The following is a 72089-nucleotide window of genomic DNA, read 5'->3' as shown; positions in this document are numbered from 1 at the left end:
ATAATATGATATGTATATTATAATAATTTATTCATTTGTTCACTTTTCTATACACTGATACCGCTTACTTAAAATTGTGCGTACGCCACTGGCACCCCAAGAAATATGATGTAAACAGGGTTCGAGCCGTTGAAGCAGTCATTAATATTTGCATCTGAGGAAGGGCCGCACCGCAAGGGATTATTATGTAGACAACCTATCTTAATCTTGCATCTGGGGAAGGGCCACACCACAAGGGATATTATGTAGATAGCCTATTCTAATACGGGATGTTATGTAGATAGTTTATCCTAATACAAGCATTAGTAGTTGCTTCCACGACTCGAACTCGTAATATATAGGCCACACATACACAACTTTTACCGTTGTTCCAAGGCTCCCTCCAAATAAAAAGTACTTCAAATATTATATGATGAAGACTAAACAAACACGTTAAATGATGATTGATTATCATAAAATATTTTTGAAGAAAGATATCGTTTATCAATAATAAAATAATTTTACTCACTTACGGGAAGAGATGTCTAATTTGCTGCAACTAATCAGCCTTTAAAACTTGATATTTCATCAAAATATTATCCAATTTGCTGATATTGTTATCAACTACTTCCCTTGTTCCAATTAGTATTACACATTTTTCTTTTTTAATTTATTTTTACAAAATAATATATTTTATATTTTTATTAAAATAAAATAACTCTCAACCTTCCTTTTATCCTTAATTATATGATTTACAGACATATAAAAATCTATTATGCTTGTTTAGACCAAATATTTTGAAAAGTGTTTTCTTCTTTTTTAAAATTTGCGCCCAGCAAAATAACATCACATAAAATAGCACAAAAAGAATATTAATAAGTACATTTTAGAAAATATTTTTCCATACACAATGACACTAGCCAAATACAGAAAAATAAGTGAAATGATCGCTTATTATTCTGATTTGTTTTAGAAAATCTGAAAAACAAAAGGTTTTGTACATATTAAGATAATAACAGTAACAACTAGATGAGAGCTTTTATTTAATTTCATGTAACACAGCAACCAAAAAAAAATATATTTCGTAAACTTTTCGTGTTTGGATTGGCTTTTAAACCGGTAAAATCAACTTTAAACTCTTTTTAGTTTTTTTTAATGTTTGGGTAAGTCAAAAAGTGTTTAAAATAAGTTAAAACTACTTAAAACAAACCAAAAATAATAAGTAGAGCAATCCCAACTTATTATTTGAGGAAATAACTTTTAAGCCAATCCAAACAGGAATCCATAGACTTTTGGCTTTTACCCACTTATTGTTCTTTTTTCTTTTGTGGACTGTTCTTTTTGAATTTTTATACATGTATCAATTTCCAACAGAAAAATAAGAGAGAATAACCCTTTCCCTTTGTACTTTTCTCTGATTGTTCCCTTTCTGCTTTTGCACCTCTTTAGGAATCGACAAGACCTCAATTTCCATGGGAATAGTTAGTACTTAATCCTTGTACTTTGTAGTAAATCTTTTCTTAAGATAATGTGTACATTTGTTTTATAATTGTGGTATTCGGGTCGTAACGCTTATATCTCGATTATTTTTACGATTTATTTATTATTTTTTACTAGCACAATTACTACATAACTTTGTACCCCAAGACTTTAATAGATTGTTAATTTTACATAACAAGTTGATTAAGGGACTAGGGTTGTGGGTCCCAACTAAGGGTGGCAAGTGGGCCGGTCCAGGCCCGGGACCGTGGGCCAGGACCGTTTGGCCCGGTTTTAGCGGGCCTGGGCCGGTCTCGTGGGCCGATCCTATGATTTGGGCCTGTCAGGCCCGGAACCGTTTAGCCCGCCAGGGTCCGGGACCGGCCCGGTCGCTTAGCGGGCCAAACGGTCCCAACGGCTATTTTTTTTTTTTTTTTAAAAAAATATAGCCGTTGGGCTGTCAAAAATAGTCGTTGGCTATTTATAAAATAACCATTTAACCTTCCAACTTTGTTTTAATCCCAAACTTTTTATAATTATACTTTTTTCCCTATTTTCAACTATAAATACCCCATCATTCTTTCATTTTTTCTTACAAAATCATCAATCTATCACAATCTCTCTCTAATTTTCTTCTATAATTGCTACTATTGCTTACTTTATTGTTCCAAATTGTGAAACAATTGTGAAGTTGGTGAATTGAAGTCTTCAACGATAATCAATTTCCAACAAGTTGTTCGTCAATTCGGTAAACTCGTTCCAACTCTTAAGTTTTAATATTATAATTTTATTTGTTTTATTTATTTTCTATTACTTTATTAATTAAGATGACTTCCTTAAAAAACCTTTTGGTAAAAATAAGGGAAAATCCAAGAGTGACGAATCTAGTGCTCAATTTGTTCCTCCCCCACTGCCCCGGGCTCCCCGAACCAAACTCCATATACGTCCTACACATGTTATTCTTGATAGCGATAATAGTTTATTACAATTTACTGAAAGTCAATTTTGCCATAATATTAGATCTGGTGAACAATTAGACCATGAATTAATGAATGCTCTTTATTCTAATCCAACTATTGATGAAAATGATGATGAGGAAATAGATTTTGATGAAACTCAATCGGATGATGATACACCAACTAGTCCTGCTCCTGATGTTAACCCAACTAGTGATAACCCTGCTAATCCAAATGATGCCCCATTTGATACTCCTGTTACTACCCCTACGTTTTCTAGACAACCTAGCAAACAGACGGAAACATCTCTCGTTTGACCATTTTTTACTCAACTAATTCCAGAAAATAAGGCTAAGTGTAAAACTTATGGCACGGAGTTAGTTTTTAAATATTTTGGATCGCGGGGATGGGGGGGACGGGAACTTTGGCTAGACACATAATGAAACACCCTCAAGATAAAGTGAGATATCTTCATCTGAAAGCTTTGGCCGAGGGAAAAAGTTTACCTACTCCTAGTCAGGTTGACCCTAGTACCGGTTCAAATCAATTTCAACCAGGAATTAACACTGTTACCGGTGGTATTTTATATTATGATCCAAAAAAAGATCGGAAAGAATTGGCAAAAATGGTAACTGTTATGTGTTTACCCTATAGTTTTCCTTCTGATCCTAACTTTGTGCATTATATTAGAAATTTTTTTAATCCTACTTATAAAGGTTTTCCTCGCACAACCGTAAAGAGCGATATTTATAAATATAAACATGAATATGAACAATATTTGTGTTATTTATTTACGCATATACATTATCGTGTTGCTATTACAACTGATATTGGTAGAAGTGGTAACGACTGTGATTACCTTACTGTTAGCAGTCATTGGATTGATGAGGATTGGATAATGCAAAAGCGCATTATTTTTTATAGAATAATTAATTCACGTCACACATGGCAGTTTATTGCTAGCACAGTTACAGATATTTGTAGATATTTTTGCATTAGTGATAAAATAATGTCAATTTCAATGGATAATATTACTAGTAACACAAATGCTATAGCCTTGCTTACCACTATGCTAAATCCTACATTTAGTGATATTTTTCATGTTAGATGTATTTGTCATATTTACCATTTAATTATGGGTGATGGTATGAGAATTTTAAATATTGAAATTGAAAAGGTTAAAATGGCTCTTAACTGACTTTTTTATTTAAACCGTAGAAGTAGACTTAGAGAATATTTTAAAAGATGCGATGAATTTGGCCTAAGAGAAAGAAAGGTTCCTAAACCTTGTCCAACTAGATGGAATTACATGTATGAAAGTTTAGTTGTTGCATATGAATATAGAAACCCCATAAACTCAACATTTAATGCACATGTAAGTGATGATGATGAGCACCTTACAAATGGGGATTGGGCTAATGTTAAAATACTTGTAGAATTTTTAGAAAAATTTTATATTGCTACAAATGAATTTTCTGAGCAATATTATCCTACTATTTCTAATTGTTTAGTTTATATTGCAGAACTTGCAAATTTGTTTGCTCATTTTTCAGAGGGTGGGGAAATTTATAAACTTGCTATTGATTCTATGAGAAAAAAGTTTAAAAAATATTTTTTCCATATTCCTCCTATTTATGGTGTTTCTGCTTTGTTAAATCCTTGTATGAAATTAGGAGATCCTCATTTTTGGTATGACTGTTTATAATGGTTTAGCACTTAAAGATGAGAAATTGTCTCAACTTCCGGAAATAATAGCCTCAATTAGAATAAATGCTCAAACTATTTTTAATACTTATCCAGTTGCATTAAATCATGCTAGACCAAATGTTCCAACTCATTCTTCTTCTGATTCTCAATCATCTAAAAGAACTGCGGGAGTAAGAGCACTTAGTGCTTGGGCGGGGTTTAGGGGTTCTCAAGGTTCTAGTAGTAATAATTTTTCACAACTAAATTAGCTTGAAGTTTATTTGTCACAGGGAATTGAGGAAGTGAATCCCGACGGTTCCTTTAATCTTTTGGAATGGTGGAAGGACAAAGAAAAACACTTTCCGGTTCTTTCAAGGATGGCCCGAGACATTTTAACTATTCAAGCTTCAACAGTGGCATCAGAGAGCGCTTTCAGTCAAGCAAGACTTCAACTCGGTGATTATAGAGCGTCTATGAGGGAGAGTTTGAAAAAATCAGTACTTTTCAGAGATTGGATCCGGTCGGAAAGAAGAAATTTTGGACTTGCTGAATCACAACCAGATGAAGACGAAACTTACGAAGAAATGCTAGCTGAACTTGCGGAGGATGTTGCTTCGCCCGGAAGTGGCGATGACCAAGCAACTTTTTCGCCACCACCAACGAAAATTCCTTCGGACTTTGATAGATTTATGAAGTTTGTAAGAGATACCATGTAACTTGTATGAACAAAAATTAGTATGTATTATGTAACTTATATTTTGGCACATCTTGATTAGTTTCTTTTTCTTCTCAATGGTGGTATTAGCACCTTGTTGTGCTCATTCCATAGGGGGATGAAGACTAAGAAAGATATTGCCATATTTTTTAATGCTATAATAAAATTACAAGGCATATATCTTTACAATATTTTTGTCTTTAGACTTAGATATTATTTTTAACATCCTTTTGTCTTTAGATGTATATATAGCTTATCGAATATAGCTTGTATATATATATATATATATATATATATATATATACACACACACATCTTATATATATACTATATATACTATATATACATCTTATATATAGTATATAAGATGTATATATAGCTTATCAAATATAGCTTATATATATATATATATATATATATTATACTATATATACATTTAATATATATACTATACTATATATACATCTTATATATAGTATATAAGATGTATATATAGCTTATCGAATATAGCTTTTATATATATACTATATATACATTTAATATATATATACTATATATACATTTAATATATATACTATACTATATATACATTTAATATATATACTATACTATATATACATCTTATATATAGTATATAAGATATATATATAGCTTATCGAATATAGCTTATATATATATATATACATCTTATATAGATATACTATATATACATCTTATATACTATATATATATATTTTATATACATCTTATATACTATATATACATCTTATAGCCCACTTAGCCCGTTTAGCCCGGGACCACCCAATCCCGGGCCGATCCTTAGAAAAAGCCCGTTTGGCCCGTTTAATTTGGGCCCGGAATCATTTGGACCGGCCCGCTTGACCCGTTTAGGCCCGGGACCGGCCCACTTGCTAGCCCTAGTCCCAACATGAAGGCAATGCCAACGGATGTGGGGTTTATCGTATTTACAGAAGCGATGTTGTGAACATTGAAGAATCACCTACTATTATTTTTTTTATTCCCTCTTAGATTTGAACCAAATATCATGATTTTCAATTTGTTTAATTGACCACGAGGCCCCCCTTGGATATATTTATTTTCATTTCTCTTTTCTCTTTGACAGAATACATATACGAATATTTAAATTTGTCCAATATTGTCACTTAGCTAACTCAAGTGAGGCGTGTACCTATTAGATATTTTAACTTCACTCAATATGTATGTATCAAACACAAAAAACTAATCAGTAAAACAAATATGGCATGTGCATTTCACACGTGCTGACATGGCAGAACATAACGAATAAAAAGAAACCATGTGACTTTTGATTTAAGTTAATAAAATACCTTTTAAAAAAAGAAATTTGTTTTAAGAGATGAAAGCTCCTCCCCTTTCGCTGTCTTACCTTTACACCCCCTTCCTCCCCCCCCCCCCCCAAACCCCTTCTTCACGAGTATCTTCTTCTCCCTACCTATTTGTTACGATCCAAAATTTCACCTCAGGCCGTGATGATACCTAGCCGTACTTGCTAAGTTGCCAACTCACAATCAATAGAATATAGTCCAATTTCCTTTAATTAACAGAATCATATCATAATAAAAGCAGGAAGGATCTCGAAACAGTATAATATCGGATATAATCGAAACATGGTGCGACCAAAACTGTACAATCCCAAGAACTAGGTGACACAAGTATACAGGCAACTATTGAATAAGTACAAGTATGAATACATAATCACAATTGTCCATGAGAAAAAAAATATACAGGAGATATATAAGAACGGGGACTCCATGTGTTGCGGATCAAAACAGTATAGCAGCTCACCACAAAATCTCCAATAATATACACTCCTACTCAACTCAAAGAGTACCGCAATACCACTTTCAGAACCTGCACAAAATATGCAGAAATGTAGTATGAGTATACCACAGTCGGTACCAAGTAAGTATCAAGTCTAACCTCGAATAAGTAGTGGTAACTGGCGAGGCTATAAACATCAAGATATTTACAACACAGATAATAATAACAAGCCTGGAGCTGAAACGGTTAATGTCCTCATGATCAACAGGTATCAAGATACAAAACAACCGAAAGATATAAAGCATGCTTTTTCAGTTCAAGAGATAATCATAACGCTGCTCAGATATTATCACGACCCATATTCCACTATGAGTCATGATGGTACCTAATGCTTCCACTAGGTAATGCCAACTAAACATCTACAACGAATAGTCCACAATATATCTTAAAACAATTTGAGAATCAAAATAATCGAAAAACATTCTCAACTAAATAGGAGATTTTAGATATCATAAAAGGAAATTCGTACAATAATCCAACTACAAGCCAAATGCCAAATCAACTAATACAAAATATGATCAAGCGGTCCATAATTTTAAAATTCGGTGTCACGAGTGAATGAGAATCTATTAGAATATACAATACTACAACAACAATTGTCTGGAATAAATATAGATAGAACATAGTAAATGAATAGGAAGGGAATTCTATGTGCTGCAAATCGTAACATAGAAAGAAGCTCACCACAAAGTCTCCTCAGCAGCTGCGCCTACACGCCTGTATGACAACCAAATATACCTGTCTCAGTACCAGCCCAATTAGTACAGAAGTATAGTATGAGTACGTAAATCAACGCGTACCAGTAAGTATTTACTCTAACCTCGAAGAAATAGTGGCTAGGGATCGACATCGATACTTACTAGTAGTCCAATGATCAAAGTACAATAAAAGTAGATAGGTATGAAACATAGAAAGTAGCAACGAAACAGATAAATATATATAACATGATTTTCAACAGAAGAATAAATACGAAATCATCAAATACCAAATAGTGCCTTGAATGGAACATATGTAACCAATATCAAGTAAAAATGTCAAATCCGAGTTAGGATACTCATGCATACACTGAATCTCTATCGAAATATTACGCACGATTATGCCCAGCGAACGGCCCGATCCCATAAGAATGGTGTTATATGGTGTTGACGATTAATTTTGACTCTCTCTTTTAAAATTAATCTATTTATACTTAATGATTTACAATAAATATTTTAAAAATATTTTTTAATCAATAATACATATTTTTACAAACGAATTAAGTACTAATAATGTTGAAATTAATAATTTAGTATTATGTAATTACAAATATATCATACTTATAATTTTAAAATTATTAAAATAACCTTTATATACATTACATAAGCTTTTTAATTAATTTAATAAATTATTCCTTAATTTCTAGTATTAGTTTACTATTTTAATATTTTGAAATTAGTGTCATAATTTAGAAGACAAAATATTTTTATAAATAATTAATTAAAATAATTAGTAGTATATTTGATAATTATAATTTTTACTATATTTTATGGAAATTAATTAAGTTTATTTAAATTAATTTCAAAAGGGTTAGAAAACTTAAAGATTACCATTGCAATCTCCAAATTAAACATAAAGTGGCTACCATTTAAATAAAAAAACGACCCAATAACCAAGCCCAAAGCCAAAATCTAATCCAAGTCCAAGCTCCTCCAATCCACCTTGAAGATCCCCGCCACCCTCTCTTAGTCAATCAAATTGCGCAACATCACTCATCATCTCCACTCACAAAACAAGCACAAACCATATGAGTCGTCGATCCAAACTATCAACGGTCTATATTTATCCCATTTTTCTTTTAATTTTAAACCTCCTACCGAATATTACCATAGCCGTTGGATCACACAGATCCAACGGTTCCCGTATTTTTTCATAAAAAAATTTTAAACCCCGAATTATCAGGGTCGTTGATCTAAAGAATCAACGGCCCAGATCCCTTCCCTTGACGTTAACCCCCTAGAGACGACCCAAACTACCCAAACCCTAAATCATTTCCCCGTTATCCTAGCCGCCCCCTTTCCCCTTCTTCTCTCAAATGAGACAACCAAATCAGTCATAGACCTTGCACAAATTTGTGCAAGGTCACAAATCCTGTCCCCAAATCATTCTTTCTACTTGCCTATCCATGAATCATGCTGTCTTCTTTCCTTTTTCAACATTGAGATTCAAAATCTCTAAATCCGAAAACCCTAACCGAAAATAAAATCTCAAATCACTTGTAGACTTTTAAATCCATGGCATGCATGGCTATCCATCTTGTCCCTGTACTACAAATCTTGTTGTTTTCTTTCCGTTTTCACCATATAATTTCAAAAGCCCCAATATTGAAATTACAGACTAAAGTGTGAAATCTCAAATCGCGTGAGATTTCTTGTGTTCTTTCAAGTCAAAATGCATGAGAAGCCTCCTCAGAGCTTCATCATGAAGATTTTGTACCCAGAGGTCAAACGTAGTGACCTCTGGATTTTTGGGATTTGTCCGATGGGTCGTTGCCATCAAAGGTCTACATTCCACTCAAGTAAAATCAAATACTGTTTTTCACCTCTGCTCTTCTTTGATTTTCACTTGATTTTCTCGCATTATTAGCCTTTCGTTACCTTCCACTCACCAATTTGAATCTACCGGAACCCTAGATCTTGAGGCACTATAAATATGAGCCTGGTTGACTCTCACCTAACAACACCTAACAGTCTGAAGAAAATCAATACACAATAAATTATCATTTAGATTTTTTCAATTAAAGCCTAAGTTCTTAATCGATTTTTGATTTCTCTCTCTTTTTCGGTTCTAAGTTTTCTCAATAATCGAAAGTTTGAGTCTTTGGCTTCTAAAATGGCTAAACAAAGTCTTTGTTTGGTTTTCTGCCCTAAAGGAGGTCTGTGAACCTCAACTCTCCTCCTCTTTTAATTATTTGAATTTGCAAGCATGATTTGTTCTGTTATCTTTTTTTAAATGACACTATCGATAATGTGTTGCGGCTGACTATTTTTATGTGTTCGTTATTAATCTATAACTGGTTAATAGATTCTGAAATCATAAGTTCCTTAAGGTGTTGAAATTAGAACCATGTATTGATTAGTTCATCCTAATGAACATTTTGATAACTTATATCTACTATTCAACTTGTTAGAATAACCAAAGGACCCTCAAACAATCTTAATAGCTCGCTTGATTTCCTGATGTTCTATTGTAACCTTCATGTGTGTTATGACTTAGTATTATTGGCATGATTCACTTGATGTTTAGCCTTAATGGGTGTATGCTGCTGAGTATAGGTCTCTCACATAACTTAAACATGGTAGTTTACAATGTTTGAACTATCTCTACCTTAAAATATATTTAGTTATGATTCTGTAGCTCTAAAATCAGTGTAAGGCCTTCTATCAACTCCCATAAATGTTTAGCACATCTGTGAACTTCACTATATGAGATAATGCCATAAATTAACTAGGATTAAGCCCTAAGGAACCTGTGCACTTCAGCTCTGTCTTCTGCTCTCCACTTGCTTGAGTCATGTTTATAAATCTAATTGGAATTTTACCTACTGTAGTTGAGTACTGTCTGATAAAACCATGTGTTGCAAAGATTCATTGTAACAACTAATCAATTTAGCTCATAACTGAATATGCTTTCCTAGTACTAGTGTTCACTGTTCAGAACCACTATGATGACAATGTTAGCCCAAATTCCATGTTCAATACTCAGCCATATTATAATGCTGCAGGTTTTGGTTAGAATACATCAGGCACCTGTTTAAATGCCACATATTAGGAGTTATGTACTCATCTTTGCCTTAAAGGAAACTGTTGCTTGTATATTATATCTGTGACTGTGTTACCAGGCCATTGAAACCTACTAAGTTCACTGAAGTTTACCTCTAGACTTAGAAAGAGCCCCTTTAAATGTTCATCTATCCTGTTTGAATGTAGAACCATATGTTTAACTCTTAATCAACTTAGATGTGAATGAAGATCTCTTTGGAGATTACTTGCCAATATATTTGCTTGCCCCTATTTTCTTAAGAATGTTGAAGTGGTTTGTTAACTTTCTCACTCAGTAAGAAATGGAATGTTGGTTTGTATAACCCCATTAAATATGTATGATTAAGTACAAGATTATAGGTAAGGATCTTCTATAAGCATGCGCCTTCTAACAGGATTATTAAGAGCAATACACCTGATACTTCTTATACCCCTTTGAACTACATGACCTACCTATTCTGAGTTTTTGTATTCATGTGTTGTTGTCCTCTCAATGTTTGCTGGCACCTACAATTGACTATCTGAGTGCTCTTAAGCTTGATAAGAATACATGATAGTACTACATGCTTGTATGCAAATCATGAGATGTCTGATGGTGCTTTGGTATTCCGGATGAGTCATTGAAATATATCCCTCATTGTGTATAAATCACCATTGTGGTATTGAAGCTTAAAATGAATACCTCATTAGCACCCAAACTTGTGGAGAAGAGTAAGTATGAGTAGCTATGGGTATTTGGGAGTAGAATTTAGTTCTATGTTGAGTTACTCTCCCTGACACAAGCACTGCTCGGGGTCCTTGAGACCCTTGTGATCTTTGAAGTAATGGAATTCCACCCCTAGCCTCTAATATATTGACATTTATTAATCTCTCTAGGTTTAGTGTTCAATGGAAACAAAGGTTTTTTTCATTGTAAATTGCTTTACTATATATGACCTTATACTAATTTTGCATCCTTAATTATTGTTGATTTTATAATTTATCTTGGATCTATATTAGTGTTACTTACATATAATTATGTGTATTGGACCATATATCTAATGACTTTCTCTTTCTTTTGCATATGTAATTAAAATGGGCCTGCCGAGTTCCCAAAGAACTCAGGCCTAGCTCTTTGCCTGAACCTTTTGGGAGTTCGAAGTTGATGCTGTCTTTCTTTGCTATTCTGATGGGCTTACCTCATCTTAGGCCCAAACCTAGAGTCACCTCTTTCCCTTATCGCTTTAAGCCTACTGATTATCTCCTATGTGTATAACACTTGTGTATAACACTTGTGACATTTGATTGATTGCTCTTGCATTATATCTTTGAATTATAGTTAACAACCTAGGCAAACTCTAAAGGCATAAGATAAAAGAAATATTGTGACTTAGTAACCATAATTCTAATTCGTTAATCATTTATGTTATTCATATCTTAACCTTTACTAATGATTTTCATGAAGTCTTTTGAAACTAAGACAGCCTTTGCGAAGGTCGACAGTCTTCTCTTTTATTCAAAAACTAGAAGAACCGGAATCTAAAATTGGTCTTCTAAATTTGAGCTTTTCTTCAAAGAAAATCGAACAAGTGTTGTTGCAAAGCCAAGGTTTTCAGACGGTTTCTTCAAAAATAAATATGAGGTTTGAGAACTAATCTTCAAGACATACCTAAAGACTATCTCTGTACACAAGCTTTACATTACTAGAGTTATATAGATAAGCCACACCATTTCAAAGATAATTTGTTTTAAACTTAGCCACATCTCACAAGGTTTGCAAATATAAACATTATAGGTATACTGCTAAAAAATCTTTCAATTATATAGCTGTAACAATTTAAGGGCTTTTACAAATGAAACCTATATCTCCTTTTAAAATTACATATCCTATTTTCAAGTGATAATCTTTAAACTAGATATACAATAAGCCATACTTTTAAGCACTAATTAAGCAAAATATAGACATCTAATTCCTTAAACCTAGTCTAAGTCTTATGATGCTACCCCAGGTAGATTTTAAAGGGTACCTAATACCTTTCCCTTAGAAGAACAAGAACCTTTACCCAAAATCTCACCGGTTAGCAGAACAATAGAGAAGTGATCTTGGAAATTAAACAGGTACCCTAGTATATCTTTAAATATTAGGTGGTGACTCTATTTTTATCATCAACAGGAAAACTACTAGTTGAATCTTAATTTGACTCGTGCAAAATAGGGTGCAAGAACATGGCGACTCCGTTGGGGACTTCACACTTAGGTTCCGATCTTAGCAGACTTAGACTAGACTTGGAACATAGGATTGTTTGTACACTGCTTTAACTGTGTTTAATTTGCAATTGTATGCTTACCTGCCTTACTTGCTCATTATGTACTGCTTATTTTAAATATATTGCTAATATCCCACTATCTGTTACCGCTTTATATATACTGTCATCACACTCTTTCCTATCGGGTCTTGACCGTAACTATCACATACAATGGCATGCGAGGGTTATATTTTACACCCCTCCGAACCTTCTTTCAAAATTCTTTAGTTTCAGAGAATGGCTTTGTCAGGTCAACTGATATAACTTCTCGCAGTATTCAGTCCAACTCAAAATTAGGAAAAACTCTACTCTAGCAAACATATGTCATGTTTCATAAATATTAGGTGGGTTGGTCCTTGGCATCGGCACACAATTAGGAAAGTCACCCTAATGTCAACGGGTCATACATCCAGTGACATGAATTTTGTGGAAGGACGAACTAATCATGATGAGACACTTAAGATCCGAAGCAAATATTTATCAAACCCTTTTCTCTACCCTCTTCAGAAATGAAAATCAACCAAAATATCCCCGAGATCAACATGGTCATGGGAACATCGCACAAGCTAAAATAATGGTGGAAGAACATCCGCTGAGAGCATGGAGATGAAATCAGGACGCACCTAGGAGCATTGACTGCCTTACTAAATATCCGGGCTGACAGGGTGTTTATCCGCTTGCTGATAGAGTTCTGGGATCCAGCCAAGGTAGTTTTCAAGTTTGCTGATTATAAGTTGGTACCAACATTGGAAGAAGTTACTAGCTTCTCAGAGCTACCATTTACTGGGAGGAAGTCGATACTACCAGTCACCATGCCCGGCTACAGGTTTCTCGATGCTTTGGGCTTGGCAAACAGTCGGGGTTTGAGAAACATTGAAGATGGATGGGTAAGTTCGACAGGTTTGGGCATCGTGAGAGCTATGAATGATGGCACTTAGGAGAATTATATGTGATTAGTCAACGTGGGAAAGTCTCAGACCCATAACCTTTTCTTTGGCACTGCTAGGACGGTTGGTTTTTCCCCAAAGAAGAGGACAAATCAATATCAACTTGTTGTATGTAATCTTGGCAACATTCCGAGGCAACCTCCAAGCAACCCTGGTACCTATGGTGTTAGCAGAGATTTGCAGAACATTGTCTGCATGTTCCCGGGGGTACGATTTCTTCAAGGGCTGCAACCTGTTGCTTCAAATATGGGCCACGGAGCACTTTTTTCAACGAGAGGACACAATTGACTACTTTGTGGGCGTTAGCAACATGATTCAAAGTCACATTGAGAGAATGAGGCATTGAGTCTCCCCGCATGGACATGAAGAATGGAGAGAGATGTTAACCAACTTGAGCGGAGAATGGATAAACTGGAAGCTGCCATGGCTGAGCAGCAGGGCAATTCTAAGGACTCCCCGGAAGTATTTCATTGAGCTGATAGGATTCAAGGGCATCCAACTATACTCACCTTTACGAGTTCTCAGGCAATTTGGGTTGATTCAGGATGTACCTCTCTAGACGAGGACGACACTGTATGAAGATGAGTACAATGGGCAGATCCCGATACCGAGGATAAGGAGGCTTCATGAGGAATGGAACGATCTAATCACAATGTCGATGGGTCAAATTTCGTGGGGTACTCCGGAATATTATGTTTGGATCAATGAAGAAGATGAGCTAGCCCGATCGAGCAGGGAAGGAATAGCCTGGATGGAAGATGCAGTGGCGGCCTTGCAAATCTATCATGAGATTCTGGTACACTACCTTGTGACCACCTCCATGCACCGCCAAGTGATCCCCGAGTCGGTTGATCACATGTTGCCACCTCCAGAGGATGATGATCGGGTGATCGAGTGTATACAAATTGAATATGAAATAGAATCAGAGGAAGACCCATAGGAAGAGCCTGAGTTCAATGACAATGATGAAGAATTTGAAAAAGATCCAAAAGAGGAACCGAAAGAGGAAGAAGATATGGAAAACTATTCCGAGGGTGGTTATTAGAAGCTGGTTGATTTCACTCCTTTTTCCCACCTTGTATCTTTTATATCGAACCTTCCTATTCCCTAAGGGCAAGTTTGTTTTAGCCCGTGTAATCTTATGAATGTTTAAAACAATGATGTAACCTTTGCTCTCGCCTGTTACAATCCAAATATTATCAATGAAAATCAAAATCTGCTTCGGATCTGAATGTGTCCAAATTTAATTGTTTGTTTAGGCCTACCTCCGGAAAAGGGAAGTCCCCCGAACTTTAGGAAAACACACTTGCTTGAAAACATTAACTAAATGTTCTATGTGCCTATATTTGTGCAAACACTGAAACTGACTTTTATTCTTTTTCTTTTTCTTTTATTTTCTTTTCTTGTATTACTTTATTATTATTCCCCAAAGAAGAAGTTGGTTTGTGTTGACCCAAATTTGGCGGAACCACCGTACAACTTGAGGTCGAAAGGGAAGATGTCTACGACAGATATCCCGACCAAACATGCTCTAGTAATAGCTGATATCCAGGGGCGATCAGGAGAGAAAGATGATACGCGGAATGACGAAAATATGGCTAGGATGGCCCAAGGGATGAAATCATTAAGGTAGGAAGTACAACACATTTGGAAATTGGAACATCTAGCCGTGACGATGCTCCCACAACCACCATGTTCTCCTTCCCTAGATTCAATCCCCGATCACTTTCCTGCCAGTACTCGCTATGGAAACAATACCCCAACTTCCGTCCTTACAACCCTGATTATACCTCCAGTAACCTCTGCAAACCCATCCAACCCTCCTATATACACTCCTTATGTACCAAATTAAGTTCAAACACCTCAAAATCCACCAGTTGCCACCAACATAGTTCATACCCTTCCTCGTGAAGGCGTCACCTTCACCACTAACCAAAACCAACACATACCCGTGACGCATACCATTACACATGAGCGATATATTCCTCCCGTATATACAATTTTAAAACCCACCTTCACAATGCCTGTCACAGTCAGGCTGCCTTATGAAGTTGATCAATATGCCGATGAAAAGGAAACAAACCCAACTTTAGGTTGCTCGAGGGAGCGAAAGTCTAGATTGTAAGGATCTGTGTATCCATCATGATGTGGATATGTCGATAGGGTACAATCCTCTGAAGTTTGATATCTATGATGAGACAGGTGATCCCCATGAACACTTGAGAGCCTACTGCGATAAGCTAGTTGGAGTAGGAAGAAACGAGAAGTTAAGGATAAAGCTACTCATAAGGAGTTTGACAGGGGAGGCACTTACTTGGTACACTCGCCAAGATCCCCGAAACTGGAGGGAGTGGCAGAATATGGCAGAAGATTTCATGAACCGCTTCCGGTTCAACATAGAAATTACCCCTAATAGGTTCTCTCTGGTAAACTTGCAGAAGAAGTCGTCAGAATTATTCCAAGAGTTTGCACGCCGGTGGAGGTCGGAGGCCGCCAGAGCACGACCCCCTTTAGATGATAGTGAGTTGACTAAGTATTTCATCAGGGCTCAGAAGGAATCTATTTTGAGAAAATGATGGGCTTGATGGGGCAGAAGTTCCCTAAACTTCTTAAAATGGGAGACTTTTTAGAGGAAGGTATAAAGTTCGGCAAGGTACAATCTATGGTTGCATTGCAAGCAGCTAGCAAAGAAATCCAATCCGGTTCAATAGGCAGCGAAAAAAAGAAAAAGGAAGAGGTATAAGCAATCATTCCCAATTACCAGTCCAATCCACACCATGGAAACAACTCTTACTCTCCAAATACCCATTCCCCACACCCACCTGCTTATGCTCCGGTATACAACGCACAATTATACTGCAATCCCCAACCTCAACATAACCCACCTCGCGCCTATACAAATCTACATCCACCACGACCATACGTTCTAATTCAAACACTCATCAAAGTCGACCCACATATGCACCCCGACCTCGCCCAAATTTTGAAGAAAGAGGTCCTAGAAACTACACCCCGATTGCTAAACCTTTAGCTCAACCGTTTGAAATACTGAGGAGAGTAGGCTTGATATATCCAATAAAAGGAAGGATTCATGAGTATCCTTCAAAATAATTTGATGCAACCAAACGGTGCGTCTACCACTCAAATGTGCCAGGTCATGATATCGAGGATTGCTTCAAAGTGAAAAATGAAATTGAGTCACTGATCAAAAGTGGAGCCATTCAGTGCACCCCAGCTCCGCCCATTGTGAACCATTGCCCGTAGCCGAACCACTGGAATCAAGGAGCTAATATGATCACCCTGGATGAAGAATATGACCTGAAAGGAACCATCGTCACAATAGGAAATGCTAAGGCTGCAAGGGTCCTATCTCGAAGGACTCCAATGATCAACGTACAGTTAAAACCTACAGTGATGGTCCAGCCTTACCACCAACAGTCCACCACTGCTATTAGGGATAAAGATGATCGGGAATACAGGATAGTCCCATGGACATATCAGCAAAAATGGAAGGCCATGATGATGGATTCCGTAGAGGCTCATGGAATGACTAGGTCAGGAAGGTGTTACGCTCCTGAGGAAGTAAACCAAGGGAATCCAATAAGGGAAAAGATTTAGAGAAGGACTATAACAAATCCGGAGGCCGCAGAATTCTAGAAAAAGATGTCAACCAAAGAATACTCCTTGGAGGAACAGTTAAAGAAAACCCCGACACAAATATCAATTATGAATTTATTGATGAGTTCTGACAGTCACAAAGACGCCTTGATGAAAGTGTTAAGCGGAGTAAGCGTGCCGAGCAGCACCATCAGCGAGGCATTGGCAGCAACCATCGGAAAGATGGTTAAAGCAAATATGATCACCTTACAAAGAGACGAGCTTCCTATAGAGGGCGTGGGTCACAACAAAGCTTTACATATCACCATCAAATGTGGACATAAGGTGGTGTCTTGAGTACTTGTTGATGGAGGATCATGAGTCAATATATGCCCGCTCTCTACCCTATGAGAGTTAGGTATTCATCTGAGAGAAGTAAAAGAAAGTCATGTGAGGGTAAGAGCTTTCAACGGGTCACAGAAGGACGTCACTGAAAAAATTTATTTGGCTCTGCAAATTGGACCAGTTGAGTTGCCCATACTGTTCCAAGTAATGGATATTTCATCTTTATACAACCTGTTGCTAGGAAGACCTTGGATACACATGGCAGGGGCAGTTTTGTCTACCCTACACCAATGCATGAAGTTCGGATGGGGTTGTCAAGAGATTGTATTCCACAGTGAATGGAGCCATTCAGCTTACCTGGAACATTTTTTCCCATTCATATAAGGATTAGACGGGGTCACTTATCATACGGTTGAGATCATGCATACCACGGAGATAGAAAAGACCGAGCAAAATCTGGGTATGCAGTCACCCTATAGATCAAAGATATCTATGAGAGAAATGATGAAGTACAGATACAGACTAGGAACCGGGCTGGGAGCCCGATCAAATGGGATAACAGAGCCGATTGAGCCAAGTGGGCAGAAAGGTAGAGTCGGCATAGGGTATCAACCTTCGACTGGAAAGACTTATACCGATAGCTTCGGGAAAAGAGCTTTTGTGCCAGATCATGTTTTGGGTATGGATCAGAGCTCAACACCAGAGGATGACATAATCGATGGAATGGGAAAGTTGTTCGTGACTATGATTAAGGAATGCTGCGACAAAGTTGATATCAAGACACCGACCATTCAGAATGCCGAACCAGGAGAGGACCTATAGAATTGGACCGCCAGCCCGTCTTTGGTTCGGCGGGAGTCTTGGTAGTGTGGAATTATAAAACTTTTGAAACAATGCATGGTCAATTGAGGCTTGAACCGTGTCTATACGTTTTTGGTAATTGCCTCATTGAACTCTTAGACGTTCCTCTTTTGATGAAATAAAAAAGAAAGGCTTTCTTAAAATTACTGCAAACTTATTTACCGCTTCATTTATACATCAACCGATTCATAGCCCAGAACACAGTAATTTGCGAATCTATCTTTAAGCTGCTAAAAAATGATGTTGCCACAAAATGGATAGAAGAGTGTCAGAAAGTCTTTAACAAGATCAAGGAGTACTTGTCAAATCCACCAGTGTTGGTTTCCTCCTGAACCCGGGAAACTATTGTTGTTATACCTGTCAGTCTTGGACAATGCATTTGGATGCGTGTTGGGACAACACGATGAGACCGAAAGAAAGGAGCAAGCTATCTATTACTTAAGCAAGAAGTTCACATGTGAGGCCAATACACTCTGATAGAGCGCACTTGTTGCACCTTGACTTGGATCGCCTACAAATTGAGGCATTACATGTCAGCATACACCATGAATTTAACATCCCCGATTGACCCGCTCTAGTATATCTTTCAGAAGCCGATGCTTACAGGAAAACTAGCCAAATGGCAGATTCCTTTTAGCAAATTTGACATTGTGTAAATAACACAGAAGGCCATCAAAGGACAAGTCTTAGCCGACCACCTTGTAGAGAATCCAGTGGAAAAGGATTATGAGTCGCTCACTACATACTTCCCAGATGAAGAAGTGTTGTACGCCGGAGAAAATATTGCAAAGTCATACCCAGGGTGGAGAATGTTCTTCGGCGGAGCAACAAATTTCAAGGGAGTAGGAATTGGGGTAGTCCTAATTTCAGAGTCACGATAGCATTATGCGGCATCGACAAAGATAAAGTTCCCTTGCACCAATAATATGGCTGAGTATGAAGGATGCATCCTCGGGATTAGAATGGCGGTTGACATGAATATCAAGGAGCTTTTGGTCATAGGAGATTCTGATCTGTTTATATATCAAGTTCAAGGAGAATGGACTACCAAGAACGTCAAGATCCTTCCATACCTGCACTGTGTAAAGGAGCTATGTAAGAAGTTCACAAAGATCAAGTTCAAGCACATTCCCAGGATTCAAAATGAGTTTGTCGACGCCCTCGCAACCTTGTCATCCATGATTCAGCATCCAGATAAGAATTACATCGACCCTATTGAGATAGAGATAAAGGATCAACATGCGTACTGTTTTCATGTAGACGAAGAGCCAGACGGTAAGCCATGGTACTATGACATTAAAAGAATCCTTGAAACAAGAGAGTATCCAGAGAATTCTACTACTAGTCAAAAGCGAGCACTTAGAAGGTAGGCAAATCACCTTTTCCTCAATGGGGAAGTCCTATATAGGAGGACCCCAGACTTGGGTCTGTTAAGATATGTAGATGTCGTTGAAGCAACCAGACTGCTAGAAGAAATACATGTAGGGACATGCGGACCCCAGATGAATGGCTTCACCTTAGCCAAGAAGGTTTTAAGAGCCAGATACTTTTGGATGACCATGGAAAGTGGTAGTATCCGCTATGTGCAGAAGTGTCACCAGTGCCAGATCCATGGGGACTTCATCCAGGTTCCACCTAATGAGCTGAACGTAATGGGTTTTCCTTGGCCATTTTCCGCTTGGGACATGGACGTAATCGGGCCTATAGAGCCCTCTACATCAAGTAAGCACCGTTTTATCTTGGTAGCAATTGATTACTTCACCAAATGGGTCGAAGCTTCTACATACAAGGCCGTCACGAAGAAAGTAGTAGCAAACTTCATACGTAACAACATAGTATGCCGGTTTGGGATACCCGAGTCAATCATCACTGACAATGCGGCCAATCTCAACAGTGATCTCATGAAGAAAATTTGCGAGAAGTTTAGAATTGTCCACTATAACTCTACAGCCTACATGCCACTAATGAATGGAGCACTTGAAGAAGCCAACAAAAACATCAAAAGGATTCTGCGAAAAATAGTGGTCAATAATAGGAAATGGCATGAGAAATTGACCTTCGCCTTACTGGGTTATCAGACCTCCATGAGGACATCCACTGGGGCAACGCCATACATATTGGTATATGGCACTGAAGCTATGATACCCTCAAAGGCCGAGATACCATCTTTAAGGGTCATTTAAGAGGCCAAGTTAGACGATGCATAATGGATACGGGTCAGGAAGGAGCAACTCATGCTCATTGAAGAGAAGAGAATGGATGCAGTATGCCATGGTCAGCTGTATCAAAATAAGATGGCCGATGCATTCAACAAAAGGGTGAAACCTCGCCAGTTTATACCAGGGCAGTTGGTTTTAAAGAAAATATTCCCTCATCAAGAAGAAGCCAAAGGAAAGTTTGCACCAAATTGGCAGGGTCCTTACATGGTCCACCGAGTTTTGTTGGGAGGAGCTATGATCTTAGCAGAGATGGAAGAAAAAGTCAGCACAAAGCCTATCAACTCAGATGAAATCAAGAGATACTACATTTTATGACAGTAAAGTTAGGTTTTGGTTGTAACAGAACTACACTCGACCTGATTCCCTCGGAGGGATACATAGGACACCCACGTAGGGTCTGGTTTTTCTCTCTCCCCCTCTTCTTTTGTAATAGAAAATCCAAATACAATTTTGTATGTACTGGAACTACACCACGACTTGATTTCCTTTGGAAGGAATACATAGGCAATCCTAACCGGATTCAGTCATCTTTTGTAATTGAACTATGTTCTGGCCTAATTCCATTTGTATACGTAGGCAGTCTGAGTCAAACTCGGCCATTTCATTTTCAATCCCATCATTTTTCATCTACTGTATCGAACTATGCTTTGACCTGATTCTATTTGGATACGTAGGCTGCCTGAGTCAGGCTCGGTCATTATCATCATATTTTCTTTTTCATTACCCACAAACCACGTGCAGACCTGATTTCATTTTGAATATGTAGGCAACTTGAAAGTGTTTAGTCATAACCCTAGGAAAACCTTTGTAGCACATTAGTTTAGACTAGGATGCAATCACAACGGCAAGAAGTCACGTCAGCAAACTTGGAGGATTGACATCAACAGGAGAGAATCTTCCAGAAACAACATTCGCGCCTGAAGGACTTCCTAAGCATGTCATAATCTGGAATGACAGTATTTGCCATAAAACAAAAGATTTTCTAAAAATATCATAATTCGTTCCACCTACCGAACTTCATGGCGTAACCTCATCAGGACCAGGGCAAAGCTAGGACTACGATCGACACAAACCAATACCCCTGTGCTAAGAATATTTCTTTGAATGCAGGGCCAACAGGATACAAGGAAATACTGGAACACACCTGGGCAAATGACGGATCTACCATTCTCTCAAAACTATCATCACTCTTTCCTTATTCAAATTTTTCCTTATATATAACTAAAACAAACTCTCAGATCCTTTGCAACTATTTCGGAATCAGGCCGTTGACGCAAGCAGAGCATATTGTAAATAGCAAATTGTATGATCAACTGAGCGGAGCATATTGTGATAAAGTAAACCGTATGCTAAAATTAACGGAGCATGTTGTATATAGAGAGCCGTTGGCCCCACCAACCGGAGCAACGTGTATAGCTAATTGTCAGCTCAATCAATTGGAGTGCCCTGTACAAATCGAGCTGCCAACTTTGCCAATCGAAGCCCTGTATATAGCAAATTGTTCATTTCGCCAACAGGAGCATTCCACACCACCACTCCGCCACATCGGAGATCAAAGTAGATACCTGCAAACCTCATCACCGACGTTCTGCCAATCAACGACCGCAATTTAGTTTCGCAGTCAAGAGCACCTCTTAGACATGATCCTTAGTTCTTTATTCCGAATGTTTTGACATTTTGCTCATGCAGCTTACATGCATGATTACATTTTCAAATCAAAAACTCCCATCGTGCGGAGACACATTACATTTCAATGCAACCACTCCCATCACGTGGAAATACTTTACATTTTAATGCAACTGCTCCCATCAAGAGGAGATGCATTCTACATTACAAGTCAACCACTCCCATTGCACGGAGACACTCCCAACACAAGGAGACTTAATGCTCCGACAGCTGCAAAATGGTGCATAGCCCGACTAACAATTGAGTCAAATTCAAGTATCCCTTCATCCCAATCCCAAATAACGGCTAGCCGGTAACCATGCATCATCATTCCCGCATCATTTACATCATATCTTAACTTATTCTGCATTGCAATATATGGGTATGTGTGTATTTCATTTTTGCAGGAACAAACATCGCAACGTGAAACTTCTTCTAAGCAGCAAACCAAGATACAACACTATGAGGGACAAAAAACTCATAAGTGGGCGAAGGATCTAAGTTCAAACTCAAATGCGATCAGTGGAACCCAAATTCTTCAAATCTTTCAAATCAAGCCGCAATTCAGACTTGTCATGGGTACCAAATCTTCTGTCTCGCAGTATCGTCATAATACTATACTGGGGCTATTCCTGCAAGCATCGCCTCCCCAAAATCTTCACTCCAGAGTTACATGAGGCCTGATCATTATTAAGTCCGAGGTATGTAAGCAATTCAAAACTAGAATTCAGCCCCAACTCTCCAAAATCCTCCCAGAATCTTCCATTACCTAATTCTACAACTCGTAATCGTCCTTAAACTCATATGCCATTTCTACAATGTATGCCTAAGGTCGAGATAAAATCGGCCTTGGTTCGATTTCTTTGCCCGAAAACTCTTTCATCGTCTCCGGTCAAAGAGGGGTTATTGTTGACGACCAATTTTGACCCTCCCTTTTAAAATTAATCTATTTATACTGAATGATTTGCAATAAATATTTTGAAATTATTTCTAATCAATAATACCAATTTTTACAAAAGAATTAAGTATTAATAGTGTTGAAATTAATAATTTAGTATTATGTAATTACAAATATATCATACTTACAATTTTGAGATAATTAAAATAACCTTTATATACATTACATAGACTTTATAGTTAATTTAATAAATTATTCCTCAATTTCTAGTTAATTAGTTTACTATTTTAATAATTCAAAATTAGTTTCATAATTTAGAAGACAAAGTATTTTTACAAATAATTAATTACAATAATTAGTAGTTTATTTGATAATTATAATCTTTACTACATTTTATGAAAAGTAATTAAGTTTATTTAAATTATTTTCAAAAGGGTTAAAAAGCTAAAAAGCTACCATTGCAATCTCCTAATTAAACACAAAGTGGCTACCATTTAAATAAAAAATGACCCATTAACCAAGCCTAAAGCCAAAATCTGACCCAGGTCCAACCTCCTCCAATCCTCCTTGGCGATCCCCGCCACCCTCTCTTAGCCAATCAAATCGTGCCACATCACTCGTCACCCCCACTCACAAACAAGCACAAACCATCTGAGTCGTCGATTCAAACCATTAACGATCTACGTTTATCCCATTTTTCTTTTAATTTTAAACCTCCTACCAGATATTACCACAACCGTTGGATCTTTATGATCCAACAGTTCCTTTATTTTTTTATAAAAATCTTTTAAACCCTGAATTATCCCAGATTCCTTCCCTTGACTTTAACCCCTAGAGACGAACCAAACTACCCAAACCCTAAATCATTTCCCTGTTATCCTGGTCGCCCCCTTTCCCCTTCTTCTCTCAATTCTCTCAAATGCCATAACAAAATCCTTGCACAAATTTGTACAAGGTCACAAATCCTGCCCCCAAATCATTCTTTCTACTTCCCGATCCGCGAATCCTGCTGTCTTCTTTCCTTTTTCAACATTGAGATTCAAAAACCCTAAATCCGAAAACCCTAACCCAAAAAATGGGACCTCAAATCACCTCTGGCCTTTCAAATCCATGGCATGCATGGCTATCCATCTTGTCCATTTACTACAAATCTTGTCGTTTACTTTTCGTTTTCACCATTTAATTTCAAAAGCCCCAATATTGAAATTTTAGACCAAAGAGTGAAATCTCAAATCATCTGAGATTTATGTCACACCCCAAACTCGGGGAGTGTGACCGGCGCTCAACCGAGTGAACCCGGTCGAGCAATCATGTTAGATACTTTCTACCCAACTCACCCATGATCAAGAGAAGATATGATTTCATTAATTAGATGGTAGGAACATCATATATACAATACTAGATCGTCTCATTGGTTACATCACTTTTAAGTTTCAAGATACACACATTCTTATGATTAAAGTGGAGCAAGAGATCAAAATACAACATAATCTATTTGACTTTTCTAGCACCCATGTACAACCCACATAGTGTCTACGGAGCCTCTAAAAGATACAAAAGAGTGTTATGATAGTACCGGCAACAAGGCTCCAGCTATACCTCCAAACATGATAACAAAATGTACAAAAGATACATAACCCCGGAATGAGGTGGGGCTCACCAAGTCTGCTAGGAGGAAGGTGTACTGCTATCGCTGATCAACACTGCCTGCTATGGAACCACCTGCATCTATTTAAAGATGCAGCGCCCCCGGCAAAAGGGACGTTAGTACTGTCGAATAGTACTAGTGTGTAAAACTAAACACCATCTCAATAGAATGAATAATAATACAAGGGGAACAATCCAGAATTCAATAAGAGCTTCAAATAATATTAAAATATCAAGTTAAGGGTCACATAAGCTTTCAAGTCAATTTCCATGTTATTAGGTTGGGTGATCTTTAGAGCCGATATCCCATAATTCACAATACCACCGTGTTCTTATACGGAGTACGATCACGACCCGATTGGCTAGGTCGTCTCATTTGAGACATCAACCATAACCACAATTTTATTATAATTTCCAGCACAGTCACCACCATGTGTGCGGCATGGCGTCCGATCACGGCCCAATCGGCTAGGCCGTCTTACCCGAGACATTACCTTTTTCAGTCAATCATCTCATATCATACTTTTTTCACATCCTTTCAATTCAATGGCACTAGTGACCATAATTATAAAGTCATTCTTGGCACTTGGCCGTGTTTCATAATTCTAGTTTTCCCTTTTTACATTCAGACATCATTATCATTATCATTATCAACAACAATAAGGTTTCCCATTCAAGACATCAAATTCAGATATGAGCAATTTAGGAATCTTAGGCACATAAAGGCTTTTCATACAATTTGGCATAACAATCTTTATTTCGATCTAGACTTGAAGTCTTAACATTTTTAACACATATTCCATATTTTGAACACATCCTCAATGATAAGGTGATATGATGAAGCATTTACAATACATATTGAGCATATATCCTTCAACACAAGCACATTCGGAATAGCCAATTCTATTATGATCAATTTGGGACTTACACCAATAGCATGAACACCGTGGGATTCGATTCTAAGAAGAAGGGGGTTTAGCCAACATACCTCAATTGAGCTTCCTTAAACTTTTAAACATTCTCGAATTCTTAGTAACTTCAATCTATTTTAGAAATACAATAAGTTGAACCAAGATTAGGAAGATGGTCATGATTCTAGCTCATTTGAGCACATTATAAAACACTAGCTGTGCATTAATGTTTTTAAGGCCCTTTTTGTGAAATATCCCATCATTTTCCAACCCATTCTCTACCATTTTTAGCTCACATCATTCCCACATTCTTTGATAACACGTGCATGCAAGATAACAACCACCACACCCAAGAATTGTCTTTCTAATTATCCCCTTTTTAGTAGATTTTCAAAATTAAGTGCTAGGGCATAGATTCTTACCTTTAAGATGAGGACTTTCTTGATAATATTCAAGGATTGAGAAAGAATTATTGGATATTAGGTTGAAGGTTACTTCCCCACTCTAAGAACTCTTTCTCACTCTAAAAATATTAGAAATATGCTCAAAAATGGATTATGGCATATGTTTTAACGAAATAAGGTCGGGTTTAAAAACTCCAAAAATGAAGCTCTGGAACAGGATCTGCGGTCGCATATGCGACTGCATAATGATTTTGCGGTCCATGAAATGTTCGCGGAAAATGGCCTCCGATAATGGGCTAGCCTGCTTCACTCTGCGGTCGCATAATGCGCCACAGAACCTCCCTCCACAAAATTCCAAGGCTGATTATGCAATCAAAATGCGGCCCGCAAAATGGTTGTGAGGTCACATAACTGGCCGCAAAATTGACATAAAAAATAGCCCAAATAGTTGCTTCACTCTGCGGCCATTCTGCGGACTGCAGAGTGATTATGCGGCTGCATAATGTGCCGAGAAAATGCCCATCTCTGCAAAATATTTTCCTTCAACTCCCCAGTGCACTGTACAATCCAAGAAGTCTGAACCACACTTCGCAAGCTCGCCGCGAAGAATCTCTACTATTATTAACCTTTACGCCTACCCCGGCATCATGGAACCCTGATTTTTAAGAATACTTTCACGGGGCCTTACATCCTCCCCCACTTAAGATCATTCATCCTCGAATGAGGGTCAAGGTTCACTATTAGCATCTTATGCAATTCAGTTTTCATACCACACACCAGCAGCCCCAAATTTGACTAACTCCTTAAATTTTCAAAAATTTTGCCAGAGTTTCCCCTGTAACTAGGCCTATCCACCTGTCAGAGATCTCCCGAAACACATCCTTAAAACATATACATAAACCAATGATGTAACATAACTCATAACAACGCCAAACGTGGCCTCACATACAATATATTTAGAAAGAAGTACCTTTACATTAACTGAACAAGTGATACCAAAAAACAAATGTTGCATAGCTTATACAAACAAGTAAGGATACTTCTTTTTCTTCTCTTCCTCAGCCTCCCAAGTAGCCTCTTCAACCTACTGGTTTCGCCATAACACCTTCACGGAGGCAATTTCTTTATTCCTCAACTTTCGAACTTGCCTATCAAGAATGGCAAATGGAATTTCTTCATATAACAGTTCTTCATTAAACTCAATGGTCTCAACCGGCACAACAGCTGACGGATCTCCAACTACCTTTTTCAACACAGACACATGGAATACCGGGTGCACTAATGACAGCTCGGGTGATATCTCAAGATTGTACGCCACCTGACCAATCCTCTGAATAATTTTGTACGGCTCGACATACCTTGGACTCAATTTCCCTTTCCTTCCAAACCGCATTATACCCTTCATAGGGTTCAAGAATACCCAATCATCTTCTTTGAACTCTAAGTCTCTGCGACGAACATCCGAATAGGATTTTGGACGACTCTGAGCATTTTTCAACTGCTCCTTAATGATTTTAACCTTTTCCATACCCTGATGCATGAGGTCTAGTCCTATCAACTCAGCTTCCCCAATCTAGAACCACCCAATGGGAGATCTACATCTCCTACCATATAATGCCTTAAATGGTGCCATCTGAATACTAGCATGAAAGCTGTTGTTGTAAGCAAATTATATGAGTGGCAAATGATCATCCCAGATACCCTTGAAGTCAAGAACACAAGCACGCAATATATCCTCAAGCGTCTGAATAGTCCGCTCTGCCTACCCGTTGGTCTGTGGATGGAAGGTAGAAACTAGAGTGCCATGCAGCCTAACTATTTTCTTGATATACAACTCAGCATACTGTTCCGCTGTGTCGGTAGATTTAACAGGCAAGAAGTGTGTTGATTTTGTGAGTCGATCCACAATCACCCAAATTGAGTCAAACTCGCGCGGAGTATGCGGTAACCCTACCACAAAATCCATATTAATCATTTCCCACTTCTACATTGGAATTTCTATGTTCTGTGCCAATCTACCAGGCCGTTGGTGTTCGGACTTTACTTGCTGACAATTCGGACACATTGCCACAAAGTCTGCCACGTTCCTTTTCATGTCATTCCACCAATAGGCATATGCTACTGAGTATAGGGCTGTCATATAACTTAAACATGGTAGTTTATAATGTTTGAAACTCTCTACTTTCAAATGTATTCTGCTATGATTTTGTAACTCTAAAATCAGAGGAAGACCTTCTATCAGCTCCCATAATTGTTTAGCACATCTGTCAACTTCACTATATGAGATAATGCCTTAAGTTAACTAGGATTCATCCCTAAGGAACCTGTGCACTTCAGTTTTGTCTTCTGCTATCCACTTGGCTTGAGTCATGTTTATAAACCTAATTGGAATTGTACCTACTGTAGTTGAATACTTTCTGATTAAACCATATGTTGCAAAGATTCATTATAACAACTAATCAATTTAGCTCAAAACTAAATATGCTTGCCTAGTACTAGTGTTCACTGTTCCGGACCACTATGATGACAACGTTAGACCAAATTCCATGTTCAATACTTAGTCATATTGTAATGCTGTAAGTTTTGGTTAGAATACATCAGACGCCTGTTTAAATGCCACCTATTAGGAGTTCTATACTCATCTCTGCCTTAAAGGAAACTGCTCCTTGTATATTATATTTGTGACTGTGTTCCCATTCCATTGAAACCTACTAAGTTCACTAAAGTTTACCTATAGACTTAGAAAGAGCCCCTTTAAACGTTCATCTGTCCTGTTTGAATGTAGAACCATATGTTTAACTTTTAATCAACCTAGATATGAATGAAGATCCCTTTGGAGATTAATTGTCAATATATTTGCCTGCCCCTGTTTTCTTAAGAATGTTGAAGTGGTTTGTTAACTTTCTCACTCAGTAAGGAATGGAGTGTTGGTCTGTATGCCCCAATTAAGTATGTATGATTAAGTACAAGATTATAGGTAAGGATCTTCTATAAGCATGAGCCTTCTAACAGGATTATTAAGAGCAATACACCTGATACTTCCTATACCCCTTTGAACTACATGACCTACATATTCTAAGTTGTTATATTCATGTGTTGCTTTCCTCTAATTATTTATTGGCACCTACAATTGATTCTGTCTAAGTGCTCTTAAGCTTGATATAAATACATGATAGTACTACATGCATGTATGCAAATCATGAGATGTCTGATGATGCTTTGGTATTCCGAATGTGTCATTGAAATATATCCCTCGTTGTGTATAAATCACCACTGTGGTATTGAAGCTTACAATGAATACCTCATTAGCACCCAAATCAGTAGAGAAGAGTAAGTGTGAGTAGCTAGGGGTATTTGGGAGTAGAATTTAGTTCTTGGTTGAGTTACTCTCCCTGATACAAGCACTGCTCGGGGTCCTTGAGACTTTTGTGATCTTTGAAGTGCCAGAGATTCAAAGAGTACTTTGGCCATGAATGGAATTCCAACCGTAGCATATAATCTATTGACATTTATTAATCTCTTTAGGTTTAGTGTTCAATGGAAATAAAGTTTTTTCTTCATTGGAAATTGCTTTACTATATGTGACCTTATACTAATTTTGCATCCTTAATTACTGTTGATTTTATAATTTATCTTGGATCTATATTAATGTTACTTACATATAATTATGTGTATTGGGACATATATCTAATGTATTTCTCTTTATTTTGCATATGTATTTAAATAGGCCTACCGAGTTCCCAAAGAACTCAGGCCCAAGCTCTTTGCCTGAACCTTTTGGGAGTCTGAATTTGCCATTGCTCGTCTCCGCTATTCTGCTGGGCTTACCTCCTCTCCGGCCCAAACCTAGAGTCACCTATTTCCTTTATCGCTTTAAGCCTACTGATTATTCTCCTATGTATATAAAACTTATGACAATTGATTGAATTCTCTTGCGTTATATCTTTGAAATATAGTTAACAACCTAGGGAAACTCTAAAGGCATAGGATAAAAGTAATATTGTGACTTAGTAACCATAATTCTAATTCGTTAATCATTTCCGTTATTCATCTCTTAACCTTTACTAATGATTTTCATGAAGTCTTTTGAAACTAAGACAACCTTTGCAAAGGTCGGAGTCTTCTCTTTTTTTCAAAAACCAGAAGAACCGGAATATGAAATTGGTCTTCTAAAATTGGGATTTTCTAAAAAGAAAATCGAACAAGTGTTGTTGCAAAGCCAAGGTTTTCAGACTGTTTCTTCAAAAATAAATATGAGGTTTGAGAACTAATCTTCAAGGTATACCTAAAGACTATCTCTTTAAACAAGCTTTACTTTACTAGAGTTATATAGATAAGCCACACCATTTCAAAGATAATTTATTTTAAACTTAGCCACATCTCACAAGGTTTGCAAATACAAACATTATAGGTATACTACTAAAAACTCTTTCAATTATATAGATGTAAAATTTTTAAGGGCTTTTACTAATGAAACCTATATCCCCTTTTAAAATTACATATCCTATTTTCAAGTGATAATCTTTAAACTAGATATACAATAAGCCATACTTTTAAGCACAAATTAAACAGCATATAGACATTTAATTCCTTAAACCTAGTCTAAATCCTATGGAGCTACCTTAGGTAGATTGTAAAGGGTTCCTAACACCTTTCCCTTAGAAGAACAAGAACCCTTACCCAAAATCTCACAGGTTAGCAGATTAATAGAGAAGTGATCTTGGTAATTAAACAGGTACCGTAGTATACCTTTAAATATTAGGTGGCGACTCTATTTTTATCATCAATAGGAAAACCACTAGTTGAATCTTGTTTTGACTCGTACAAAATAGGGTACAACACATGGTACAATCGAGGTTGTACGTCCCGTTCCCATAAGTGTATCTCATAATACTGCCAAGGCGAATGTCTCTCTCCCATAAGAATATTTTATAATAATGCTGAGGCAAACGACCCACTCTCATAAGAATAGTGTTAGATGATACTATTGAGGCGAACGACCCGATCCCATAAGAGTATTACCTGATACTGCCAAAGTGAACAAACTGATCTAATAGGAGTATTACATGATACTGCCGAGGTGAATGACCCAATCCCATAAGAGTGGTAAAACTTCTAATGCGTCACTATTCCCAACTCGCGAAGATACGTTCGAGTTGAGAAATCACGAAGCTACCGATCAAATAAGCACAACACTAGGGTACGTAGATAGGAGGAATCATAACTCCACAAATAATCAAGTATCCCACCAAGTTCTTAAGGTAGCAAGGCTCGGTAAACTACAAAAGCCTAGTCTCAAGATAAATCATGAATTGAAGCATTTAAACTGACCAGAACAACTCAAGTAATACAGTTAAAGCATGGTGTAAGCCTAAGTCTATCCAGACGCATCAAGAATCTAGCATACGTACGGACGCTCGTCACCTCGTACATACGTAGCTCCCAAACACGTAGTATGTGGCAAATGTAATACCTACGGGGATAAGTTCCCTCTTACAAGATTATGCAAGAGACTTACCTTGCTCTCAAATCCGATAATCGGCTCCAACACCTCTCTAACACCTCAAACCAATGCTATATGATCCGAAGCTAGTCAAAGAATGTCCAAACCAATACTCAAAAAACCTATAGTTTAACAACTAGAAACAAATTCTCACCCAAACGAAGAGTCAACAAAAGTCAACCCACGGTCCCACGTGCCTGAATTTCAAATATTTTTGAAAATACATATTATCTATAGCACTACAAACTCAAATATATAATTTATTCTAAATTCATGGATAGAGAGAGGGTTTTGCTTTGGGTTTCACCCATGAAGGGTTTGATGAGGTTCGGGAAGAAGGGCAAGTTGACCACTAGGTATATCAGACCAATTGAGATCCTTGAGAAAGTTGGTGAGGTGGCCTACAAGCTTGCATTGCCACCTATATTATCAGAAGTTTACCCGGTATTCCATGTTTCCATGCTCCTGAAGTATCATGGTGATCCATCTCATGTATTAGACTTCAGCTCAGTCCAATTGAACAAAGGTTTGACTTATGAGGAAGAGCCGGTGGCCATTCTAGCACGACAAATTCAGAAGTTGAGGCCTAAGAGTTATATTTCTGTTAGAGTGCAGTGTAGAGGTCAGCTGACTGATGCAGCTACGTGGGAGTCCGAGTCCGACATGCGGAGCAGATATCCCCACCCTTTCACCAGTCCAGGTAACTTTCTATGTCCGTTCGAGAACGAACGTTAGTTTTAGAGGTAGAGAATGTGACGACCCGATAGGTCATTCTGAATTCTAGCACTTATTTCAGTGTTTCGAGACCTCGATTAGCATCGTTAGTTTTCTCAATTTGCGTGCACAATCTGTGTCTTTTTCTGAAAAGTTTTTATGTGAAAAGTTGAAGAAAACATGAATTTTACCTTTAAAAATGATTTGCGTTGACTACGGTCTTATATTTTGTGTAAGAGACTTTGGATCGGTATTTTAACTATCCAAGTGGATCCGTATCGTGGTTTTGGACTAGGGCATAGGCCCAGAATTAAATTCGGAAGTTCCTAACTTGATTTGACGTGATTTGTTGAAAACTAGTAATTTGAAGGTTTAAAGATTTTAGAGGTTTGACCGTAGGTTGACTTTATGGCTACCACATTCGGATTTCGGTTCTGGAACTTGGCATAGGTTCATTTTATTATCTAAAACTTGTCTGCAATTTGGTGTAGAACGGAGTTGGTTTGATAGGATTCTGGCGCTCGGTTATGAATTTGAAAGTTCTTAAGTTTCCTTGAAAAGTTCATGCATTTGGATGTCTGATTCATAGTTCTAGGTGTTATTTTAGTGTTTTGATCGCGCAAGCGAGTTCGTATGATGTTATTACACTTGCGTGCATGTTTTGTTTGGAGCCTGAGGGGCTCGGGTGAGTTTTGGATAGGCTACGGACCATTTGAAGTTAGAAAAATCTGGTTTTTTTACTATTGCTGGAGTCTGGTGCGATGTGCTTCGCGATCGCGAAGGGGAATCTGGGCTGGGGCGGAAATTGTTCTTTGCGAACATGAGGAAACGTTCACGAACGCGGGGTAGAGGGGGGCTTACCCTTCGGGGATGTGACCGTCCACTCGCGAACGCGTAGGGTTATGGGGTATGGGAGGGGATCTGTCTGATATTCTATGCGAACGCGAGCCTAGGCTGGCGAACGCGAAGGCCAGGGGGTTGTGGCCGTCACAAATGCGTGCAGCATCTCGCGAAGGCCAACTGGGCCACTGTGCTTCGTGATTGCGTCAGGTCCTTCGCGAACGCGAAGAAGATCTGACGCCAGTGAATTAAAACAGTCCAAAATCGGGATTCTTCCCAATTTTCACCATTTTCATGTTTGAGCTTGGCCTAGAGGTGATTTTGAAGAGGTTTTTCATCCCAACTTCATAGGTTAGTATATTGTAACTCGTTTCCATACATTTCCATAAACTCCCATTGATTTTAACCATTAATCCATGCTTTTTCATGGTAGAAATTAGGGATTTAGGTAGACATTGGAGATTTTGAGAAATTAAGATTTCAACCTTAAATTGAGGTCGTATTTCGAAACTAATCACATAACTGGACTCAGGGGTGAGTGAGTACTTGGGTTTTGGCATGAATCTCGGGTTCTGACCAAGAAGACCGGGATTGACTTTTGTTGACTTTTTCCAAAAACATTAAAGATTGTATCTTTTTCACTTGAGGGTAGTTTCTAAAGCTTATTTTGAATTATTTGAACTATATTTGGTTGGATTTGATTGGTTGGGAGACTAATTCAAGAGGAAAATCTCCGGTTGAGCATTAATTTAATTGCGAAGTGAGGTAAGTGTCGTGGTTAACCTTGACTTGAGGGATTAGGACTTGTTGGTCTATTTGCTACGTGTTTTATGTGTGGGGACAATGTATATGTGAGGTGACGAGTATCTATGCATTGTCATTGAGTTAAAGCATGCGGGTGAAAATTATTTATTTGTATTATATTGTTTCATTAGTTATGTTATCCATGCTTAGCTTAGATTATTACTTCTTTTAATTATCCATTTCGTATTTGTTGTTTATTTTAAAGATGTTGAATATTTTGGAAGTTGAAATTTGATTTCAAGGCACCATATTTAAAGTGAAATTATTCCCCGCCTTTTTATTATTCGGATTTATATTATTTCATGGTGAGGACGAGAGTAAAAGCATGAAGGGTGAAGTCGTGCCATTACATTCGTAATATTGCACGGTGAGGAAGAGAGTAAAAGCACAAAGGGTGATACTGTGTCATTATATTCATGATATTGCGTGGTGAGGAGGGGAATAAAAGCACGAAGGGTAATGCCGTGCCATTTTCATATCATTGAGTTAATTGATTTCCGGTTTTGGTAATTTACTTGGTTATATTGTTGCCTAATTCAGAAGATGTTATTTTGTGATTTCATACTTGTTGTACTTATTATATTTTTCCCTTTTTGCATGTCCCCTCCCAGTTAATATTTTATCATCATTTTTTCTTATTTTCCTGCTTTATATACACTTGTACAAGTTTATTATGTAGGTGTCTTATCATAGCCTCATCACTACCTCGTCGAAGTTAGGCTCGACACTTACGAAGTACATTCGGTCGGTTATACTTCTACTACACTTTCGCACTTCTTGTGCAGATACTGGTATTGGTCCCAGCGGTGCTTGAGATATGCCGGCTCGGATCACTTTCATACGGAGACTCGAGGTAGATCTGCTGGCGTTCGCAGACCTTGAAGTCCTCTTCCATTTCCTACTTTTACTGTTTATCTCTTTCGAACAATTGTATTTATTTTAGACTGTATTTGTAGACTTCTAGTTGTTGGTGTACTCGTGACTCCAAATTTCTAGGAGTAGTTCTTATCATGTGATTTATATTAGCACTGTGTTAGATTTGGCATTTATTTCTCGTTGAATATCATTATTTTATTTTTAACTATTAAAATTGGTTAATTACTTATTTCACGTCGGCTTGCCTAGCAAGTGGATGTTAGACGCCATTACGGCCTCGAGGTTGGGATTTCGGCTCGTGATACCTGATCTCTATCCCTCCCACTTAAATGACTGCATGCATACACAATCGCCTCATGAGAAATACTCCCATAAACCTTTTGCATTAAGTAGCAAAAATCTGAACATCAATAGTTGCTAACCACACGATCTCTGTAGTACTAGCCCAACATCCGCAATTCAAAAGACAATGCGCCTTCTACAACACACACTCTACCCAGGCGATACAAGATAGGGCTATAATTCTCTTAAACATCTAAATTCTCCATGTTGTCTAGAACTCATGACATTCCTTTCAAAACTGAACCGCAACCTTGTCCATTTAATCTCAACCCCACATAGCTCACCGCATCTATCATACCTCAACACAAAACTATGAGAATCCTGTTATCAACTCTGAATCATTATAGGCTACACACCATGTCGACCAAAAACCTTCCACTTAGCTCAATTCAAGAGAAAATCACAACACGCAACAAACTTTCCATGCTGGTGGGAGGCATTAGCCTCAAGTCGTGGCCAAATCATCACAAACTCTTTGGAATCCATTTGCACATACCTAAGTCATCAGAATTGAATCCCTCTAAATTATCCAAGTCACACAGACTGCCATACCCAAAATGTATTACCACAAAATATCTGTAAAGCCCTATTATACTAAAGGATATGGTCTTCTCTATTACTGTGCTGATCCAAGCCACTGCTAAGAGGATCTAACTTCTTCATATTTCTCATGACCAGCCTTCACGACAAAACTTCTCTTTCCCAATACATTATGGACCTCAATCAAAACTTATCCCAAGTGATCCCAATGCGAAATCTCGTTGTCTTAAGACACGTAAGCCATTTTCTTCCCTCTTATACACCAAATAATACCTCAAACCAAAGTACCTGCTCCGATGGGATCTTCTATGAATTTGAAGTTGTTCCTTCCACCTCTAAAAAAATGCCTCACCGAACTGATAATGTTATAGAAATAACAAAAGTCTCTTTCACAATTCAACATAAATCTCAAATCCTCAAAAACATGAAGAATTCAAAAATCCTTAGGTGCCATATCTTGAAAATACTAGAACCATTCTCGAGAGTCACCCACTCAATCCTAGTCCCTAAATACATAGCCAAACATGACGGACGACCAGTGCTCCATCAACATATGAATACTCCAAAAGAACAACCGAGCGAATTCTTTTTCTTTAAACACTACATGCACCAAGGAATATCCAACCTGAGCCATTCCACAACCTATATATAATAACCGGGCAAAATATAACATGCCTCCCACAAATTCCTTGCCTGATTCAATACCGAAGTTATCCTTCTCAAACCATAACTACTCCACAAGCGTACCGAAGTCCATGACTGTAATAACACATGATCAGATGACCCAATCACCGATGGTAGGCTCCCCCACTTGGCTTTAAGCCACAATCACATAACCCCAAGAACTCACAATGGCCATTAAACCTTAATTACTATGACCTCACACTTTTACTCAGTTGACTTTCTCATAAGCTCATGTTGCACTATCCATAACATACCCTAAAGTATCGACCCAAATGCATACTCAACCACGTGACAGTCGTGCCATCTACTTCAAGCGATCTAGACTCACTTCATAGTACATACATCTCATTGTATAGAAGGTAAAACTCTTCATAGCAACTTCATAAGAAATCGTACAACCCCTAATGTTCCCACATGAGATAGCCCACCTTTGTAGCCTCAAATCTTTCTATGACCTTGCCATGAGCACCACCATTATGTAACCAATGAATCCTCCCGAGCCTGCACTCGTACACAGGCCGCAAGAATCTATTTCATCTCATCAATGAACAACCGAAAAATCCATCAACACATCCAAAACTCAAGGCAGTATAGTACATCAAGATGATAATCAAGCATTCACATTCCGTTCATAGCTCAAGCAAACCCTTCTTGTTAAATTCAAACATTCCAAAATGTAAAACGTCATAACCAAAATGAAATGCCTAGACTTAGTCATTTATCCACAATGACCAAAATCATAACAACCGTCCTCAAAGACTGTGGCTACCCTTCCATAAAGTATATAATGATACGCCCCCACTTCCACACAGGTATAACCACCTTCCAAAGTAAGTCACTATGTCTCTGATGTTAATTCTCGACCTACTGACAATAAAACATTGTGAAACATGCCTAATATGTCATTCTCATCCTCCGACACCCATAATGTTGCCTCGAACCACGATATATCTCGGTAACATCCATATGAACAAAATACCTCAAACTATGAACCTCCTCAAGGATCATCTTCGTCGAACTATCAACACTAGAAACACAAAATCCAACCCTAATATCGCAAAATACCGTTTCACTCAGGACCACCTCCTTATCCCCACCCCGCACTTCGTGTCCCTAAGGACATGCAAGTGTAGATCATCACACTGACAAGATCTAATGCACTCAACAAAGATAATGATGCAACCACAAAAGCAAGAACTCTACTATGCTCAGAAATGCTCAATTTGAAAATTTTATATACCACGGTCAGAAGTTTCATAACCAAAACCTTCCCTCCGCTGGACAAATGCCAAACTCTAAATCATAAACCAGATAGTTCTACTCACGAGGCTTCAACTGCCATGACACATAAGCAATTACCCTACAACTCTGCACTAATACAATGCCAAGACCAACACGTGAAGTATTATAATATACTTTGAAATTTCCTGAACCCGTGGGTAACACCAACACTAGGGCGGCTATAGATTGAAACCCCTCCACAAAGTGTTAATAGTAGTTAGCCCTCAATACATGGAAAACATCCCACACCACAGGTCTAATATCACCACAAATCACCGGACCTTAACTGATATCGAGTGCTCAAAATTGCATACGAACAAGTAGGAGGGAACTAAAGATATAGGCTTCAAGCCGAGATAAAGTCGCACGATAAGGAATTAAGAAAGGGAAATTTCCTAACATCCCGTAGCCTCTCGGAGATAAGTGCAGTCTCCATTCCGATCCACAAGACTCTACCAGACCTGCTCATGACCCGTGAGACCCTTAGAACCTAGAGCTCTTATACAAACTTGTTACGACCCAAAATCCTACCTCAGGTTATGATGGCACCTAGCTGTACTTTCTAAGCAAGCCAACTTACAATCAATAGAATACGGTCGAATTTTCTTTAATTAACAGAGTTATATCATAATAAAAGCTAAAAAGATCTCGAAACAGTATAATATCTTATACAATTTAAACATGGTGCGAACATGACCAAAATAGTACAACCCCCAAGAAATAGGTGAATAAGTACACGAGCATTATATATTCAGACTTGTACTACTGAATAAGTACAAGTCTGAATATATAATCACAACTGTAAGTGAGAAACAAAATAGACATGAGACTTATAAGGACGGGGATTCCATGTGTTGCGGATCGAAACAGTATGGTAGCTCACAATGAAGTCTCCAATAATGCACTCCCTCAGCTCAAAGAGTATTGCAATACTAGTCTCAGAACCTGCACAAAATGTGCAGAAACATAATATGAGTACATCTCAATCGGTTCCTAGTAAGTATCAAGTCTAATCTTGAATAAGTAGTGACAAGGCTATAGTCATCAAGATACTTACAACACAAATAATAATAACAATCTTGGAGCTAAAACAAACAATATCATCATGATCAACAGGTATCAAGATACAAAACAGCCAAAAGATATAAAGTATGTTTTTTCAATTCAAGAGATAATCATAATGCTACTCGAAAGGGAGGTACCAAATCCAAGCGCAATAGGAGCTTGATAGCACAACTCATAATCAAATATCCACTCATTATATCTTGTGCCATAACTGTATTTCAACTGCACGACCTTGCCTCTCGCGCCACAATTTCAGTTCTAATCAAGTGTGTGTATATATGCCCAAGAATTAATAGATAAAAGATGCACAAGGACTTAATAATAATCATGAAAATATGTGCTCATGAAATATATATATGACTACAAATGATTCAAGAAATTCAACTTATCAAGAACCAGTTCCCTGCCTTCATAATTAATCATAAACCTAAACATGATCTCTAATATGAATCAAGATGAGAACATAATTAAAACAAGGCATAAAGTATCTCAATTCGTTCTTGGGCATAATATAAACTGGGCAAGTGCATATACGCTTTCCACCACATATATATATACCACTCCCAATACCTTAGGCGCATATCAATCAGGTTAAATCCTAGGGGTTTCCTTCTTAACAAGGTTAGCCAAGAGATTTACCTCTTTTCGGGCTATCTTCAACAACAAATTGCGTCAAAACCTCGTTCTAGCTCTCCAATCATGAAAATCCAAGACAATCGTCATCCAAGGAAGTCAAACAATACTATAGGAAGTAATCTCAATCCATAAAGCTTCGATCTTTGAAGAATTTTCAAAAAGTTAACAAACGCCAACCAGGCATGCATGCCCAAAATCTGAAATCAATACCAAAATTCGATAACCCATAACCTATCAAGTCTAAATATATAATTAGTTTCCAAATATTGGTCCAAATCGATGGTCAAAACCCCAAAATACACTCTCTTAAAGTGTAGGCATAAACCCAAATTTTCTTCCTTAGATTTATCAATCAAATGCCAAAATCAGAGATAGAATCATGAATAATAATCAAATCCAGCTGATGAACACTTACCTAAACCACGTGGGAGAAAATGACCTAAAAAACGACTCCAATCCGATCTCCCAATCTCAAAATATGATAAAAAAAAAAGAAGCTAACTCTCGAACATATACCCCTGTCAGGCAACCTCACACTTGCACTCACTAAGCAGCAGGTGAGATGTCACTTTTGCGATCTCAACTTCTATAATGACCTGATAGGTCATTTTGAGTACTAGATCCCCTTTTTATAATTTGAGACCTTTCATAGCGCTATTTGATGATTTATGACTTGCGTGCATAGTCCGTATTAATTTTCGAAAAAGTCTAAATGCGAATTTTTAGAAAACTCCACTTTTGAACTTGAAAATGGCTAGAGTTGACCACGGTCAATATTATTAGTAAACAACCTCAAATCGATATTTGATGATTTTAGTAGGCTCGTATGATGATTTTGCACTTGTACGCATGTTTGGTTGGGATCCGGGTGACCCAAGGTCGTTAATGTGAAAAGTTAAAAATTTGAAGTTTGAACTTTAAAGTTCTTTGAGTTTTTGTGTTTGATTCGTGATTTTAGATGGTATTTTGATGATTTGAGCTTACAAGAGAGTTTGTATGATGTTATTATACTTGTGTTGATGTTCGGATATGAGCCCGATGGGTTTGGATGAGTTTCTGATGGTAGGCTATAATTGTATATTTTGGCTATTAATTGCACTCTAATTCGCTGCACTTTACTAGTGTCTGAGATTTAAATGGTATTATTTTGTACTGAGTATGTGTTTTATGCTTTGTAGGAGCGATTCCGAGTTACGATGAGGTTTTGGAGCTAATTCGAGCTATTTTGGAGCTTTGAAGTCTGAGTAAAAGCCCATGAATTAAGTTGGGATCGAAATCGAAGATCAACGGACAATAATGCACTTAATGAAGAGAAACGACAAATGGAGCAGGAAGTCACCCAGGTACGTGAGCGCACACTGGGCGCACAAGTGGAGCAGAACACTATCCAACATGTGCGGTCACCTGCCCAGGTGCGCGACCGCGCACGTCTGGTCCGAAAATTTTTCCAAGCCAATTTTTGTAATTTCGGAGGCGACTCCTCTTGACCAATATGAAGCCCATCTCGTCTAAAAAGAGGGTATCTTGGATTTTTAGAGAAACTTTTGGGAGAGAAGAAGGAAGGAAACAACGTAAATGCAAAAGACTTGATCCAATTCATTCAATACGGAAGTTTGTTTAAATTTGGGAATTGTAATGTATTCTTGATCTTCTAATACTCTTGTGATGAATACTTTTTCCATTATGGAGTAGTCTTGCTTAGGGTTGTTGATGGATGTTGTGATTTGACTATTGTTTTGGGTTTTACTCTCTGTTAATTGCCCGGATTCATTGAATGAGTTATTAATTGAATTGCAAGGCTTATTGTGGTTTTACTTTTATCGAAAGAGAAGTGTTGCTGCAATTTGCATTATGCCATATCGTTTAGGTTGATTTTATGCCTTTTCTAGGTAATCGAAAGAGCTTAGAGAGTTATCAATTAACCTAGTTTAGAAGAATAATTGAGAGGTGTTCTTCGAAGGATCATTCATTCACTGTGTTTGTGCATATGTTCATAGGATCTGTTATTAGGTGGATTAAGGGAACTATCATTCATTCGGAAGAAGAGTTTGAATCCCTAAGGTAGCCTAATCATCTGTTGAAATCAAAGGAGTCAATAGAAATTAAGAATGAACCTAACCCAGAGTTATCCGGAACAATAGTTGATCACATATCTTGTTACAACCCTTACTTTTCACCCTGATATTAAATCATTGCTCCTTAATCATTAAAGTGCCATTAGTTTCTTACAATAGATAATCTTAGTTTTATTTATAGTCGATAATAACACCTATCAAAGGTTTATTATCCTGAATAGTGTTGAGTTGAAGATTTATTAGAACATTATTTAAACCAATCCCTGTAGAAAGAATTTAATACTATACTATCTTTGACTAGCGAGCCTAAGTTTTTTACACCGGTTTTGCGCTCGTCAATTTCAGATGAGTTTCGGGGAATTAGGATTGCTGGTGCTGCAGACCTCGCATTTGTGATGGTCTGTTCACAAATGCGAGCCTCGCATTTTCTAGTGCTAGCTCGCATTTGTGATGCTGGAAGGTGTTGGGCAGCTTCATTTTTGTGAAGCTTTGTTCGCATTTACAAAGGGCCTGCCTTCGCATTTGCGATATTAGAAGGGCTCACGCATTATTCGCATTTGTGATCTATGGTTCACTTTTGCGAACATCGCAGTTGCGAACAAGAATTCGCAATTGCGATATCTGCAGCTGGGAAAAAGTTGGATTTCGAGACTTAGCTCATTTTATTCCATCATTTAGACCTATACTCCACATCGAGGTGATTTTTAGGTTAGTAATTTTAACTTGTTTTTGTTCAATTTTTATTACTTTTTCATGAATTTTCATTATCAAATTTAAGATTTCATAGAGTAGAACCAGGGATTTGGGGTAGAAATTTAGGATCTTGTAAATTTGAGATTTAGACCTCAAATTGAGGTCGAATATCGAAACAAATCATATATTTGGACTCGGGGGTGAATGAGTAATCAGGATTTGGTCTTAATTTTGGATTTTGACCATATGGACCAGGGTTGAAGTTTTGTTCACTTTTCCATACATGTTAAAAATTGAACCTTTTTTATACTAAGGTAGTTTTTAAAGCTTTTTTTTTTTTTACTTATTTGAGTTATATTTTTCTAGATTTGGGTGGTTTGGAGGCTTGTTCTAAAGTAAAAGTCGTGTTGGATTGTTGATCTTATTCCAGAAAGAGGTAAGTGTCGTGGTTAATCTTGATTTGAGAGAATTCGGACATGATTGATCTATTTGCTATGTGGTTTATGTGTTGGATGACGTATATGCAAGGTGACGAGTGTATATGTGTCGTCATGGGCATAAGCATGCGGAGCAGTCTAGCTTACGTTCAAATGCCTTATTATACTATTTATGTTCAAATGCCTTATTATACTATGTATTTCCTTATTCCGTATTTTTCCTTTATTATGTGCCCTTATCTTATACATGTTCCCTTGACATGTACTTGCCTTTACTTGTTAACTGTTTTCAATTGTTACATGCTTCTATTTGCTTTACGCTTGATTTAATGTATGCCTTTACTTATTACATGCATTTTCTTATTATTAGGTAGATGCTCTTACCTATGTCCTTATTTGCCTTCTTGTCTGTACATGTTCCTTGTTTTACCCTATGGTGCAATGTCGTATTGTGTGATCTTAGATTGTGCTCATGTTACAACTTGTTTAAGTCTTGTTGGTATATGTTGTGAGGCTAATTCTTGGGTACTGCACAGTTTGACCTTCCTTGTTCGTACTCGTACGTCCTTGATGAATTTATGCATTCTAACTTCCCTTTATACCATGTTGTGAGATTTGCCATGTTGATATTTACTGAGAATTTTCAAATAAACTGATAAATTGGGATCGGGTTGCGCGCCACAACGGTATTATTATTGAAATTGAGATCGGGTTGCGCGTTGCAACAGTGTTGACAATTGTTGGTATTGATATTGGAATTGGGTTGTACGCCGCAATGAAAAGGATATTTTGTAGTTATTCTTGGGTGTTAAATTCCACTACAGTGTTGTGTTATGAGGCTGTGATGTGATGATATTCGGGCTCCCTCTGTTACCTATTTTCTTATTCCATTTATTATGCTTTTACTCGTTTCTCTATATTGCTATTGTTTTTCTATTTATTACACGTGCATCTTTACAGTAAGTGTCTTGTCAGATTTGATACTTACTTAGTACATGGAGTCGGTTGTACTCATACTACACTTTTGCACTTCTTGTGTAGATCTTGATGTTGGTCCCAGCGGCATTCATAGGTGACTTGCTCGGACCTTTCCCGAGGTAGTGTTGCTTGGTGTTCGCAGACCTTGGAGTCCCTTTCCTATCTTTATCTATTTTTTATTGTACCAGACAATATTGTATTTTCTATTGCAGACTTGTATTTAGTATTTCTAGTGGCTCACGTACTCGTGACATATAAATTCTGGGAATAGTCGTAGACAACGATGGTTGTAGATTTATTATACATTTTATGAGACTTCACTCTTTTATCCTTATTATTATGCTTTAGCTGTTAAACTGCTTTAATCATTGTTACTAATGTTGTCTTACCTAGAAAGCGGATTTTAGGTGTCATCACGACCCCGTGATTGGAATTTTGGATCCTGACAAGTTTGTATTAGAGCCCTAGATTGCATAGTTATCACGAGTCATGAGGAAGCTTAGTAGAATCTTGAGGATCGGTAGGGAAATGGCTGCACTTATCTTCTAGAGGCTATAAGGCTTTAGAAAATTTCACTTTCTTTTTTTCTTTATCGTGCGACTTTGTTCTATCATAAAGTTTGAATCTTTCTTTTCTTATTTTCTCACAGATAGTGAGAATACGTGCTTCATCCGTAGCTGGTCAGGAGCAGAACCCCAGATTGTAGCCACTACCGAGGGTAGGGGCCAGGGCAAGGGCAGAGGCAGAGGTGGAGGCATACTACAGTGTGTCCATTGATCAATTTTTCTAGATTCTATTTTACCTTCTCGATTAAAGAACATTTGACCCAAATCATGAACGTTAAGCATTGGACACTGATATTTATGACGATGCAAATGTGATGTTCCATAGTTTTTACCTTTGGGTCCCAGAGTTAACCAACCTTAAATGGTTTCTTACACCCTTTATATGCAGCTCTTTCAATTCCATATTTAGCTCTGACAATTATTTTTTGAAGTAAAGCCACACATCTGATTTTAACTTAATTTTTTTTCTAACTTGGTTCTGCAGAATTATTTACCTCCACAGTGTCCTCAATATGTTCATGTGTGTCATGTTAATCATCCATTGATCTTCCTGTAATGAAACAAACAAGAGGCGTTAAGTTTATAAAGTAAACAATGCCACTACAAGTTAGTAAAACTTTTGTAACAAATAATTATTAAAGTGCTTACTTAAATTTTGAACCAAATGAATCCCAAATCTTGCGTCCACGATATTATCATAAATAAATCGGACAACATTATTGTTATCGAAGGATAAATTCATATTATGTGTGCATCACCAAGTTCACATCATTCTAACACTGCTTCTATCAGTTATAACTAAAAAGCTTCAAAGCATTCCATGCAAATAAGTAATTTATTTTTACTAATATGTTAATTAAACAGAATATTAAGTTTTAATATGTTATGTAATGAGAATATTAAGTTTTACTATGTTATGTTCTTTGCCTAGATTACCATAAAATAATTAAATTACCCCGTGATGAATAATTCTTGAGGATCATGTTTCATTATATGTAACTGTACTTATCAAATATTTGTAGTTTTTGAACAGTTATTTGAGTTTTCATATTTAATTCCATGATACGTAATAGAGAAATAACAATATATATTTGCGGAGTTAGAGTATAACTTGTGGGATTCGCCAAACTCAGAAGGCTTTGGCCCAAACTCTTTAGTTGACTTAAAAAATTCATTATGTAACATCCCGGCCGGTCGTTTTGAGAGTTGTAGCCCCGTTCACCTATTTACTGCTCATTTTGTGTTTTATAGTTGTTATGTGACTTGTCGGGATAGTCGGTTCGGGTCCGGAGAGGTTTTGAAATGAATTGAGACACTTAGTCTAAAGGTTAGAAGCTTAAGTTGAAAAGGTTGAGCTGATATTGACTTAGGTGTAAACTACTACAAAATGGAGTTTTGATCGTTCCGTTAGCTCCATTGGGTAATTTTGGACTTAGGAGCGTGTCCAGATTGTGATTTAGAAGTCCCTAGTGGAATTAGGTTTGAAATGGCAGAAGTTGAAAATTTGAAAGTTTGAGCGAGAGTGGATTTTGTAGCTACCGGGATTGGATTGGAGTTCCGGGAGTTGAAATAGGTCCGTGGTGTCATTTGTAACTTGTGTATAAAATTTGGGGTCAATCGGACATGATTTGATAAGTTTCAGTGTCATTTGAAGAAGTTGGAATTTCAATAGGCTTGAGTTGGGGTGTGATTCATGTTTGGATGTTGTGTGAGGTAATTTGAGGGCTCGACTAAGTTCGTATCATGTTTTAGGACTGTTGGTATGTTTGGTTGAGGTCCCGGGGGGCCTCGGGTTGATTTTGGATGGTCAATGGATCGAAAATGAGACTTAGTGCATTTCTGAAGCTGGGAGTCTGCTGGTGTAATCACTCCTGCGGATTTGTGACCGCATGTGCGAGCTCGCAGAAGCGAGCATGGAAGCGCAGAAGCATAAAGGAGAGAATGGGGTAGTGGCCGCAGGTGCGAGGAAAATTTCCTCACCTACGTGATCGCAGATGCGAACTAGGGATCGCAGATGCGAACTAGGGATCGTAGAAGCGATGGATTTTCCGCAAAAGCGGAACTGCAGATGCGGTTAAGTTTCCGCAGGAGCGAAAAGGCTGGATAAAAACTTGAATTCAAGGGTTCGCAATTTTCTTCATTTTGAACATTTCAAGCTCGCGATTGAGCGATTGTTTAGAGGATTTTCGAGGAGTTTCTTGAGGTAAGTGACTTGTGTTAATTTTTAATCAATAATCTTGTTTTCCCATTGAATTTTTCACCTAGTTTGTGTGTATTTAAGGTTGAATTTGGGAATTTGAGGCTAGGAATTTGGAGAGTTTGATTTGGGGTTTTGGGTGGCGATTTGGTATTGGATTTTGATAAATTTGGTATGGTTGAACTCGTGGTTAGAAGGGCTTTCAGGTTTTGTGACTTTTATCGAATTTCGAGATGTGGGCGCGGGGGCCGGCTTTTGAATCGACTTTTGACTTTAGATTAATAACTTAGTGTTTTTCTTATGGAATTAAATCCTTTAGCTCATGTTGATTGTATTGAACTGTCTGTGGCAAGATTCGAGTAGGCATTTGGAAGCCGATTCACGAGGAAAGAGCGTGTTAGAGTAGGGATTTGCACGGTTTGAGGTAAGTAACAGTTCTAAATTTGGTTCTGACGGTATGAAACCCTGTAATATGTGTCGTGTGATTTATATTGAGGGGTGGATCTTCCCTGGGCATGGATCTTGCCCGAATTATTTATATTTAGGGGTGGATCTTCCCTGGGCTGGACTTGCCATATACAGTACTGAGTGATTGATTATTCTGAAAGTGTGAGTGAACGAAGCTTCTAGTGTGGTGCATTACATACAGCATGTACATTGTCATGTAGATATAGAGAGGTCGTATTCCTCATATCATTCAAAATTTATCTATCTTACTTGCACTGGGTTTAACTGCTGAACTTGAAAGCATGCATATCTTTATATATTGTAATTTCTGTAATTGAACTATATCCGTGAAGCTCGTCACTACTTTCAGTCCATTATTTAGTCTTGTTACTTACTGAGTTAGTTGTACTCACTCTACTCCTTCCACTTCGTGTGTAGATCGAGGTGTTTCCGAACTCGGTGGGTGTTGATCTCTTTGCACAGCTTGATCATTTGGAGATTCCAAGGTAGCTGCCCTACATTCGCAGACCTTGTCTCTCCATCCCTATCTTTTAACTTTATGTATTCAGTTTTAGTCTTTCATAGACAGTATTTCTAGACTTGTGTTGTATAGACGCTCATGTACTCAGTGACACCCCGATTTTGGAAATTTCCTTTTTGGGTTTTGACTTTCTATCCACTTTTTGAGAGTTTTGATGATTTAAACCTGTGTTATTCTTATTTTTTTTAAAAGTATTGGAAGTATTTTGAAGTGTCGGCTTGCCTAGTACCACATTAGGCGGCATCACGACAGGCTAAGTTTTAGGTCGTGACAAGTTGGTATCAGAGCCTAGGTTACATAGGTCTCACAAGTCATGAGCAAGTTTAATAGAGTCTTGTGGATTAGTATAGAGACGTTTGTACATATAATTGAGAGGCTGATGAAACCTTAGGAAACTTCACATTCTTATATTCTCGTCGTGCGAATTTGTTGATTCCGGTCACTAAATTTCTGTTGTTCTATTCTCTCATAGATGGTGAGGACATGTACTACCGGACAGGACGACCAGCCACCAGTACTACCAGCTAAGGCCACGAGAGGCCGATGTCGCAGTAGGGGCAAAGATGCAGCTCGTACAACAGCTAGAGCAGCACCTGCAGATCCACCAGTTGCTCCAGCTCAGGAACAGGTTCCTGATGTGGTTGAGCCAGCGGGGCCAGCTCAGGCACCAGCTATGCCCATTGTGATTCCAGGCCTTTAGGAGGCTTTTGCTAATATTTTGATAGTGTGCACTAGCCTTGCTCAGGCGGTCTCTGTTCCAGCCACAATAGCCACTTCTAAGGCTGGGGGAGGTACTCAGACTCACACCAGAGCAAGTGATGCAGGGACTTTAGACACCAGGGTTACTACCAGCTTAGCCGGTTACAGTTACGCAGGCCCAGGGGGGTCCCGTTATGATTGATGATGAGCAGAGAAGACTGGAGAGATTTGGGAGGCTCCAGCCTCCAGCATTCAGTGGGGCTGATTTTGAGGATTCCCGGGACTTTTTTGATAGATGCCAGTGGATGCTTCGCACGTCAGGTATTTTGGAGACCAGTGGGGTCTTATTCACTACTTTTCAGTTTACTGGGGCTGCCTTCAGATGGTGGGAGGCTTATGAGAGGTGCATTCTCGCAGGGAGGATCTGCACAGACAGTTTGAGCAGCTACGCAAGGATGGCATGTTTATGACTCAGTACGAGATGAGATTTTCTGAGTTGGCCCGTCACGCAGTTTGGTTGGTTCCCACGGATAGAGAGAGGATTAGGAGGTTCATTGATGGCCTCATATATTAGTTGCAGTTGCTTATGACTCGGGAGAGGATATCCAGTGCTACTTTCGACGAGGTGGTCGATATTGCTCGGCAGATAGAGATGGTCCGTAGTCAGGAGCATGAGGAGAGAGAGGCTAAGAGGCCTCGAGGTTCGGGTGGTCCTAGTGGTGTTCATTCTGGGTGACAACCTTACCACAGTAGGGTCATTCTTATAGGCCCGCTTAGATGGCTCGTCCAATTCACCGTGGTGCATCATCCAGCCATGGTTCATACACTGCTCATCAGAGTCAGTCATATCGCAATGCCCTTCTAGCTCAGAGTTTGTCCCGTGCTCCTTCAGTTCATAGTTCATCTACACTGAGTGCTTCTAGAGGGTATTCTAGTTCTCGGGGTCCGCCTCAGTGCTTGCCACTATTTTCAGAGAGGGGTTGTTTTGAGTGTGGATATTTGGGTCACATAAAGAGATACAGACCCCGCCTTTCGGGAGGTCCAGCTCATCAGAGGAGTCAGTCTACGACTTCAACACCAGTTACTTCACCACCTACCCAACCAACTCGGGGAGGTGCTCAGTCAGTAGGGGTCACTCAAGAGGGGAAGGCCGATCAAGTGGGGGTAGGCCTGATTCTATGCTATTCCTGCTAGGCCAGACATTGTTGCTTCAGATGCAATGATCACAAGTATTGTCTCAGTATTCCACAGGGATGTTTCTGTATTATTTGACCCTGGTTCAACTTATTCATATGTATCATCATATTTTTCTCATTATCTTGATATGCTCTGTGAGTCCTTAGTTTTATCTGTTCATATATCTACACCAGTGGGCGACACCATTATTATGGATCGTGTATATCGGTCGTGTGTAGTGATTGTTGGGGGATTGGTAACTAGAGTTGATCTCTTATTGCTTAGTATGGTTGATTTCGACGTGATCTTGGGTATGTATTGGTTGTCTGCATGTCATGATGTTCTGGATTGTCACGCTAAGCCTATGATGTTAGCGATGCCGGGGTTGCCAAGGACCGAGTGGAGAGGTTCTCTAGACTATGTTCCCAGTAGAGTGATTTCATATTTGAAGGTCTAACGGATGGTTAGGAAGGATTGTTTATTTTATTTGGCCTTTGTGAGGGATGTTGGTGCTGATACTCCTACTATTGATTTTGTTTCGGTGGTGCGAGAGTTTCCGAATGTGTTTTCTGCAGTCCTGCCGGGCATGACGCCCGACAGGAATATTGACTTTGGTATTGACTTGGTGCCGGGCACTAAGCCCATTTCTATTCCTCCGTATCGTATGGCACCAGCTGAGTTGAAGGAATTGAAAGATCAGCTTCATGAACTTCTTGATAAGGGGTTTATTAGGCCTAGTCTGTCACCCTGGGGTGCACCAGTTCTGTTTGTGAAGAAGAAGGATGGTACTATGCGGATGTGCATCGATTATAGGCAGTTGAAAAAAGTTACAATCAATAAAAAGTATCCTTTGCCGCGCATTGATGATCTATTTGACTAGCTTCAGGGAGCGATAGTGTTATCTAAGATTGATTTGAGGTTAGGGTATCACCAATTGAAGATTCTGGACTCGGATATTCTAAAGACGACATTTAGGACCCGTTATGGTCATTATGAGTTCCTTGTGATGTCTTTTGGGCTGACCAATGCCCCATCACCATTCATGCATCTTATGAACAGTATATTTCAACCTTATCTCGACTCGTTTGTCATAGTATTCATTGATGATATCCTGGTGTACTCTCGTAGCTAGGAGGAACATCCCTAGCATTTGAGGATTGTGTTGCAGCGGTTGAGGGAGGAGAAGCTTTATGCCAAGTTCTCCAATAGTGAGTTTTGGCTTTGTCCAGTGGCATTCTTGGGGTATGTGGTGTCGAGTGAGGGATTCAGGTGGATCCAAAAAATATAGAGGCGGTTTAGAGTTGGCCCAGGCCGTCCTCAGCTAATGAGATTCGGAGCTTTCTCGGCTTGGCCGGTTATTATCGTCGCTTGGTGGAGGGTTTCTCATCTATTGCATCGCCCTTGACCAAATTGACCCAAAAGGGTGCTACTTTCAGGTGGTCGAATGAGTGTGAGAAGAGCTTTCAAAAGCTCAAGACTGCCCTGACCACAACTCCAGTTCTAGTTTTGCCTTCAGCTTCAGGCTCTTATACAGTGTATTGTGATGCTTCTCGGATCAGTAATGGGTGTGTCTTATTGGAGGGAGGTAGAGTGATTACTTACGTTTCGCGTTAGTTGAAGCCCCATGAGAAGAACTACCATGTTCATGATTTGGAGCTAGCTTCCATCGTTTATGCATTGAAGATTTGGAGGCATTATCTCTACGGTGTGTCTTGTGGGATATTTATGGATAACCGGAGTCTCCAGCACTTGTTCAAATAGAAGGATCTAAATTTAAGGCAGCAAAGATGGTTGGAGCTGCTAAAGGATTATGATATCATCATTCTGTATCATCCTGGGAAGGCCAATGTGGTGGCCGATGCCTTGAGTAGAAATGCGGTGAGTATGGGTAGCCTTGCATTCATTCATGTTGGTGAGAAACCTCTTGCAGTTAATATTCAGGCCTTGGCCAACAAGTTCATGAGATTAGATGTTTTGGAGCCCATCCGGGTTCTAGCTTGTGTGGTTTCTCAGTCTTCCTTATATGATCGCATTAGAGTACGCCAGTATGATGATCCTCATTTGCTTGTCCTTAAGGACACGGTTCAACACGGTGATGCCAGAGACAATACTATTAAGGATGATGGGGTGTTGAGGATGTAGGGTCGGATTTGCGTCCCTAATGTAGATGGGCTACCTGAGTTGATTCTTGAGCAGGCCCACTATTTGCGGTATTCCATTCATCCAGGTGTCGCAAAGATGTATAAGGACTTGGGACAACATTATTAGTAGAGGAGAATAAAGAAGGATATAATGGGATTTGTAGCTTGGTGCCTTAACTGTCAGCAAGTGAAGTAAGAGCATCAGAGACCGGGTGTATTGCTTCAGAGGCTAGAGATTCCAGAGTGGAAATGGGAGCGGATCACCATGGATTTTGTAGTTGGGCTCCCATGGACTTCAAGGAAGTTTGATGCCATTTGGGTGATTGTGGATCGGCTGACCAAGTCCGTGCACTTCATTCCAGTTGGGACTACTTATTCTTCAGAGCAGTTGACTGAGATTTACATCCGCGAGATTGTTCGCCTACATGGTGTGCTAGTGTCTATCATTTCAGATCGGGGCACACAGTTTACATCGTAGTTTTGGAGAGCTGTGCAGCGAGAGTTGGGAACCTAGGTTGAGTTGAGTACAACATTTCACCCTCAAACGGACGGACAATCCGAGCACACTATTCAGATATTGGAGGACATGCTACGCACTTGTGTCATTGATTTCGAGGGTTCTTGGGATCAGTTTCTGCCGCTCGCAGAGTTTGCCTCCAACAACAGCTACCAGTCGAGCATTCAGATATCTTCATATGAGGCTTTGTATGGGAGATAGTGTCGATCTCCAGTGGGTTGGTTTGAGCTGAGTGAGGCTAGGCTATTGGGTACTGACTTGGTTCAGGATACTTTGGACAAGGTTAAATTGATTCAGGATCGGCTTCGGACGGCACAGTCTAGACAGAAGAGTTACGCCGATAGGAAGGTTCGTGATGTTGCTTTCATGATTGGGGACAAGGTACTGCTCAAGGTTTTACCCATGAAGGGTGTTATGAGGTTCGGGAAGAAGGGAAAGTTGATCCCTCGGTATATTGGGCCGTTTGAGGTACTTTAGAGGGTCGGAGAGGTGGTTTACAACCTTGCCTTGCAACATAGTTTGTCGAGAGTGTATCTAGTGTTTCATGTTTCTATGCTCCGGAAATATGTCGGCGATCCGTCTCATATTTTGGATTTTAGCACGGTTTAGTTGGATGGTGATTTGTCTTATGATGTAGAGCCGGTGGCCATTTTGGATCGGCAGGTTCGAAAGTTGAGGTCAAAGAATATAGTTTCAGTGAAGGTGTAGTGGAGAGGTCAACCAGTTGAGGAGGCTACTTGGGAGACCAAGCGGGAGATGCGGAGCAGATATCCACGCTTATTTGAGACTCCAGGTACATTTCTAAACCCGTTCGAGGACGAACGTTTATTTAAGAGGGGGAAGATGTAACGATCCGGCTGGTCGTTATGAGAGTTGTAGCCTCGTTCCCCCATTTACTGCTCATTTTGTGCTTTATATCTGTTATGTAACTTGTCGGGATAGTCGGTTCGGGTCCGGAGAGGTTTTGGAATAAATTTAGACACTTCGTCTTAAGGTTGGAAGCTTAAGTTGAAAAGGTTGACCGGATGTTGACTTATGTATAAACGGCTCCGAAATAGAGTTTTGATGGTTCTGTTAACTCCGTTAGGTGATTTTGGACTTAGGAGCATCCCTGGATTATGATTTGGAGGTCCGTAGTGGAATTAGACTTTAAATGGCGGAAGTTGAAAATTTAGAAGTTTGACTGAGAGTGGACTTTGTGGTTACCGGGCTTGGATTGGAGTTTTGGGAGTTGGAATAGGTCTGTGGTGTCATTTGTGACTTGTGTGTAAAATTTGGGGTCAATCGGACGTGATTTGATAGGTTTCGGCGTCGTTTGTAGAAGTTGGAATTTCCTTAGTTTCAGTAGGCTTGAGTTGGGGTGCGATTCGTGTTTGGATGTTTTGTGAGGTGATGTGAGGGCTCGACTAAGTTCGTATCGTGTTTTAGGACTTGTTGGCATATTTGGTTGAGGTCCCGGGGGCCTCGGGTTGATTTCAGATGGTCAACGGATCGAAAATGAGACTTAGTGCATTGCTGAAGCTAGGAGTCTGTTGGTGTAATCGCTCTTGCGGATTTGTGATCGCAGGTGCGAGTTCGCAGAAATGAGCATGGCAGCGCAGAAGCGGAAAGGAGAGAATGGGGCAGTGGCTGCCAATGCGAGGGAAATTTCCGCACCTGCGTGATCGTAGATGCGGACTAGGGATCGCAGAAGCGATGGATTTTCCGCAAAAGCGGAACTGCAAATGCGGTTAAGTTTCTGCAGGAGCGAAAAGGCCAGACAGAACCTTGAATTCAAGGGTTCATGATTTTTCTTCATTTTGAACATTTCAAGCTCGCGATTGAGCGATTTTTGAGAGGATTTTTGAGGGGTTTCTTGAGGTAAGTGACTTGTGTTAATTTTTAATCAATAATCTTGTTTCCCCATTGAATTTCCCACCTAGTTTGTGTGTATTTAAGGTGAAATTTGGAAATTTGAGGCTAGGGATTTAAAGAGTTTGATTTGAGGTTTTGTGTGGCGATTTGGTATCGGATTTTGATAAATTTGGTATGGTTGGACTCGTGGTTAGATGGGCTTTCAGGTTTTGTGACTTTTATCGGATTTCGAGACGTGGGCCTGGGGGGCCGACTTTTGAATAGACTTTTGACTTTCGATTAATAACTTAGTATTTTTCTTATGGAATTAAATCCTTTAGCTCGCATCGATTGTATCGAACTATCTGTGGCTAGATTCGAGGCATTTGGAGGCCGATTCACTAGGCAAGAGCATGTTGGAGTAGGGATTTGCACGATTTTAGGTAAGTAATAGTTCTAAATTTAGTTCTGAGGGTATGAAACCCCATAATATGTGTTATGTGATTGGTTTTGAGGTGACACACATGCTAGGTGACGGGCATGTGGGCGTGCACCGTAGGAATTATGACTTGGTCAATTTCATGGAACTGAATAGTTGAAAAATCTGTTGTTATCTATATATTCTCCAAGTGTTATAGAAATTGAACTACAAATCATATTTAGACTATGTGTTGGCACTGTAGGGACCCACAGAGGTCGTGACATGTTGAATTATCTGCTAAAATACCATTTTATACTCAGTCACAGTTTTACTTGCATATTACATCTCAGTCTCTATTGTTCATTAGTGATACATTATATCATTGTTATTTGGGTTGATTATCATGATTTCTGAGAGCCCGAGAGATTGGAGAGGTTGATGACTGAGTGAGGCTGAAGGCCTGATTTTGTGCGGATATTATGGAATAGGGCTGCACGCTGTAACATATTTTATTGATTTGTGCAATGATTGGCATGTTATAGCGTTTGGGCTGAAGGAGCCCCTCCGGAGTCTGCACACCCATAGTAAGCGTAGTTGATTTATATTGAGGGATGGATCTTCCTTGGGCATGGATCTTGCCCGAATCATTTATATTTAGGGATGGATTTTTCCTAGGTTGGATTGGCCTTATACAGTACTGAGTGATTGACTGTTTTATATATATATATATATATATATATATATATATATATATATATATATATATGGGATGCATCTTCCTTGGGCTGGACTGGCCATATACAATACTAAGTGATTGAGTATTTCGAAAGTGTGAGTGCACGAAGCTTCTAGTGTGGTGCATTACATACAGCATGTACATTGGCATGTAGATATAGAGAGGTCGTATTCCTCATATCATTCAGAATTGATCTATTTTAATTGCATTGAGTTTAACTACTGAACTTGAAAGCGCGCCTATCTTTCTATGTTGTAATTTCTGTAATTGAACTATATCTGTAAGCTCGTCACTACTTTCAGTCCATTATTTAGTCTTGTTACTTACAAAGTTGGTTGTAATCACGCTACACCCTGTACTTCGTGTGCAGATCCAGGTATTTCCGGACACAGTGGGTGTTGATCTCTTTGCACAGCTTGATCGTTTGGATATTTCAAGGTAGCTGCCCGGCGTTTGCAGACCTTGTCTCTCCTTCCCTATCTTTCAGCTTTATGTATTTAGTTTTAGTCTTTCATAGATAGTATTTCTAGACATATGTTGTATAGACGCTCATGTACTCAGTGACATCCCGATGTTGGGAATTTTCGTATTGGGTTTTGACTTTCTATCCACTTTTTGAGAGTTTTGATGATTTAAACCTGTGTTATTCTTATTTTTCATTTAAAAGTGTTGGAAGTATTTTGAAGTGTCGGCTTGTCTAGTATCACGTTAGGCGCCATCACGACAGGCTAAGTTTTGGGTCGTGACATATTAAATATGTACAAACTATCAATTTAAAACCCTCATAAACTTCAAGTTCCAACTCTACCTACTAGAATAATATAGTACTTGCAAAAACTTTAAACTGGTCCATTACTAGAAATCAAGAAAAGGGATAAAAATCTCCATTGCCCAAATTCTCAAAGGAACTTTTTCACACGTATCTAAAGATTTAAAATGATTTTACCTCATCAAAATCTTATTGTATAAGTCATGAGACTTTTAACAAAAATACTAGTAAGAATTTTAGTATAGTATATCCATTTATATCTAATCCGTTTCAAGAGCAGTTGGTAGAATCATGGTCTTCCTTTTTTAATCCTCCCGAGAACGTCCGTTAAAAGCTGGCTAATCCCTTCATAAATTAATATATTTCTTGCATCTTGCAGCAAAGTTCTCATTAATTAGTTTTAATCACTTCTAGCTTAACTTTTCTATTTTTAATTAATTGACTATCAAAAATCAACACATATATCTAAAATCGTCAAAATATAATAAATAAACAAAAACAAAAACAAAAATCTGAATTGTAACGATCAGCCGGTCGTTTTTGTGTATTTGAGCCTCGTTTCTCCATTTGATGCTTCTTATATATTTGATTGTTATTTTGTGACTTGCGGGGATGATTGATTTGGTTCCGAAAAGATTTTGGAGTAAATTGGAACACTTAGTTCCTTTGTTGGAAGCTTAAGTTATAAGAGTTGACCAAGGTTTGACTTTTGTGAAAACGACCTCAGATTGATAATTTGATGACTCCAATAGGTTCGTATGGTAATTTTGGACTGAGGCGTAAGTTCAAATTTGGAGCTTCCTAGGATGTTTTGGCACTATTTGCTAAAAGTTGGCAATTTGAAGGTTTGGAGAGTTCCTAAATTGATTGGAGGTTGATTTTGTTGATGTTGGATTCAAATTTTATTTCTGAAAGTTGGAGTAGATATTTTTTATTATTTGGGACTTGTGTGCAAAGTTTGGGTTCATTCCGGATTGGGTAGGCTTGAATCGGACGCTTAATTTGAAGTTTGAAGGTTCTTAAACCTAAGAGAAGTTCAATTTATGTTTTGACCTTTGATTCGTTGTTGTGATGTTGTCATATGTATTTGGAGGCTTTGGATAGGCCCGACTAGTATTTATGGACTTGTTGGTATGATTGGACGGGGTCACGAGTGGCTCGGGTGAGTTCTGAAAACCTCGGAGCATTATTGAAAGTTGCAGATTTTTGCCGGTGTCAGGCCCTTCTTCGCGATCGCGGAGGTTGGATTGCGATCGCGGAGTGCTTTTGAGGTAGGCAGGATTTTCTTCTATGTGTTCGCGACTGTGGAAGACACGTTCACATTGAGTGAGGCAGATTGGCTTGTGTTTGCGACTGGTGCATCGCGTTCGCAAAGGAGTGAGGTTGGTTGGGGATTGTCAGGTGTTGGGCCTTCGCGTTCGCAGGAAGGTGACCATGTTCGTGTTGGCCTATGGAGTTGTTCATGACATTCGCGGGCTAGAGGCCACATCTGCGAAGGATTAATTGAGGATGTTGGATTTTTATACTTCGCGAACGTGAGGCAATGGTCGTGTTCGCGAAAGGTATCACTAAGCAGATTTATGTGTTATAATTTCGGAATTTTACTGATTCTCTCATATTTTGATCCCTAGACTTCGAGAGGTGGAGATTTTAGCGAGCAAATTCATTACTACATTGGAGGTAAGTAGTTTTCACTTGGATTTGGCTTATATCTTGAATCTCCATGGATTGTTATACCTAAAACTTGGATTTTCTTAAAGAAAGAATTGGGTTGTCTACAACCTAAGAGAGTAAAAATTGGGGATTTGGGAGTCAATTTGAACTTGGTTTTGGAATCTAATCACATATTTATACTTGTGGGATTATGGATAATCGGGATCTCCCCGTTTGACTCGAATTTTGACTATGTGGATCCGGGTTAACTTTTGTTAACTTTTGAGGATTTGATTTTGGGAGCATCATATGGTTCAGATGCACAGATCCAAGTTTTCAACTCAAAATGTTCTTTCACCTTCTCATCATTGTAAGCATATTTAGCAAGTGTTGTTTTGCCAATCCCAACCATTCCAACAATAGAAATAATAGTCAAATGTTTTTCATTTGCATCAATAGCCATTAAACGGTCAACCAATTCCTCCAATTCATTCTACCTACCAATTTGCTTTTCCAAATCCTCCAATGTTTCAATGATGCCTTCCAACTTCTCTTTTATGTAAATTAAAAAGTCAACACTCAAGCACAAATTGAAGTCACTTACCAGTTAGTTGCTTATTTTCCTCAAGATATTGATGCTGACCTTCCACCTTAAGTCTCATAACTTCATAATTGATTTTTTCCATTAAGTTTTCTGCAGAGTCCACAACATAGGTGCTTTAGCTGTTTGCTTTAGCAGATACTATTACTCCATATTGTCTTGTCTCTATAGTTATCGGTCACATAGAAAGAAGAAGGATAACGTTTTTTCTCAATGTTTGATAATAATAACTATATTATGCCCGTAGAAGACCGGTGCTCTATCTAAACAACATTGTTGGATATTTATCTTGTGTTTATATAGCTCGCGCCTAGTTAGCGGCTTAGCAAGAATTTTTACTAAGGTGGGTAAAAGTATAAAGAAGTAAATATACAAAAAGTCAAAGGGATTCAACATATAGTATAAACATTATAAAAACAGAAGATTGCTCTGTGTAATTTTCAGGAGACCTAGCCACTGCTGGCTGTCATAGAAGGAAAATGGACTATTAAAACAATCTTGTTTAGGGGGGGATTTTCTCTTAATAACTTTTATACGTTCTTTTGTATTAGTTTTATGATATGTAGGTCAATTGATCAAATTATATTAAAGTATATTATTCTTTTTTAGTATAATTTTTTTTGTCCTCTGATTTATTATAACTAAGGTTTATTTTGTTAGGTTCCGCATGACGGTGAGGTTCCGAATGACAGTGAGGCAAATGGAAGTGACATTTGATTCCTTGAAGCTAATTTTCTCTTATTTTGTAGAAGGAGGTTGTTTAGAATGTTGCAACGCCTGAAGTTTCGTCTGAAATATCATCTCAACGGCGTTCATTTTATTATTACTGTTCAAATGTAGAGATCCAACGGTAAGAAGGTCACAATTTCCAAACATGGTGGGGAGCTTTTCTTACTTATGCAAATGGGAAGTGGATCCTAATATTTAGAAATGTGTCTATAATTACTGGTCATTTGCAATGTATAACAAGGCAACAATAACAAGTTATCTTTCTAAAATGCATTTCCAACTATACTCTTTAACAACAGTCCTCCGTGTAGCTCTCCTGTTTTTCATTTGGACAAGTACCAAATTTAGTGTTAGTGTAGGGATTTGCAGGGAAAATGAGCAACCAGCATTGTTGAGCTTGAATAAAGGAGCAGACGATACCTCAAGTCTTCTCTCTTTTTGGGTTGTTGGAAAAGATTGTTGTGAATAGGAAGGGATTGTGCGCCAGAATCTTACTCTATATATAAGACGCGGGTAATTTTTTCCCTTTTTATTTTCTTAAAGTGAAATCCCGTCTAGTTAAAGAATATATAAAATGATATCACCACACAGTAAAAAAATCAAAGGTTGTTTTCACTTCATCAATTGGGGCAGTATTAAATGGCCCCAAACAAGGACACTTGATAAAGTTGTACTCTGGAGAAGACTTGTTAGAGTCCTCTTGACTTAGCAAGAAATTAAGGTACGTCAATTATAATATTTTATATTGTTTTTATCAAGATAAAAATACTTTAAAATCAACAAGTCTTCGAATTTTACGGTCAACATCTAAGGACTGTGGTTTAGGGTATACTTGATATGACTGTGGCTTCAAATGGCTAGTGTCTTTGTAAAACCATTCCTATAGTATTGAAGCGATCCGGTGATTACTTTGTATCAGAGCTGTAATGACCTGACCAGTCGTTTTGCCTTCTAGACCCCTACTCCCCAAAATAAGACTCCCCGTATATGCTTTTACTATTTTATGACTTGCGGGGATGATTAGTTCGGTATTTGGTAGGGTTCGAGTTGAAATCGGAACAGTTGGTTCCCTAACGTTGGTTAAATAAGGCTAAGTTTGACTTTGGTCAAAGTTTTGAGTAAACGACCTCAGAACTGGGATTTGACAGTTTCAATAGGTTTGTATGATGATTTTAGATTTGGGCGTATGTTCGGATCGGGTTCTGGATGACCCGAGAGCATTTCGGCGCTTAATATTGATAGTTGGCACCTTGAAGGTTTTGAAAGTTATTTAATTTGGTTTGGAGTGGGTTTTGGTGCTATCGAGGTCCGTTTGGGATTCTGAGTCTGGGAATAATTTCATATGGTGATTTGGGACTTGCACGCAAAATTTGATGTCATTTCGAGTAATTTAAGTATGTTTTAGTGCATTCGAAGTAAGTTGGAAGAACTTGAAGTTCGTAAGTTGATTCAATCTGGTTTGGGATGTGATTCTCAGTTTTGATGTTGTTTTATGCATTCCGGGTGTTCGAGTGAGTTCGTTTTATGATTTCAAACTCGTTGGTATGTTTGGGCGGGTCCCTGGGGCCTCGGGTGTTAATCGGACGAGGCGCAAAACTCATTTGGACTTGGAAGGACAGCAGAAACACCAGGCTTCTGGTGTAATCGCACATGCGGAGGGCTAGCCGCAGTGCGACCTTGCAGAAACGAGTCATGGACCACAGAAGCGGCTCAGCACATGCTGCCAGTGATCGCAAAAAAGGCGAAGGGACCGCACCTGCGGAGGCACAGGGGCGCAGAACACGATCGCAGAAGCGGAATAAGGTCGCAGGTGCGACGTGCTCACCGCAGATGCGAGCTTCTGGCTGCAGAAGCGGCTTTGGGCATTGGCCAGTGGTCCGCAGAAGCGGGGAAACAAGCGCAGGAGCGGGATCGCAGAAGCAGGATCCCGTCCGCAGAAGCAAAACCAGCCAGCCTTAGGCACTTCCGCAGAAGCGATGCCGCAGATGCATCCCATCAACCGCAGGTGCGGAATCGCTGGAGGCAGAGTGGTCCTTTTAAAATAGGACTTCAGCTATTTTGAGTTCATTTATTGCATACTTGGGAGATTTTGGAGCTTCATAGAGGGGGATTTCCACCTAGCTAATTGAGGTAAATAATTTCTATACAATGTGAGTTTAATACATAGATCATGGGTAGATTTTTAACATGAAATTTGTGAAAAATTATGGGCTTAGATGAATAACCCTAGGTTTTGATAAAAATGAGATTTCACCACGAAAATGGTTATCGAAATGAGTGAAAATTATATATTTGAGTTAGTGAGATTATGGGTAACAACTTTCTTCAAATATTTTCGGAATCCAGGTGCATGGGCTCAGGGACAAATTTAAGGAATACTTCAATTGGGGTTGGGTAATCACTCTAATAGTTAGAATATGAACTTTTGACCATATATTGATCGATTTATACAACATTTGGCTAGTTTCGGATTGTTCGGCACCGAGTTGAGGCTTTGGAGTGAATTTGAAGCTGGAAAGTGAGCTTTGAGACGAGATAAGTCTCTTGTCTAACCTTGTAAGAGGGAATGTACCCCATAGGTGATTTAAATTAATGTTTGCTTCTAATTGTGGGGTCTACGTACGTACGAGGTAACGAGAGTCCGTGCGTATCTACTAATTATGCTTATGTACGGGTAGTCTTAGGACTCAAATCATGAATTATTTGAGATGTTTTCACCCTACTTGTTAATTAAAGTGCATAAATTATATTGGAACTTGTTAGAGGAACTGTGAAAGACTGTTAATGGAATTTGTATTACATTGTGTATTAGCCTTTAATAATGTTTAAGTCAAAAGCTTATAAAGTATTCCATCTTCTTGTGGAGCGGGCCAAACGCCTCGGCAGTAGATAGATGCATCTATGGTTCGTGCCACTCGATCCTCGGCAGTATACACATTATTCTGGATCGGGTCGTATGACCTCGGCATAATCGTGCGTGATAACACTCGATGTGTAATCATATATTTGATATCCTTCCTTGACTTGAGAGGCAAAATATTATAAGATGGAAATTTATTTGGGACTTACCATGTGTGAAAGGTTTATTTACTTTTGCTTATTATTGAGTTATTGTTATTATATTCATAACCCGTGTTCATTTAGAATCCTATATTTCTTTACTATTAACTCATAGTAAGTGTTGATGTTCCTCGTCACTACTTCTTCGAGATTAGACTTGATACTTACTGGGTACATGTTATTTATGTACTCACGCTACACTTCTGCATTGACCGTGCAGGATCTGAGGCCAGTGCATCGGGCGGTCCTACCGGCGTGCGTCCCAGATATCCCGAGGCCTAGTGCTGAGCTGCTTCCCGAGCCATTCTGCAGCCCCTAGAGTCTTTCTTTTCTATTTATATTCTGTCTACTTTATTTCGGATATTAGTTAGAGTTTTGTATATTCTACTAGTTGCTCATATATTTGTGACACCAGGTCTTGGCACACACATATTATTAGACTTTATGGTTTTGGAGTATTTCTATGGTTGTGATTGCACTCAACTATTTTCATCTTATTTATTTAAACCTATTGTTTCTTAAATGTTTTAGTTAAGAAAAAATTTTAATTACTCGAAAATTGCTTAAAAGAAGTAATCACGTAGTAAATTCATCGTAGGCTCGCCTAGCGGTGACGTTAGGCGCCATCACGGCCTATAGGAGGAATTAGGTCGTGACAACATGGAATCAGAGCACTAGGTTTACATAGGTCTCACAAGTTATAAGCGGGCCTAATAGAGTCTTGCGGATCGGTGCGGAGACGCCCGTACTTATCTTCGAGAGGCTATAGGGTGTTAGAAAACTACTCTTTCTTCATCTACTATCGTGCAGTTGATGTAGTACTAAATATTTTCTCACATTCTCTCACAGATAGTGAAAATGCCAACGGATGTTCCAGACAATGGCGGAGCTGCTCCCTTTGTTGATGGGGGCCAAGGCATAGGCAGAGGTAAAGCTGAAGAATACGACGGAGGATTGTTGTCTATGCCTTATTTGGATTTCATAAAATCTAAATAATCTTTATACATTGGGTGGTCTGTATTAAGACCAGACGTTCCTATTATATTGGCAGCTATTAGTTACTGATTTCCTATCTGGGCTAGGATATTTCCTCTGCTATAGGAAGGTTTCAATTTCCTTCCTCGTCCCCTCCTTCAGGAGGCCCTAAAAGCTGGTCTCATATCCTGTTATTACAAAAATAGAGAGATTATTAATTCAATAATTATCTAGTAAGAAAATCAGGGAGACTATTATCAGACTCATTTTTATAAATTATTTCAAAATGAATGGTGCTAGTAAAGCTTGCCATCTTGCAAACATTTGTTTAGAAACATCATACTTGTAATCTTTATTAAAGATAAACCTTACTGCTTGGCAATCATTTTTTATTAAAAACTTATGATTATATAAATTAGACTGGAATTTCAATACACATTTTACTATAAAAAGGATTTCCTTAGCTACAATAGCTTAATTTCTTTGAAAATTATTCCATTTTCCAAAATAGAATTGAACAAGATATTCTTGTTTATGAGTCATTTTGAGCATTTACATATCGTTCAGCTATTTAAAGTATTGAGTAGCTCCGTATGATGTATTATGACTTGTGTCAATCGTCGGTTTTGGTTTTCAGGTTATTCAAAATCGATTTTGGAAGAATGAATTTCATGATTGAAGCTTTAAGTTGGAAGAGTTGACCAAGTTTGACTTTTGTGAATTTGACCTTAGAATGGAGTTTTGATGGTTATGTTAGGTCCGGATGGTGATTTTGGACTCGGGCATATGCCCAGATTTGCAATTGGATATTTCTAGAAGAATTCAACACTAATTGATGAAAGTTGAAAATTTGAAGGTTTGAAAAGTTCATAAGTTTGACCGTTGTAATAGCTTTGATATGTCATTTGGGACATGTGTGCAAAATTTGAGTTCATTCCGGGTTGATTCGATATGTTTCGGCGTGTGTTTTGGAAGTTGAAAGTTCACAGTTCATTCAAGTTCGAATTGAGATGCGATTTGTCATTTTGATAACGTTATATGTGATTTGAGGCCTTGAATAGTTCCGTGTTATGGTATGGGACTTGTTGGTATATTTGGACGGGGTGCAGAGTGGCCCCGATGTTATGGGACTTATGGGCAAAAGCGGGGGTCGCAGATGCGATTGTGTGACCGCATATGCGGAATATCTTGGCAGAAGCTATAAAAATTGAGGCTTTTGGTTCTTTTATAATATTTTGAGATTTGGGGCTCGGAGTAAAGTGATCTTGGAGGCAAATTTCATCACAATAATTGGGGTAAGTGTTCTACATTCGGTTTTAATTATATTTCGCGGATATATCTTTATTTTTGGCAATTGGTTGATGAATTTTAAACAGAAATTGGGGGGTTTTGCCTAAAGTTTCAGAGAGTGAGGTTTTGAGTTTTGAACATCGATTCAGAGTCGGATTTGAGTGAAACTACTATGGTTGGAATCATAATTTAATGGGTTATTGGATTTTATAAGATTCGTCGAGTTTCAAGGAGCGGGCCTGGGTTGAATGTTTGGGTCGATTTTGGGATTTTGATTAAAGAATCATCCTTTATCGATTGGGTTTGTTTCATATGACATTAATTGATGTGTTTGAGTTGCTTTGGGCTAGTTTTTAGCCGTTCAGAGGCCGGTTCGCACGGGATGGTATTTTTGGACTATCGCTTGGCTTGCTTGGTATTGGATTTGTCTTGTTCGAGGTAAGTAATACTTCTAAACTTGGTGCTCAGGATATGAAACCCTGAATTAAGTGCTATGTGATTGATGTTCAGGTGACGCGTATGTTAGGTGACGGGCTTGTGGCCATGCAGTGTGTACATTGTGATTTATTCGATTCCATGGAATTGTGTAGCTATTTTATCTGAATATTTTTTACTGTAATCTGTGTGTTAGAGCACTTGAGCTATAATTCATGTTAGAAATCACGTTTAGGCTATATGCTGGTACTATTGGGACCCACAATGGTCATTTTTTGTTTTTGAGTTATTTGTTTAATTACAGTTATGTGCTCAGTCGCATTCATCATTTCATATCATATCTCGGTGTCTGTTATCGTATATTGTCACATCTCGTATCATTGATTAGGGATGAGCAGGAGTGTTGTGAGCCCGAGAGACTGGACAGATTGATGATTGAGCGAGGCTGAGGACCTGTTATGAGTAATATTTATGGAATCGGGTTGTACGCTGCATCGGGTTTTATTGATTCATGCCAGGATTTGGCTTATTATAGCGCTTGGGTTGGATCGGCCCCTCCAGAGTCTACACACCCGCAGTGGGCGCAATTTCTAGCAATCATTTACGTTTGGGCTGGATCTGCCCTGGTTCATTTGCATTGGACTGGATCTTCCCTGGTTTATTTGCATCTAGGTTCATTTGCATCTTTGGGCTGGATCTTCCTTGGTTGATTGCATTTGGGCTGGATCTGCCCTATTCACTACTGAATGACTGAGTGTGCTGAGTATTGAGCATGATGAGTGAGAATATGAGACAGTGAGATGGAGAAATCTGAGAGGGTGAGTACATGAGTTAATCATTGAGATGCATTGAATTTGACATGAGTACTATAGATACATGCATAGAGATGCATTTCTTTCTGCTACCCGGCATTGGTAACATTCATGATTTCACCTGTATATTTACATGTAAGCATAGAGATGTATTTTTCCCATGCTATCTGGAAATAAAATATCTTATTTATTGTTGAAAGGTTTTGGGGAAAAATCACAATTTTCAAACTTATTCATATGCTTTTGGTGCTTTCGGTGAAAGATTTGGGATTTACTGTTATACTTGAAAAACATGCCTATCTTTCCATAACTGTGAATGAGTTGAGCATCTTACATCAAAGTTATTTTTATGTACCATTTTAATATTATTGTTATGACTGTTGTTGGTTATTTGAGTTGGTTTCTGACCCTTATCCCAGCTCGTCACTACTTTCAACCTAAGGTTAGGTTTATTACTTGTTGAGTATATGGGGTCGGTTGTACTCATACTACACTTCTGCACCTTGCGTACAGATGATGGATACTAATGTAGCTGCGTACGATGGGAGCTGGATCTAAAGATGTACCTGCGTTCTAGTCATAACTGCCTCTTGATTTGATTTTGATATCTTTAGTATTTCAGATCTGTTCATATATGTTTCAGACAAATGGTGTATTTTATTTTAAACCAGCTTTGTAAACTCTATATCTTAGAAGCTTATGATTTGTTCTACCAGTCCTTGGAAAATTCTTGTATAAAATCAGTTAAATTATCATTTCTTTTCTTAATAAATCTCATTAAATTGGATAGTTGTTAATTGGATTACCTGACAGGTTGGGTTATCTGCCATCAGGACTAGTTGGATTTTGGGTCGTGACAAATTGGTATCAGAGCTCTAGGTTCATAGGTTCTACGAGTCTTGAGCAAGTGTCTAGTAGAATCTTGCGAATCGGTACGACGTCCATACCTATCTTCGAGATGCTACATGGCATTTAGGATAATTTCTCATCTTTCTTTCCTTATCATGCGGAATTGATTCATATTGAAACATAACTCTTTGAATTCCCTCCAAGCATTCGTGTGCGCATGTGAGTGCTCGTTATCGACTGTGCATTGACAGTTTGTGATTCCATGGAGGAGGTGCAAGATGTGATTTCGGTGTGCTGATGATAGACCAGTCTGGAGGACTTGAGGCTGGGTTTTGGCTGTAGCATGAGCACGGTGATTTCGGTTGTGTGATCATGTGCTTTTGGACTTATATATCCGGTAGTGTCCCTATGAGTGGAATTTGTGGCTCAATGAGTGGCTGGATGGCTATATGATGAGTATGATGTGACTGCAATATGTGTTCTGATGGGTTGAATGTGATGAGAAGAGTTTTCTTGGGATATGAAAAGGACTATTGGGTGCCTAATTTCTATATTGATGTGATGTATAGTCTCGAGTTATGAGTGTGTTGAAGGATTTGTTTTGTTATTTAATTGTGGAACAAAGTAGATTTTCATGTCTTTTTGTGAGTTCAGACTCAGGGAGATTAAGGGATGGTGTAGTAGTTGTGGCTATGAAAGGTTATAGAGAGATGTCAGTTTGAAGCTAAGCAGGTGAGTTATAACCCGCGAGGTAATCTACAGATGTGTGAACCTTAAGATGTTATGCGGAGAGCTTCTTTCTTCTAGCGGGTTATACATGTTGCAATTTGAGTTTGGATGGGTTGAGAAGGTTGACCTGACTGTCACAGGGATGAATGTGAGAATTACAGATGATTTGAGATATTAGATGGTTTGTGTTACACGAGCTTATGAAGGAATTAGTTGAATCTCACTGCGGTATTATGGAAGGAATATCATATGGGCATTATGAGTTGTCGAGTGTTTTGTTCTATATCTTTGAGCCAAGTGGGGGAGTCTGCTATCGATGATTTGATTGCATGGTTATGTGTGGTACTGGTTTCGGTTTGAAGCATACTGGTGAATCAGATATGACTTGCAGAGGTTGGTTTTGAGGATGACTCGAGTAAGGGAATTTCAGAATACGGGTTATATTGCACTTTATGAGTATATGAAAATCGTGGAATGATTGAGTTATTATGTGTGAAGGATGTAGTGTGCATGGAGTATGAATTGATCGGTTATGTTAAGACATGGTTACGTCTTTGGGTGTTGTTGTGCTGATGGGGCACATGTCGGTTGGCCCGTTTGGGCGGAACAATTAAGATGTGAGCAAAATGGATGATTCTCGAGAAAGGTCTAATGGATTCAAGATTTATATGTAGCAATTGGAAATTTTTCAGTTTTGTCTATGGCTATAATATGATATTTACATTGGATGGTGTCGAGACTCGCGGTATTTCTATATCTTTATGGATCCTACATTTCAGTATCAGGAAGGTGAAGGAAATAGGTTTAGATTCACAGAAGGTCTCTTCAGAGTGGGTGTCTTGGTTGTGGAACTTTTGGGGTGCTTAAGAGGGAATACAGTAGTTTATGGGCCATAGGGCAGTGTGGTTTTATTCTAGGATCTTGTGGGGTGAGTTTTGGTTGAGGATGATGGTATTATGGTGAGGAGGAGTGTCATCTTGAGGATAATTCGGACGGAACTCAGAGAAATAGTACATCTTGGTAGAAGGTTAGATTAGCAAGGTAATAGATATAATCGGTTCTTTGGGTACTTATGATGTGGTGAAGCTCTACACATCTTTTGGTGTCAATACTCTTGGGTTTGGAAGACTGCATGGCTTGGTTAAGTTATAGAGACTCGGTTCGGATGGTTTGGTTATGGGCAAATGGGTTTCGAAGAGTTCTCAATGGTTTCTATCATGGCTTGAAATGGATATTTCCTACCAGCATGAGGAGCATGTTGCGTATTGTGATTTTCTCCTAGATGGGATCATATGGAAGATTTTTTACTGATCGGGTATGTATTTTTGCTGGACCCAGAGTTGATTATAAGATTCTCGTACTTTTCATATGATGGCATGATTGTTGTGGTGTGTTATTCGGGATTGATATTTGTATGTGCAAGGTCACATGTCCGTTTCAAAGGGAAGATCATAAATTCTTAGACAATATAGATGGTTTTCGAAGTTTAGATGAATGTTATAACTATTTGGTAATTCCTGAGAAGGGTGCGCATTTTAGAAGGTGCATTGTTTTCAGACTTACAGATGCTTTATTGGTATTGCGGTACTCGCCTGGTTGATCGACTGCTGATATTCAGATTTTGCTGTGGCATGGAAGAATTATAGAGGTATTCCCCATGGGCTGATCGTGTATGAGAGATGTGTTAGACATTCAGGCGGTAGAGTTGGGACCAAATATGGTTATTTATGTGTTTTATGGATTTGGAGGCCAGGAACTCTCAGAAGCAGATTGTTTCATGGTTGTGGACTGTGAAGATGTAGCTAAAGCTATCCAGATGATGGCATGTGTTATGGTTAGGTCATTGTGGGTTTTAGGAGGGTTATTTATCTATTTATGAGTGACCAGAGTTGAGTTGGGGCCCATTGGTAGGCCCAATGAGGATGTGTATCCTACACCGAGCCGGATTGGCTGATTCTACACTGATGTTATTTAGGGATATGCCATTCGGTTAGAGTTGAGCTTATTCGTGTTCTGAGATGCTCTATAAGGTACCCTTCTATGCTATGAAGAGTTAGGATCCATTGGTTATAGGCACATATGGTGCGGGTCTACCTGGGCCTTATAGCGAAATTTGAGCAAGATGGATATTAAGGTGCTGAATGATTGATTGCGCATTTGGTTATATTCTTTCCGGACTGTGGTATTGTGGTATTGGTTCCTCTGTGGTTATGGTCATGCACCTTGGGTACTTGATGTCGCATTGCATGTGGTTATTGATTTTGATCATGGTGTCTTGGGGTATTTAATAAGGACCAGTGTTTGGATGGGTTGTTAGCATTTTGTTGTGGTGGTACTTGTTGAGCTTGCTGGGTTGTTCTCTCATTTGCGACATTTCTCATGATTGAGTACATTTGAATTGATGTGTATTGGTGTACGGACGACACGATTTGTGGATCTATGTAGTATTGGTGCAGCGTGTCAGTAGAGTAGCTTGTATTTGATAAGTGGAAGTCGTCGAACCTAGAATGTGTATATTTGATAGGACAATGTCGCTGATCGGCTTAGAAATATATTTCTTGTCGAAAGAAAGGGAACTCCATGGCTCGTTGTTCTGATGAGTGGTTATGAGTTTATGCGTGTTTATTTCATCATCAGTAGTGTACGGAGGTTTTAGAGCGAGGTTTTATTTGATATGAGGTTTATTATCGGTACCAGATTTGTTTTGAGCAGCTACTATGATCAGAAGTTATTGCTACGAGTAATTGAGTTATGTGGTATATCATGTGATTTTGTATTGGGTTATGGTTTTATTTGATGCACTTAGTTCAGACTTATACAGTGTGTAGATGCGAGATTCGGGTCTTATAGGAAATTCTGGGTATTGTAAATTGGATTCTAAGGTTTAAGGGCTAAGGTCAAAGTAATGATCTTCAGTTATGTTATGTTTTCGGGCCTATATGGAATAGGGTGACGTGGGATCACCCCCGGGTATATACATAGTAAGGTTACATGGCAGTTTGATGGCTTTGGAACGATTCTTGGCACGTTTGAGGAAGAACGTATGTTTAAGTTGGGGAGAATGTAACAACCCGACCGGTTGTTTTGAGCATTAGCATTTCATTCAGCTATTTGAAGTGTTGAGTAGCTATGTATGATGTATTATGACTTGTGTGAATCGTCGGTTTTGTTTTTCAGGTTATTCAGAATCGATTTGGAAGAATGAATTTCATAATTGAAGCTTTAAGTTGGAAGAGTTGACCAAGTTTGACTTTTGTAAATTTGACCTTGGAACGGAGTTTTGATGGTTCCTTTAGGTCCGCATCGTGATTTTGGACTCGGGTGTATGCCCGGATTTACAATTGGATATTTCTAGAAGGATTCAACATTAATTGGCGAAAGTTGAAAATTTGAAGGTTTGAAAAGTTCATAAGTTTGACCGGATGTTGACTTTGAGGATATCGGATTCAGATTGTGGTTTCATTAATGGGAATAGCTTTGATATGTCATTTGGGACGTGTTTGCAAAATTTGAGTTCATTCAGGGTTTGATTTGATATGTTTCGACGCGAGTTTTGGAAGTTGAAAGTTCAAAGTTCATTCAAGTTCGAATTGAGATGCGATTTGTCGTTTCGATGTTGTTATGTATCATTTGAGGCCTCGAGTAGGTATAAACCCATAATCTTTCTCAAATTTCATGTAAATAATCTACCCATGATCTATTTATTAAACTCACATTGCATAGAAATTACTTACCTCAATTAGCTTGGTGGAAATCCCCTTCTTTAAAGCTCCAAAATCGCCCAAGTGTGCAATAAATGAACTCAAAATACCTTAAGTCCCATTTTAAAAATACCACTGTGCCTCCAGCGATTCCGCACCTGTGGTCGCTGGGCCGCATCTGCGGCATCGCTTTTGCGGACCAAGGTCCATTTCTGCGAAAGTACCTAAGGCTGGCTGGTTTCACTTCTGCCGGCGGGATCCCGTTTTTGCGGTCCCGCTCCTGCACTTGTTTCCCCGCTTCTGTGCACCACTGGACAATGCCCAAAGCCGCTTCTACAGCCACAAGCTAGCATCTGCGGGCTCGCTTCTGCGGCTAGCATCTGCGGGCTCGCTTCTGCACATCACACCTGTGACCCTATTCCGCTTATGCGATCGTCTTCTTAGCATTTGCGCATCCGCAGGTGCGGTCCCTTCGCTGCTTCTACGGTCACTGGGCAGCTTGTGCTGCGCCGCTTCTGCGGTCTATGGCTCGCTTCTGCGAGCTCGCATCTGCGGCTAGCCTTCCGCATAATTACACCAGAAGCCTGGTGCTTCTGCTGTCCTTCCAAGTCCAAATGAGTTTCGCGCTTCGCCCGATTAACACCCGAGGCCCACGGGGACCCGTCCAAAAATACCAATGAGTTTGAAATCATAAAACGAACTCGCTCGAACCCTCGGAACGCATAAAGCAACATCAAAACTGAGAACTACACCCCAAACCAGATTGAATCAACTTATGAACGTCAAGTTCTTCCAACTTACTCCGAACGCGTTGAAACATACTTAAACTATTAGGAATGAGACCAAATTTCGCGTGCAAGTCCCAAATCATCATACAGAACTATTCCCAAATGGACCTCGATAGCACCAAAACTCACTCCAAACCAAATTTAAAAAACTTTAAAATCCTTCAAGGTGCCAACCATCAATATTAAGCGCCGAAATGTTCCCGGTTCATCCAGAACCCGATCCGAACATACGCCCAAATCCAAAATTATCATACGAACCTATTGGAACTGTCAAATCCCAGTTCCGAGGTCGTTTACTGAAAATGTTGACCAAAGCCAAACTTAGCCTTATTTAGCCAATGTTAGGGAACCATGTGTTTCGATTTCAGCCTGAACCCTACCAAATAACGAACTAACCATCCATACAAGTCCTAAAGAAGTAAAAGCACATACGGGGAGTCTTATTTTGGGAAATGGGAATCTAGAAGGCAAAATGACCAGTTGAGTCGTTACATTATCCACCTCTTAAACAAACGTTCGTCATCGAACGAGTCTAGAATCATACGTGAAGTGCCAAAGAGGTATGGATATCTTCTCCGCATGTCCTCCCCGGCCTCCCAAGTTGCCTCCTCGTCTGGTTGGCCCCTCCACTGATCTTTTACCGCAGAAATAGTTTTGGACCTCAACTGGCAAACCTACCTATCAACAATGGCCACTGTCACCTCC

At 38.7% G+C, this 72089-nt stretch overlaps 2 protein-coding genes across 2 annotated transcripts; both read left to right on the top strand.

The window, feature by feature from the left end:
* Positions 1-19469: 19469 nt before the first annotated feature.
* LOC138891575 (uncharacterized) lies at positions 19470-19877 on the top strand. The gene has a single exon (XM_070175104.1). It carries the CDS (start codon positions 19470-19472, stop codon positions 19875-19877), a length of 408 nt encoding a protein of 135 aa, XP_070031205.1.
* Positions 19878-32027: 12150 nt separating this feature from the next.
* On the top strand, positions 32028-42267 carry LOC138891573 (uncharacterized). The gene is made up of 3 exons (XM_070175099.1): positions 32028-32454; positions 41534-41597; positions 42204-42267. Exons 1-3 carry the CDS (start codon positions 32028-32030, stop codon positions 42265-42267), a joined length of 555 nt encoding a protein of 184 aa, XP_070031200.1.
* The last annotated feature ends 29822 nt before the right edge of the window (positions 42268-72089 follow it).

The sequence above is a fragment of the Nicotiana tomentosiformis genome, chromosome 1 (assembly GCF_000390325.3).
Source record: "Nicotiana tomentosiformis chromosome 1, ASM39032v3, whole genome shotgun sequence".
NCBI lineage: Eukaryota > Viridiplantae > Streptophyta > Magnoliopsida > Solanales > Solanaceae > Nicotiana > Nicotiana tomentosiformis.
The sequence above is the reverse complement of the archived record's forward strand: the minus strand, read 5'-3'. Positions and strand labels throughout refer to the sequence as shown.

What these genes read in the sequence shown, in the direction of transcription:
- LOC138891575 (XM_070175104.1), top strand. Translation starts at nt 19,470, where the DNA reads ATGGCGGTTGACATGAATATCAAGGAGCTTTTGGTCATAGGAGATTCT.
- LOC138891573 (XM_070175099.1), top strand. Translation starts at nt 32,028, where the DNA reads ATGGATAGAGAGAGGGTTTTGCTTTGGGTTTCACCCATGAAGGGTTTG. An exon ending in CCACCCTTTCACCAGTCCAG is followed by an intron (nt 32,455 to 41,533) that starts GTAACTTTCTAT and finishes ATATGTTCATAG; the next exon opens with GATCTGTTATTAGGTGGATT. An exon ending in GAAGAGTTTGAATCCCTAAG is followed by an intron (nt 41,598 to 42,203) that starts GTAGCCTAATCA and finishes CGAACATCGCAG; the next exon opens with TTGCGAACAAGAATTCGCAA.